At 29.1% G+C, this 72,089-nt stretch overlaps 5 protein-coding genes across 10 annotated transcripts; 2 read left to right on the forward strand and 3 right to left on the reverse strand.

Moving 5' to 3' along the window:
• Nucleotides 1-321: 321 nt before the first annotated feature.
• LOC113862216 (alpha-L-arabinofuranosidase 1-like) lies at nt 322-9,035 on the reverse strand. The gene is made up of 19 exons (XM_027495321.1): nt 8,883-9,035; nt 8,756-8,810; nt 8,443-8,648; nt 8,234-8,355; nt 8,001-8,154; nt 7,842-7,911; nt 7,494-7,639; nt 7,349-7,394; nt 7,164-7,216; nt 6,914-7,058; nt 6,705-6,823; nt 6,545-6,616; nt 6,352-6,455; nt 6,197-6,253; nt 5,910-6,105; nt 5,675-5,818; nt 5,512-5,603; nt 925-949; nt 322-420 (listed from the first exon to the last, which is right to left on the reverse strand). The coding sequence occupies exons 1-19, from the start codon at nt 9,033-9,035 to the stop codon at nt 322-324; spliced, it is 2,058 nt and encodes a 685-aa protein (XP_027351122.1).
• Nucleotides 9,036-9,202: 167 nt separating this feature from the next.
• LOC113862217 (alpha-L-arabinofuranosidase 1-like) lies at nt 9,203-23,029 on the forward strand. Its single transcript, XM_027495322.1, has 18 exons — nt 9,203-9,245; nt 13,212-13,417; nt 13,505-13,626; nt 13,706-13,859; nt 13,949-14,018; nt 14,221-14,366; nt 14,466-14,511; nt 14,644-14,696; nt 14,802-14,946; nt 15,037-15,155; nt 15,244-15,315; nt 15,405-15,508; nt 15,607-15,663; nt 15,755-15,950; nt 16,042-16,185; nt 16,257-16,348; nt 21,943-22,133; nt 22,377-23,029. The coding sequence occupies exons 1-18, from the start codon at nt 9,203-9,205 to the stop codon at nt 23,027-23,029; spliced, it is 2,613 nt and encodes an 870-aa protein (XP_027351123.1).
• LOC113861716 (proteasome subunit beta type-7-B-like) lies at nt 18,557-35,462 on the reverse strand. Of its 3 annotated transcripts, XM_027494712.1 has the most exons (11): nt 35,407-35,462; nt 35,125-35,285; nt 34,902-35,043; nt 34,696-34,792; nt 34,544-34,613; nt 34,340-34,444; nt 33,951-34,049; nt 33,767-33,854; nt 31,812-31,906; nt 23,268-23,274; nt 18,557-18,567 (listed from the first exon to the last, which is right to left on the reverse strand). In XM_027494712.1, the coding sequence occupies exons 2-9, from the start codon at nt 35,263-35,265 to the stop codon at nt 31,833-31,835; spliced, it is 816 nt and encodes a 271-aa protein (XP_027350513.1). In that variant the 5' UTR covers nt 35,266-35,285; nt 35,407-35,462; the 3' UTR covers nt 18,557-18,567; nt 23,268-23,274; nt 31,812-31,832. The 3 variants fall into 3 exon arrangements, with proteins under 3 accessions (XP_027350513.1, XP_027350514.1, XP_027350512.1); XM_027494713.1 differs by lacking the exon at nt 35,407-35,462 and having other exon boundaries at nt 35,125-35,398; XM_027494711.1 differs by lacking the exons at nt 18,557-18,567; nt 23,268-23,274 and having other exon boundaries at nt 31,582-31,906.
• A 9,114-nt stretch (nt 35,463-44,576) lies between these two features.
• Nucleotides 44,577-46,804, forward strand: LOC113861172 (calmodulin). Of its 3 annotated transcripts, none has more exons than XM_027493810.1 (2): nt 44,577-44,916; nt 45,939-46,804. In XM_027493810.1, the coding sequence occupies exons 1-2, from the start codon at nt 44,841-44,843 to the stop codon at nt 46,310-46,312; spliced, it is 450 nt and encodes a 149-aa protein (XP_027349611.1). In that variant the 5' UTR covers nt 44,577-44,840; the 3' UTR covers nt 46,313-46,804. The 3 variants fall into 3 exon arrangements, with proteins under 3 accessions (XP_027349611.1, XP_027349609.1, XP_027349610.1); XM_027493808.1 differs by having other exon boundaries at nt 44,841-44,954; nt 45,932-46,402; XM_027493809.1 differs by having other exon boundaries at nt 44,841-44,933; nt 45,932-46,402.
• A 1,800-nt stretch (nt 46,805-48,604) lies between these two features.
• Nucleotides 48,605-52,382, reverse strand: LOC113862774 (ubiquitin-conjugating enzyme E2 22-like). 2 transcript variants are annotated; one of them, XM_027495967.1, is made up of 7 exons: nt 52,237-52,371; nt 51,162-51,270; nt 50,865-51,009; nt 50,699-50,776; nt 50,314-50,426; nt 50,122-50,225; nt 48,605-49,191 (listed from the first exon to the last, which is right to left on the reverse strand). In XM_027495967.1, exons 2-7 carry the CDS (start codon nt 51,162-51,164, stop codon nt 48,828-48,830), a joined length of 807 nt encoding a protein of 268 aa, XP_027351768.1. In that variant the 5' UTR covers nt 51,165-51,270; nt 52,237-52,371; the 3' UTR covers nt 48,605-48,827. The 2 variants fall into 2 exon arrangements, with proteins under 2 accessions (XP_027351768.1, XP_027351769.1); XM_027495968.1 differs by having other exon boundaries at nt 48,764-49,191; nt 51,162-51,284; nt 52,237-52,382.
• Between the last annotated feature and the right edge of the window lie 19,707 nt (nt 52,383-72,089).

Raw genomic sequence — 72,089 nt, forward strand, 5'->3', positions numbered from 1 at the left:
CATATTCTCTTCCCACTATTACTAAAAGTTTCTCCCTAGAAACCAAAATTAAAGAAGCCCAAACTCTCCTTTAGCTGTGATCCATAATGATAAGAAACTAATAAATTGTGGTACTTTGGTGGATGGATGTTGGACCACAAATTGTACCCTAGTGACTATGCCTCATGAGTTGAGGCAGTCAAAAGATGTTAAAAAGAAAAAGGAGGGAGGGGAGAAAGAAAAGAAGAGAGCTACCTTTGGAGCTTTACCTGCCACTGGGCATGCAGAAACCCACTTTTTCAGGGATTTGTTAATTTTGAACCCCACCCCACCACCCTCCTCTCAACAACGGTACTGCACTGCCTCAGGTGCATTCATGCGCGTGGTGGCTTCACCAATACATTGTCTTCGCTCACTGCTTTTCCAACGATACCGTTGTGCCTGTTCCTTACAAAATGCCCATTAAATATCTACACTTATCTACACTAATAACATACTACTCCTATTTCAAAATACTATGTAATTTAAGGTAACGCACGTATTTCTTTAAAAAGTTTAATTACACCAATTATTATGACAAAATTATTACTTTTAACTTAAATGCTCTTATTAAAAGAATTAATGTGCTTTGTATAATATTTAAATACCAATAAATAAGAATATTTTAGAAACACTTTTTTAATTTTCTAGAGTAATAAATTTCAAACGAAATTATTTTTTTAAAGTGATAAATAATTTGAAAAGGATGCATGGCGTATATTCCAAATAAATTTAAAAATATATATAGCTATATCAAAGATATAACATGCACAATCATATTGCTAAATTGAAAACAGTTGGTATAGTTTTTTAGTTAATTTATGTGAAAATATTTTATCCGTGTTATTGGGTCTAATTAAGTATGTGTTTTGACAGGCTCTATTTATTTTGAAAGACATAGCTCTTTATAATTTTTAAAAATGTACTCTTTCTAACTTATAAAAAATGTCATTTTTTTTTCACACTATGTTTAGCTTTTTAGATTATATAACTATGTAGTTATCTTCAATTTTTTTTTTATTAGAGAAGAAACACAAATAAAAACCCTTATATTTTCTATTGGCTGTAACCTTTAGGTTTCATATATCTCAATTAAAGATATAGTGAAAGTAGAACTTGTTAAAGTTAAATAATTTTTATCTTAAAATTTAACCTTTAGAGTTGAGATAGGTTTAACTATTTTTTAATATACTATTAAAACCCATCATAGATCTAAGTATTAGGCTACTCTTATCTGTAAAAAGAAAATTAGCCTTCTAATTTTTTCAATGCAGTTAACTTGATTTTTGTGGTTTTTTCAACAAAATTTACCTGGCCTTGTCACCTCTTTAGTACAATATTAAAAAAATAGTCATATAATTTCTACGTTTTAAATGTTTAATCTTGAAAGTTAAAAGCGTGTGTTCATGAAATCTCATGATAATTTTAAATATATATAACTAAAGTAAAACTAGTAAAAATTAAGAGAATGCTTATCTTATAAGTTAGCTTTTGGAGTTAAGTTTAAAATTAAATTTAAAGGCATACCAACAATTTAATTCAACAGTCTACCTAATTTAAAATATGCATTGGAGTACAGAATATTCAATAACTATCACATCACTTGTGTATGTATAATTGGTGATAGTTAATATCATTAATGTGGATGTGGCATTTTTGTGCACAGCGCGAATGCAACAACAAAAGCAGCAGTTACTGAAGAAACCAGGAGAGGAAGAAATCAGCAACAATTATATCTACGAGAGAATGACGAGCGAGTTGGTAAATAAGAAGTTGAGCGACGAAGATCATTCAGTAATGTGGAGTAGCAAAGCCATGACAAAAAGTGTAGAGGAAGTGTGTAGGGACGTTGCATGGGGAGAAAAGCGAGAGCTTGGAAGAATTGGGTTGGCTTTGCAGGATTATATCTACAGGGATTTGATTGAAGAGATTGTTAGAGAATTAGGATGTTTGTACACACTGCCTTTTCAGGCCTGTAAGAGAAGACTCTGCTTCTAAACTATACATGGTAAAAATTATTCAGTTCTTCTTTTTTTTTTCCTTTCTTTTTATTGGTTAAACTTATATTGGCTTTACATATAATATTTAATTTAGCAGGTTATTCTTGCCACATGATTAGGCTGAGAATGGGTATAATATTTAATGAATAGTGTGTGTGTATATACTTTACTATTTGGTGTGAAAATTTTCAATATAAATTTTGACCACGTCACACATTTTTTCTTTTGCATTTAGTTGAAATAAAGTATACTTTTTTCTTTATACTTGTGTTTTAAAGTGTCGTGAAATCAGGTAGTTACTTTGGAAAATATGGATATACTGGGGCCATAGAGTGATTAAAAGAAAAATGTATTGTAAATTTTTCATATAGTTTTATTTATGATTGTCTTTAGACAATTATTATAGTTTTTTCTTCGGTTTTGGAATTTCAACACTAATTCTTGTGTAGTAACTGTGTTATCTTCTTTTTCTATCTCAAGAATGTTCTGTGGAGAATCTACAGTTTTTTCTAATATTTTTATGAACTCACATGTTAAATCAAAAAATAATAGTCAGTAGTAGTTATACAAGAATTAAAGTGGGCTTTGATTACACCATTTTGGTCAATTTTTGTTTTGTACCATTTATTATTTCGTGTGTGTGTGTATATATATATATATATATATATATATATATATATATATGATATAAGAACACTTGCTGACTGTGAGAATGTGAATACTAAAAATAAAGCATTATATTTTAGTTTAACAATTAAGATTAAAAAAATGCATGATTATTTTAAGTGCTCATATGACTATCACCAAACTTCTAATTTTGACTAGTTTTATAATTCAAATTTAATATTCTCATAATTTTGTAATCAAAATTATTCTTAATATATAAATTCTTAGCAATATTATGGTAGTTTCTATGGTAATTTTTATCCGTCCATGTTGAGTTAATAATAAAATGACACGTACTCAAATATAATTTACGTCAAGTAGCAGTTATTAAATGATTTATATTTTAATAATTTGCTACTAAAGATGAAGTGCTCTCACATCATCACTAAGAATACAATCTTACTAACAGCAACGCCATTATTCATGAAGAGCTCAATTGGAGAAGATTGAGAAGTGATGTGATAAAGGTTTTGGAACAAGGAATTGAAGGGTGGCAACGCGTACAAGAGGATAAAGAGAATTATTAATTTATCAAAGACAATTAACTATTTTTTTCACCAAATCCCTAAATGGGTCATGTCTTACAAATTTGTTTAATTTTTAGATAAAACACCTCTATGCATACTTGTAGTGTTGAAAGACAAATGTCATTGTATCAAAGCTCCAAGGTAAACGGGTTATTTTTACCCTTTGATAGTTTTTGGATACGGTAAAAAACACTTTAATGTTTTTTTTTATTAATTCATAAAATGCATGAAAATTATAATTGAGTTAACTAAAATATATGTAATACAGATGGGTATGGAGAATTAGATACTGAGCAAATGTGCAAGTAAAGATAGAAGTTGTTATTAACTAAATCTGAGAGCGAATATATTTTGTAAGATATCAAACTTACAGTGACTCAAAAAGAATAAAGAGATAAAAGATAGAGAGAACTCAATAGAAAATAATATTATCAATAAGTATAAGAAAAGGAAAGAAAAAACTATTAATAATGAAAATTTTGTATACCTATAAACATGTCTAGGAAGCACTTCTATGTTAAATACTAAGCATGGTTGTATTTGTTGTCGAAGCCCTCTTGGATGCTAAGCGTAGTTCTATTTTTCATAACATTTTCTTTAATTATGACTAAAATACTTCTGTAATTCATTGTTAGTAATTAGATCTTGTGATTATTAAACGTAGCTTTACTTTTCATAATATTTTTTTAATTGTGACTAAAATACTTCTGTAATTCGTTGATAATTGATTCATACTAAATTGTAATAATTAATAAAAAAACAATACAAAATCTTCATCAAGCAAGCATTAAATATGTAAAAATAAGCTATAAAATATAAACTTATCACAATATTATAAGGATTTTTTCTTGATGTTACTGATACAACAAATAAAATAATCATAATAATCTTCTAGTAATTCAGTTAGTATAGCATCATCGGTAAGAGAAACTCTAAACTCTAAGTGAAGTATTCTCTTGTTGAACCTTATTTCTTGACATTCTTTAAGAGACTTTATAATTGTAAAGAAAAGAATTTTTCAAGTTTAAGATGATTTTGAAACTCATATCCATTAATTACTAGAAGAATTTGATGCTTCTCAAAAAAAAAAAATTATCATATAATTTATTAAAATTAAACTCTCATTTTTCTTCCAAAGTAATGAGCATAAGACATTTTATAAATTATATATCATTTATAATAATATAACTTACGTCAGTGACTCATGTCATTTATATAATGTTTGAAGAACTATAATTATATTTATCTTTAATAATTCATTTTTAAATAATCTTTACCTCATAATCTAAATTGCAAATAAATATTAAAGATTTTCAATGAAAAAAATAAAAAAAGAACCAATAGATATTAACATAAAGGAAAATTGTATCAAATTTATTTATTGAGAGTAGAAATACATTTCTAAAATTTCCATGTCATTTATTTTGTAAAAATATTTTAATGTCATCAACTTCAATAAATCAAATGATGTAATGAAATGTGGAAGAATACTTCGTTCAAGTCTTTAATCCAAATATACATTAAAAGTTAAGTGAAATTTACTACTTACAAATGTTAATAATTACAGATTAAATATAATATACATACATACATACATACATATATATATATATATATATATATATATATATATGTATGTATATAATAATCTTTAACTTATAATTCTTTCTATTACTCTTTTCTTCTTACTCCTTTACCGATCCCTCCCGATACCTCTCTTTGGAGAAAGTAAATATACATATAAAAAAGTTAAATATATTTTTATTTAGAAAAATAAACATAAAAAGAAATTATCAGTAAAAATATTATAATCATTATAAATAATTTATTCAAATAAAAAGATGCTTTTGTTTTATTTCTTCTTTTATTTATTTGAATAATATATCTATTTTATTATTTCTCCTCGTAGTTTTTTCTTTTTTATTTTATTTCTTATTCAAAATACAGACCATATATTACACAGTTTGATTTCCCGAAATTTGTTTTGCAAAATATTTCCAGGATTTAAGTATGCATGGGACCTTGAGATGCAACGCCTTGCAATATTTTAAATCTGTAACCATTGTCAAATTTCAAATATACAAAAATAAAATCGAAACACAGCTTTAATTCACTGGTAAATTATATACAATAGAAGTTACTTAGCACACACGAGTCATGTAATGTGATGTATGGATATGAATCGCAAATGAATATTAAATATTTTCAAGATATAAACAGCAAGAGAACTTATTGAGAATAGATATATATTTCTAAATTTCCATCTCATTTATTTACAGAAATATTACTCTATTATCTACGTCAATAGATCAAATGATGTAACAGAATAAGGAAGAAGTTCGACGTTCACGTCCTCGCTTGCATTTTCGAGTGAAGCTCGTTGTGGCACAATCTACATTTAAAATGAACCAAATGAGATATTTTTAATATATAATAATAAGAGGAAAAAAAATCAATATTTACCTTGTTTGGCTGAGAAAAGGAGTTTTCGTCCATTACATTAGAGGATGTTAATACTATTTTTGTGGACCCGGATTGCTGGACTTTTGAACTTAATCCATTTATAGAAATTCTAAACTTCTCGGTGTCACTTCCAAAGTTTACGACCTGCAAATGTTAAAGTAAATAGCCTACTTAGGAAGAATGTTAAATTTAACTTAACATTGATTCTTAAGAAAAATTAGAGATAATGAATTACCTTTATTCTGATGTAATTCTTCTTATCTTGAGAAGATGTGTACTCAATTGCAGAGGCCACAAGAGAGTTAGAAGAAGTTTCAAGTGTTGAATTGAGGAAAGTTGCTCCACTTGATTCTATAAAAAGATGTTGAAGCCAATAACTTGGAGTTCCATAGTGCTGATAAGAGTCGAAAACAATTGCATCTGGTGTCCACCTACAGTGACAGAAATGAACGTCTCAGTCTATAGGCATCATAAATTATAATAAATAAGATAAACAATAAAATTTAAGTACAAGAAAATTACATCCTGTTGTTTGAGTTTACAAAGAGTGGTGCATAGCTGACCATGTGGACGACATCACTGAAAGATAAGAGAAAAGATATAAATTCAAAGATATGTGATTAGGGTTAACTCAAATTAGCAACACCAAGTTGATGTGAAATATATGGAACAAGTACCTGTTTTTTTCGAGTCCAATGAGGAATGCAGCTTCAGCCACAGCTGACAAGAGGCTTCCATCTCCAGCATCTTTCTTCCAAACAGCATATTCACTAACAAACGCCTGTGAATTATTTTTATTCAAAGTTGAGTGTTTATTTATATATAAATAGATGCAATATATGTACTCCACAAACATTTAAGTAACCAAACCTTTGGACCAGATCGTGGTGCGTTATCGAACTTGGTATACTTGGAAAACATGTCCTTCGCATTTGTATAAATCTAATGTGAAAAGCATAAACAACAATACGAAAATTAATATGTTTGAAACCAAAAAATCAAGAGTTACACGCATATTTTGAGACGTTACATGGAAATCATAGAGATCGGCCGGGTGATCTAACGGGTTTTGAGAACCATCACAATTTGAAATAATTTGCATATCTGGATAAGCACTTTTGATAGCAGCGTAGAACTTGAGATAGTTTCCTGATCAAACAAAAAGGGCAATAAAAAGAAATTAATTAAACAAGTTGATGTTCCATTAATAGTTTGGAATCATTTTAACTAGCTACGTACCTTGATAGTTAAACATGCCACAGTTTTCATTTCCAATGGCAACAATTCTCAAGTCAAATGGTTTAGGATGTCCCATGGCAGCTCTGAGAGATCCCCATGTTGATTTCGGGGAACCTCTTGCAAACTCAATACCATCTAGAGCTTCCTGTTAATGAATGGAGAGGCATTAAGGAAATAGTAAAAATTAAAAAAGACAAATACTAATTTAAAGAATAATAAAGATAAAAGGAAAAATAGAAGAGAACTATACTTGCACAAAAGGTGCGATGGCAGATGTATTAACTTCATCGTTAAGGCTGAGACCTAAACAAGATATTTGATGAATTAGAAATGCAGAAAATGTTTAGAACAATTATTGCTAGTAAAATAATAATTTTGAAAAAGTGAAATCTTAATAAAGCTTCAATGAATTATACTTAAGAATGCAAAATATACCAGCGTTAAAAACCCAGACTGGCAATGCACCAAGGTCCTCGGACAACTGTTGAACAAACAAATATAATTAGATTTTGCAATTATGTAAAAAAAAAGAAAAAGAAAAAGAAAATTTGATCATTTTGCAGAAGAGAAAAAATCAGACTTGGAGGCCCTCAAAATAACCAAATCCATCGTCAGTCCAATACTTCCAAACATCATCAAAGTGTCCTGGTCTCTCCTCCCAAGGCCCAACTGTTTCTTTCCACCGAAATGCATTCCTTAGATATTCTCCTTCAACGTAACAGCCCCCTATCAATGTGACAAGGTCAGAACAGTGTTCATTCTAAGATGATCTTTTTAATAATTACATGATCAAAATCTCAGAAAATAAACGGATGCCTAGAAATTTGATTACAGCTATTAAAATGAACTCGACCATTTAGTTAGTTGCAGGGTATTTCTCAGGCCTAGAATATGTTACAAATCGAACCTAACTTTCAAAATAACACACCTGGGAATCTGAAAAATTTTGGTTTGAGGTCTGCCACCATTTGAAATAGGTCCTTCCGGAAACCATGACCCTGTGCAAGGAGAAGATTAACGAAGAAATGGAGTTAAGATAAATTAATTTTAAAAAAAATATACATTGCTAATAATTGTGAATTAGGACCTTGTATGTGTCCATAGGCATAGCTGACACTTGGTCTAACCATACAACCCCTCTGGAGCTTGTTGTTATTTGAAGACTTGCATTATGATTCGTATCCTTGGCTTCCAGTATGGTCTCAATCTTTCTCCACGTTGAAACATAAAGTTCAAATGCCCTGCAAAGAACCATAAATAAACAGTCAATTAATTTTATGACTACAGTTTAATTAGTTTGTTCTAATTAAAGCAACTTACTTGATGTTCTTTGAAGCCAATTTCACACCATTATCCGACCCCACCAATGAAACATCTAGATCAATTGGACCAAGTGCTCTAACAAAGAAGACTACTCTGTACTTGTGCCCCTTCTCGATGTTCTGATTTATGAAGATTAGAAATGATGAGAAATAACATTTATATATGTTGAACTCACATATCTTATAAAGAAATGTGACATTACTCACCATGCCCCAATAACCAGGGTTAGAGATGCCAACGCCACCAGGTGGGCAAGATTTGGGTCCATTGCAAAGAACCTCCATACGTAATGCAACTTTGTTACGCTCAAAACAAGAGGTACGATCAGTTGATACGTGAATGGTTGAATCATTTCCAATAATTGACCAGGGATAAATATTCGAAGGAACACTGGGGCCTCCAGCCTCAAATCCTGAAAGTTGAATTTATTATAAACAAAAACATTAACTTTCCTTAAAAATGTTCTAACATCGTTCATTCCTTAGAACATTAATACAAAATTTAACTTATAAAATGAACCTCTGTTCCTCACAAGTTCCGCCCACAATCCCCCTGCGCCAGCATGATTAATCTCCTGCATGAAGAGTTGGTTCAGTTTAACTCATCCAATGATTTAAAACTTCATTTCTAAGGTGTGTTAAGTTACCTCAAAAAATGCTCCAAAAAATGTATCTGGAATTTGTCTCCCTGAACCTTTGGATCCATCTACAACTAATGTTGAAATTTGTGTTGCATCTCCGAAGCAACCAGAAGCACAGCAAACTAAACAAAGAAGAAATATCTTGAAAGAGAGAGACATCGTCGATCAAGTGTGTTCAGTCTCTGGTTCCCTTTCAACGGTATTTATAGAGCATCTGGATGGATAGTGTTAACAAACTATAGATGGGAACAACTTATAGTTGATTTTCATATTAGTTTCAAAATAAATTTTCAAATTAGAATATAATAAAAATCTTCAACAGACTGATGGGACTATCCGTTAATTTCATTTTCAATAACAGTCAAAAAGGTAACTTAAACAATAATTAAAAATTAAGAGCTATTTAATTTTTCTTTTCAATTTTTAAAATTTATATATTAAAACAATTTTATAACAAACAAATTATCCTATTTCTTTTATTTTTAAAAACAAAAAACTCTATTCAAGAAGAGAAAACAGACAGTCCTTAACTCTCTCTTTTTGGTGGTCTTCTCCACCTTATAGTATTATTATTTTTTTCTATCCTATCATAGAGCAATTGGACTGTGTTAACAAGCTGACTAGAACAAATTAGTAACTGATTTTTAAATTACTTCCAAAATAAATTTTTAAAAGGGAATATAACAAGTTAATTTGATTTTCAATAATAATAGATAAATTAATATCTTCAAAAAATGATAATTAAAAATTAATAGCTATTTCATTTTGATTTTTAATTTTTAAAATTTACATTTGAAACAATTCTATAAAAATTTCTTTAAAAAAATTTTGTTTGATAAGTTAGTTTTTAAAATTGAATTTACTAACAAATAAATTGTCCTATTATTTTATTTTAAAAACAAAAAATTCTATTTAAAAAGAGAAAAAATAATCTTTAACCCTCTTTCTTATCGTCCTCTCAACTCCTTCAGTATTATTATATTTTAATATTAACAAACTGATTAAAATAAATTATTAACTCATTTTTAAATCATTTCTAAAATAAATTTATAAAAAAGAGTATAACAAAAATCTTCAATAAAACAGACAAAATATATGTTAATTCGATTTTCAATAATAATAGATAAATTAATAACTTCAAAAAATAATAATTAAAAATTAATAGCTATTTCATTTTGATTTTTAATTTTTAAAATTTACATTTTGAAACAATTCTATAAAACTTTTTTTTTAAAAAAAAAATTGTTTGATAAGTTAGTTTTTAAAATTGAATTTACTAACAAATAAATTGTCTTATTATTTCATTTTTAAAAACAAAAAACTCTATTTAAATAGAGAAAAAAAATCTCTAACCCTCTTCTTTATCGTCCTCTCAATTCCTTCAGTATTATTATTATTTAATATTAATAATATAATTAGAACAAATTATTAATTTATTTTTAAATTAGTTCCAAACCAAATTTTTAAAAGAGAATATAACAAAAATCTTCAAAATTATTATTTTTTAATATTAATAACATAATTAGAACAAATTATTAATTCATTTTTAAATTAGTTCCAAACTAAATTTTTAAAAGAGAATATAACAAAAATCTTCAATAGAATAGATGTACTATATGTTAATTTGATTTTCAACAATAATAAATAAATCAATATCTTCAAAAAAATAATAATTAAAAATTAAGGGCTATTTAATTTTGATTTTTAATTTTTAAAATTTATATTTAGAAATAATCCTATAAAAGAACTTTTAGAAAAAAAATAAAAAAAATTGTTTGATAAGTTAGTTTTTAAAACTAATTTTACTAACAATCAAATTGTCCTATTATTTTATTTTTAAAAACAAAAAACTCTATTCAAGAAGAGAAAAGAAATAATCCTTAACTCTCCTTTTTGTCATCTCTAAATTCTTTCAGTATTATTATTTTTTAATGTTAACAAATTAATTAGAACAAATTATTAACTCATTTTCAAATTAGTTCTAAAATAAATTTCTAAAAGAGAATATAACAAAAATCTTCATTAGAACAAATAAACTATCTGTTAATTTAATTTTAATAATAATAGGTAAATTAATATCTTTAAAAAATGATAATTAAAAAAAAGTACTATTTAATTTTGATTTTTAATTTTTAAAATTTACATTTTAAAACAATTCTATAAAATATTTCTCTTATTTGTCGTTCTCTCCACTATAACATCTTCATTTTCTTTATTCAAAATAAATAAACTTTTATAACGAATAAAAGTGATTTTTTTTTGTTATTCGTGAGTTTAAGAATGGAATAAAGACAAAACTTACATTTTCTTCTTATGAAAATTTTATAAAACTTCAAAACGTTTAGGACTTACAAGGGAATAATATCAATCAATATTATTGTCTTATTATTTTATTTTTAAAAACAATAAATTCTATTTAAATAGAGAAAAAAAATCTCTAACCCTCTTCTTTATCATCCTCTCAATTCCTTCAGTATTATTATTATTTAATATTAATAATATAATTAGAACAAATTATTAATTTATTTTTAAATTAGTTCCAAACCAAATTTTTAAAAGAGAATATAACAAAAAATCTTCAGTATTATTATTTTTTAATATTAATAATATAATTAGAACAAATTATTAATTCATTTTTAAATTAGTTCCAAACTAAATTTTTAAAAAAGAATATAACAAAAATCTTCAATAGAATAGATGTACTATATGTTAATTTGATTTTCAACAATAATAAATAAATTAATATCTTCAAAAAAATAATAATTAAAAATTAAGGGCTATTTAATTTTGATTCTTAATTTTTAAAATTTATATTTAAAAACAATTCTATAAAACAAATTTTAAAAAAAATAAAAATAAAATTGTTTGATAAATTAGTTTTTAAAACTAATCTTATTAACAAACAAATTGTCATATTATTTTATTTTTAAAAAGAAAAAACTCTATTTAAGAAGAGAAAAGAAATAATCCTTAACTCTCTTCTTTGTCATCCTCTTAACTCCTTCAGTATTATTATTTTTTAATGTTAACAAATTAATTAGAACAAATTATTAACTCATTTTCAAATTAGTTCCAAAATAAATTTTTAAAAGAGAATATAACAAAAATTTTCACTCAAACAAACAAACTATCTGTTAATTTGATTTTTAATAATAATAGGTAAATTAATATCTTCAAAAAATGATAATTAAAAGTTAAGTGCTATTTAATTTTGATTTTTAATTTTTAAAATTTACATTTTAAAACAATTCTATAAAATACTGTTTAGGAAAAAATAAAAAATATATTATTTGATAAGTTAGTTTTTAAAACTAATTTTCTTAACAAACAAATTGTCTTAGTTTTTATTTTAAAAATAAAAAGCTCTATTAAAAAAGAGAAAACAAACAATACTTAATTCTCTTATTTGTCGTCCTCCCCACTATAACATCCTCATTTTCTTTATTCAAAATAAATAAATTTTTAAAGCGAATAAAAATTATTTTTTTGTTATTCGTGGGTTTAAGAATGGAATAAAGACAAAACTTACATTTTCTTCTTATAAAAATTTCATAAAACTTCAAAACGTTTAGGACTTACAAGGGAATAATTTTGGAACATTTAAGGTAATAAATAAAACTTGACTTTACCTCTAACAAATCACTGGGTTCATATTGAATACATGAAATTTAAACCTTCCACTAAGAACACTTCTTTAAAATATTCATTATAACGAAATTCTCCAAGTATTATGAATTCTAAAATCTGACATTGAAATCATTTACAAGATTTGGTCAACACGAAATACAATCAAATAAAACAATACGATTTCTCAAATCATCTCAGTCCTTACAGAGCAGTCTTCCTTCCAATACCATTGAATTATGAGCCTAGGACGGATCAAACATTTTTATCTCTTCACTTTTATTACCTGAAAATATTAGTATGGGTGAATATTTCCTGCCCCACTAAATCTCTTGTTTAACATAAGCAAAATATTCATATATTTATGTATATATATATATATATAATACTGAAAATATTTTCTAACATGGGTTAAATTGCAATGACACTCAAATCATACAATTCGCTATCATAAAGGAGTACACACAAGACAAACAATCGATCAAATTTTCAAATTTTCATAACATGTATCTTTCTACTAATCTATACGTTATACTACATGTATTATAGCATGTTGATAAGTTCATATTTTTATATATTTTATTACTTATATTTATACACTTAAAACTCTATTTTATATATATTTACACTAATTATGTTATTAATTGTTACAGTTTAGCTGGAATTTTAAGGAAAGTTAATGTTTTTGTTTATAATAAATTCAACTTTCAGGATTTGAGGCTGGAGGCCCCAGTGTTCCTTCGAATATTTATCCCTGGTCAATTATTGGAAATGATTCAACCATTCACGTATCAACTGATCGTACCTCTTGTTTTGAGCGTAACAAAGTTGCATTACGTATGGAGGTTCTTTGCAATGGACCCAAATCTTGCCCACCTGGTGGCGTTGGCATCTCTAACCCTGGTTATTGGGGCATGGTGAGTAATGTCACATTTCTTTATAAGATATGTGAGTTCAACATATATAAATGTTATTTCTCATCATTTCTAATCTTCATAAATCAGAACATCGAGAAGGGGCACAAGTACAGAGTAGTCTTCTTTGTTAGAGCACTTGGTCCAATTGATCTAGATGTTTCATTGGTGGGGTCGGATAATGGTGTGAAATTGGCTTCAAAGAACATCAAGTAAGTTGCTTTAATTAGAACAAACTAATTAAACTGTAGTCATAAAATTAATTGACTGTTTATTTATGGTTCTTTGCAGGGCATTTGAACTTTATGTTTCAACGTGGAGAAAGATTGAGACCATACTGGAAGCCAAGGATACGAATCATAATGCAAGTCTTCAAATAACAACAAGCTCCAGAGGGGTTGTATGGTTAGACCAAGTGTCAGCTATGCCTATGGACACATACAAGGTCCTAATTCACAATTATTAGCAATGTATATTTTTTTTAAAATTAATTTATCTTAACTCCATTTCTTCGTTAATCTTCTCCTTGCACAGGGTCATGGTTTCCGGAAGGACCTATTTCAAATGGTGGCAGACCTCAAACCAAAATTTTTCAGATTCCCAGGTGTGTTATTTTGAAAGTTAGGTTCGATTTGTAACATATTCTAGGCCTGAGAAATACCCTGCAACTAACTAAATGGTCGAGTTCATTTTAATAGCTGTAATCAAATTTCTAGGCATCCGTTTATTTTCTGAGATTTTGATCATGTAATTATTAAAAAGATCATCTTAGAATGAACACTGTTCTGACCTTGTCACATTGATAGGGGGCTGTTACGTTGAAGGAGAATATCTAAGGAATGCATTTCGGTGGAAAGAAACAGTTGGGCCTTGGGAGGAGAGACCAGGACACTTTGATGATGTTTGGAAGTATTGGACTGACGATGGATTTGGTTATTTTGAGGGCCTCCAAGTCTGATTTTTTCTCTTCTGCAAAATGATCAAATTTTCTTTTTCTTTTTCTTTTTTTTTACATAATTGCAAAATCTAATTATATTTGTTTGTTCAACAGTTGTCCGAGGACCTTGGTGCATTGCCAGTCTGGGTTTTTAACGCTGGTATATTTTGCATTCTTAAGTATAATTCATTGAAGCTTTATTAAGATTTCACTTTTTCAAAATTATTATTTTACTAGCAATAATTGTTCTAAACATTTTCTGCATTTCTAATTCATCAAATATCTTGTTTAGGTCTCAGCCTTAACGATGAAGTTAATACATCTGCCATCGCACCTTTTGTGCAAGTATAGTTCTCTTCTATTTTTCCTTTTATCTTTATTATTCTTTAAATTAGTATTTGTCTTTTTTAATTTTTACTATTTCCTTAATGCCTCTCCATTCATTAACAGGAAGCTCTAGATGGTATTGAGTTTGCAAGAGGTTCCCCGAAATCAACATGGGGATCTCTCAGAGCTGCCATGGGACATCCTAAACCATTTGACTTGAGAATTGTTGCCATTGGAAATGAAAACTGTGGCATGTTTAACTATCAAGGTACGTAGCTAGTTAAAATGATTCCAAACTATTAATGGAACATCAACTTGTTTAATTAATTTCTTTTTATTGCCCTTTTTGTTTGATCAGGAAACTATCTCAAGTTCTACGCTGCTATCAAAAGTGCTTATCCAGATATGCAAATTATTTCAAATTGTGATGGTTCTCAAAACCCGTTAGATCACCCGGCCGATCTCTATGATTTCCATGTAACGTCTCAAAATATGCGTGTAACTCTTGATTTTTTGGTTTCAAACATATTAATTTTCGTATTGTTGTTTATGCTTTTCACATTAGATTTATACAAATGCGAAGGACATGTTTTCCAAGTATACCAAGTTCGATAACGCACCACGATCTGGTCCAAAGGTTTGGTTACTTAAATGTTTGTGGAGTACATATATTGCATCTATTTATATATAAATAAACACTCAACTTTGAATAAAAATAATTCACAGGCGTTTGTTAGTGAATATGCTGTTTGGAAGAAAGATGCTGGAGATGGAAGCCTCTTGTCAGCTGTGGCTGAAGCTGCATTCCTCATTGGACTCGAAAAAAACAGGTACTTGTTCCATATATTTCACATCAACTTGGTGTTGCTAATTTGAGTTAACCCTAATCACATATCTTTGAATTTATATCTTTTCTCTTATCTTTCAGTGATGTCGTCCACATGGTCAGCTATGCACCACTCTTTGTAAACTCAAACAACAGGATGTAATTTTCTTGTACTTAAATTTTATTGTTTATCTTATTTATTATAATTTATGATGCCTATAGACTGAGACGTTCATTTCTGTCACTGTAGGTGGACACCAGATGCAATTGTTTTCGACTCTTATCAGCACTATGGAACTCCAAGTTATTGGCTTCAACATCTTTTTATAGAATCAAGTGGAGCAACTTTCCTCAATTCAACACTTGAAACTTCTTCTAACTCTCTTGTGGCCTCTGCAATTGAGTACACATCTTCTCAAGATAAGAAGAATTACATCAGAATAAAGGTAATTCATTATCTCTAATTTTTCTTAAGAATCAATGTTAAGTTAAATTTAACATTCTTCCTAAGTAGGCTATTTACTTTAACATTTGCAGGTCGTAAACTTTGGAAGTGACACCGAGAAGTTTAGAATTTCTATAAATGGATTAAGTTCAAAAGTCCAGCAATCCGGGTCCACAAAAATAGTATTAACATCCTCTAATGTAATGGACGAAAACTCCTTTTCTCAGCCAAACAAGGTAAATATTGATTTTTTTTCCTCTTATTATTATATATTAAAAATATCTCATTTGGTTCATTTTAAATGTAGATTGTGCCACAACGAGCTTCACTCGAAAATGCAAGCGAGGACGTGAACGTCGAACTTCTTCCTTATTCTGTTACATCATTTGATCTATTGACGTAGATAATAGAGTAATATTTCTGTAAATAAATGAGATGGAAATTTAGAAATATATATCTATTCTCAATAAGTTCTCTTGCTGTTTATATCTTGAAAATATTTAATATTCATTTGCGATTCATATCCATACATCACATTACATGACTCGTGTGTGCTAAGTAACTTCTATTGTATATAATTTACCAGTGAATTAAAGCTGTGTTTCGATTTTATTTTTGTATATTTGAAATTTGACAATGGTTACAGATTTAAAATATTGCAAGGCGTTGCATCTCAAGGTCCCATGCATACTTAAATCCTGGAAATATTTTGCAAAACAAATTTCGGGAAATCAAACTGTGTAATATATGGTCTGTATTTTGAATAAGAAATAAAATAAAAAAGAAAAAACTACGAGGAGAAATAATAAAATAGATATATTATTCAAATAAATAAAAGAAGAAATAAAACAAAAGCATCTTTTTATTTGAATAAATTATTTATAATGATTATAATATTTTTACTGATAATTTCTTTTTATGTTTATTTTTCTAAATAAAAATATATTTAATTTTTTTACATGTATATTTACTTTTTCCAAATTTAATATATAATGGGAAAGAGAAAGAGAGGTTAATTCGGTTGCAGCAAACCTGTGACTGTCTTATACAAATAATTTTGCAGCAATTAGTGATAATAATATTTTCTATCTTACTAATACTAATAACTTTACTACTTTTGAAGCCTGTAACCATGACACGGTAACTAATCTTGTTGATCTCACTTCAAATCAGTTCCTCCAAGTTATGATCAACTTAATACTCATAGCGGCAATATTTATCTTATAATAACTAGAGCAAAGACTAAAATATTCAAAATCCACATTATTAGAAGAAAGTTATACTAGATATAAACAAAACTTCGACCTTAGTTCATATGCTTATACATAAAAAAAAATTAACATAATATATACTTTTAAAATTATAACAAATATAAATAACTTTTAATTGCATATTTGAAACAGTTTAATTTGAAAATTTTTAATACAAATAATCAAAGTAATTATTTTGTAATTTTCTTAACAGCACAATGCTATTATTTATCAATTTTTGAATTTGTAGAGGGTTGAAAATAGACAATACAAAAAAGTGTTTCAACCTTATAACAATCTGAGAACTTACGGTTAGATTAAGGTAAAATTATTTTAAATAGAATTTATAATAGTCTCTAATTCTATTCTTTTTATTTATTTAACTCATTCTAAAAATAATTAAATTAAATCAAATTATTATTTTACAAACAAATAAATATAGCATACATGGGATTTAGGAAAAATAATGACTAAAGTACACGGAAACTATACATACTTTCATATTTGCTTCTAATCTTAGTTTTTATATATTTAAGTTCAAAAGTCCAACAATCAGGGATATAAATAGTATTAATGTCCTCTAATATAATGGATAAAAATTCTTTTTTAAACTAAAGAAAGTAAACCTTATCTTTTTTTCCTTATTTTAATTATCATTTTATTAAAAATATATTAAATGTGTATTTTGGTTCGTTTTAAATGTAAATTTAGCCACAATGAATTTCACTCGAGAATGTAAGTGAAGAAATGAACATCGTACTTCTTCTGCATTTCATTTTATCATCGTCAAAGTTATCTTGAAGATTAAAATATTATGTATTAACAATATTAAAATGTATAATTCTTAGAAGTATTAAATTTAACCAAAATGAAATTTTTACTAAGGTCTATAATCTTGACATTTCCATTTTTACGACACAAAGACTTCAGTTTACTACCCACATATCTTGAAAGTAAATTAAACACAGATTGTTTTAATCAGATTAAATTCATACTGGTGTGAGTCTCACAAAAATTTATAGAAGATCAAGCTTTATTATTTTTGACACAATTTTTGTGAGTCTAAATTAGTTCTAAATTGTACTAAACTAAATGGTCAAATTACTTATTTTGCTAGCTCTAACAACATTCATGTTTTTTATGCGCGTGTATATATATATATATATATATTGTACCCAGGAGTAATGCCTGTTATAAGTCGAGTTTGAGTTTTCAAATGAGTATCTGCTAGTGTAATAAATAAATTGTTTAGTACTCATTAATTAAAAAGGGCAGGTTTAGGTAGTGAGATACCTATGCCCGCAAGTACTCATTTATAGATGAAATTACAAAATTACTCATTGTATATAAATTAAAAATAACTTAATCCTAACATTAGTAACTCTAATGTTATATTTTAATTTTCCTTTTAGAATTATATGTATAATTTAAATTTTTTTTAGTGTTATATGAATAGTGGATGATATTTTATTTTTTAAATTTCTTTTGTAATTTTATATTTTTAATAAAAAATTTTTGACTGATAATTGGCTGCCTAATTTTAGCAACTTGTCTAATTATAACAGTACTCTTCCCTCTAATTGCTACCAATGGAGCCTGGAATTGAGGTATTTTCTGTCCAACTCAGTCTGTAATTACATTGCCTAAATTAGTCCACCTGATAAGAATAGTGGACCTGAATCTATGTTCTAGAGCCTTTTTAACAATGGGAATATTTTACCAGTAGCTTATTTCCCCTACCACTTATACAGGCCTAACCTATGATCTATTTAAAGCAATTTGGTCTTGGGATAGTCCTCTAAAATATGCTTTTCTTCTCTACAAAATTGCACATGGAAAGCTCTTTACTAATGAGGAAAGAGTTAGGAGAGGTATGGTGACAACGCCTTCAGCAAGTGCACTGAATCGTACAAGTAATATAGTGAAAGTAAAGCATTGTTCCCATGGAGATTGATGCAAACACATATTGATTCACTAAATTGAACTAATTGAATGCGATTAGGATTGAAGGAGACTCTAAAATATAAATTGATTTAATTAAATTTGCAAGTAAATAAACAACCAAATCTGAAACAAGATGAAAAAATTCAATGACAAGATAGTTTGGATTAGACTTCACCCATTGTTCATGTGATAAACTAAACTCCCCTACTAGTTCAAGCTTTGAAGATATTAAAAAAGGTTCCACTAAATGAATTCATATCCAATTCTTTGGCATACAAATTCTCTTGAACCCATACACAAAGATTAATTCCTTAATTCCAAATGTATGAGTCTAAGGTTTTAGAGCACAAGAAAATCAAAAGATCCATTACGCCAGAAATTGACTTTTGGAACGCCTACTTAGATAGCAGTTAGTAATAACCGCTTTGTATAAAATACTAAGAGAGAGTTTCGCCTCAACCGCTCTCTAATATATACTTCTTAGAGCAGTTTAATGGGAACCGCTCTCTAATATGGACTTCTGAGAGCGGTTGTTAAATAACCGCTCTAAGAAATATATATTAGAGAGCGGTTCCAAATGAACAGCTCTCAGAAGTCCATATTAGAGAGCGGTTATGAAATAACCGCTCTCAGATGTTGTATTTTTAAAATCTTAATCTGGTTATCCCTGTCATCCCGCCAAGTCTGTACTTCAAAATTCTCTCTGTTCAGTATTCTTTGAGAAATTTTTGCAAAGGAACAAGCACACCTGACATCACAATCGGAAATTGAAGGTATGTTCATAATCGTTTCTTTGTTTGTGTGGCCATGTTTAGACATTCGCACTCTCTCATTCTCTCTGTTCACTGATACGTACCTCTATTTTTTACGTTGAACAGTGACGTCTCCTCCATTTCTGGTCCTAGCTAAACTGCGACAAATTTGTAGTCCTTTCTTAATTACAGGTTCGTGCATGTTGTTGTGTTTATAATTTGTATGAATTGAATATTGTTAACATGTTGACCATTGTTGTCGCGTGAACAAAGAGCATGAAATTAATTTTTATTTTGTAAAAGTTGATATGGGCAGGTTGAATCTTAGTTTGTTAACCTCTAAAATGTTGTTAGAATGATTTTTTAGGATTTGTTGAACATGATATTAGGACACTGGTTAGTTATAATGCAAGAGCATGCTGTTGTGTTTGTTAACCTATGATATTAGAATTTTTAAAATTTTTATATTCTTGTTTGTTTTGCCCCCGAAATGTATATTTCCTCTGTGTATGAATGAATTTGATGTTGTATTGTAGAACGTGATGAAGGCATGATTATTGTTAGTGATTAAACTTTGTAGGTTATGACTTTAAATGTAAAATTGAGTGAAATCATAGTCTCCCGTTTGAGATTGAAAATAATGTTTAATAAATCATTATTTTCAATCTCAAATTGTGCAAGTTGGACAGTTTGTGAACAAACATATTCATTAATTTATTAGCATTTGCTTCTCATAATATTGTATTTAATACTTAACAAAATTTGAGTTTGAAGCATTTCTCATTGTCTCTTGGTGCATGCTTGATTGAGGTAAATCATTTCATATATTTCAAGTTGTGTACTAAGAAACTAATGCGAAATGCTGCCCAAATTTTGTCAAGTAAAAAATACAACATTTAAGTAGCATTTGTTAATTAAGGTTGGAAAAAGTTTGTTCTCAAATAGGATAGGGCCCTACCATGTGAGAGTTAATAAGACATTCACATTTATAATGATCGTAATCGTAGTTGGAGCAAATAAAGATCGAAGTTGGATGGTAGCTGATCGTTTAAGTGAAGAATACGAAGACGGAGTCAAAGAATTTATTAGATTTGCGATTAAGAATGCAACTGATGTCAACCTTATTCTCTGTCCTTGTTGGTGTTGTTTGAATATGTTACAAGTAAATGCGGAAGAATTGGAAGAACATCTAATGTGCAATAGGATAGATGAAAAATATGTTTGTTGGACAAAATACGGTGAGATATAAGGTGGAAGTACATCAACTAACATGGAATCAAGTGTCAATTACTCATAGACATTTAGAACAAATGAGAGTGATCATGCTGAACAAATTCGAAATGTTGTTGAAGAAGATCTTAGAGATTGTCCAAAGATGTTTGAGAGGCTGAAAAATGATGTAGAAACACCATTGTATAATGGATGCACAAAGTTCACAAGATTGAGTTCTGTTTTAAAGCTTTATATCTTAAAAGCCTCGAATGGATGGACTGATAAGTTTATTACATGAGATGCTGCCGAAGGATAATGTGCTACCGAAGAGAACATATAAGGCTAAACAAGTACTTGCTTCCATTGGATTGACCCATGAAAAGATCCATAATTGTCCTAATGACTGAATTTTGTTCTGAAATGAGTATGCATCACTAAGGAAATGTCCAAAGTGTAATGTATCACGATACCTAAAGAAAAACACAACACTTGCGAAGGTCGTGCAGTATTTTTCACTAATACCAAGGTTAACACGTCTTTTTCACAGTGCAAAAAATGCAAAGCAGATGACTTGGCATGCTGAAGACTAAATTAGAGATGGAAAGCTTAGGCATCCAACAGATTCTTCGCAGTGGAAAAAATTTGACGATGACCATGAAGAGTTTGCAACTGAAACAAGGAATATACGTTTTGCATTAGCAACCGATGGAATGAATCCACATGGCATGAAAAGTAGCACCTATAGTACATGGCCCGTGATCTTAATAATGTATAACCTACCTCCATGGCTTTGCATGAAGCAAAAATATATGATGTTTTCTTTGTTAATCTCTAGTCCTAAACAACCTGGAAATGACGTTGATGTGTACTTGTCTCCTTTAATTGAAGATTTGAAGTTGTTGTGGGATAATGGCATAGAAGTATATGACGGATTTAGAGATGAAAATTTCACGGTGAAGGCAATGTTGTATGGAACTATTAATGACTTTCCTGCATATAGAAATCTTTCTGGTTACAGCATCAAAGGTCAATGTGCATGTCCAATATGTCAAGAAAAAATAGATTATATAAGACTAGACCATTGTCACAAAATGTTTTCATGGGGCTTGTCAAAAAATCATCCTTTTAGAAAAATGAAAAAAGTTTTTAATGGAAGTTGTGAAGAACGACAATGTCCTTATTTGAAGAGTGGAGAAGAAATATTTGATGAGGTTAAACATATAAGAACAACATTTGGAAAACTTTTTGCCAAATAAATTCCAACCGCAGGTTGGAAGAAGATGTCAATTTTCTTTCAGTTACCGTACTGGAAATCTTTATACGTAAGACACTTTGTTGATGTTATGCATGTTAAAAATAATGTTTGTGAAAGTGTGATTGGTACATTATTAAACATTGTGGGAAAAAAGAAAGATGGCATCAATGCAAGACTTGACTTGGTGAAGTTAGGAATACGATCCGATTTGTCTCCAGTGAAGAAGGGAAAGCGGACCTTTTTACTGCCAACAACATGTAGCCTGTCTAGATATGAGAAACGTACTTTATGTGAGACTCTTTATTCAGTTAAGGTTCCAGAGGGGTATTCATCAAACATTAAAAGTCTTGTATCACTTAAGGACCTAAAGTTAAAAGGATTGAAGTCTCATGATTGTCATATATTAATAGAGAATTTAATTCTTGTTGCTATACGGTCTATTCTACCCAAGAAGGTTCGCATGACAATCACGAAGTTGTGTTTCTTTTTCAAGGCAATATGTAGCAAAGTGATTGATCCTGGGAGATTACCATGTTTGCAAAACCAAATAGCTGAAACTTTATGTGAGCTGAAAATGTATTTTTTACCATCATTCTTTGATATCATGGTTCATTTGACTATTCACTTGGTGGAAGAGACAAAATTGTGTGGCCCTGCATATATGTGATGGATGTATCCCGTTGAAAGATATATGAAGATTTTAAAAGGATATGTTAAGAATAGGAGCAGACCAGAGGGTTGTATTGCTGAACGATATTTAGTGGAAGAAGCAGTAAAATTTTGCAATGAATACATGTCAAATGTTAAATCATGTGGCATTCCAAAATCATGTCACATAGGAAGGACTTTAGGGGAAGGTAGTAGTGGTTGTCAACAAATAAAGGTCCCTAGACTGCAATGGGAACAAGCACACTTGTATGTATTACAAAACACCCCTGAAATTGAACCATATATAAGCTTGCATAAAGAGATACTGAAGCGTAGAAATCATTCCAGAGGTTTGCATAACAAAAGAACATAACCAGCGATTCATTGGACGGCTACAAGAATATGTTGGTGAACAATTAAAACAGAATAACAATTCGGTATCAGAAATGATTCGATGGTTGTCAAAAGGTCCTTGTATTGATGCCTTTTCATACACTTCATACTTAGTCAATGGTTTCACATTTTACACAAAACAGCATGACGACCAAAGCACAATGCAGAATAGTGGGGTCACTCTGGTTGCTAAATCATTGCATATCTCCAGTGCAAAGGATAAAAATCCAATATATGCAAATATGTCATACTTTGGAGTCATTGAACATATATGGGAGTTGGATTACACTAACTTTCGTGTAGCAATCTTTGGATGCAAGTGGGTAGACAACAACAATGGTGTTCGAATTGACGATATGGACTTTATAAGGGTCGATTTTAAAAAGGTCAGTTACCAAGATGATTCGTTTATCCTTGCATCACAGGCTCGACAGGTGTTCTACGTCGTAGATCCTGTTGACAAGTCATGGTCAATTGTCCTAATGTCTAATAAAATAAATGCTTTCACCGATGGAGAATTAACAGAAGAAGAAGTTAATATGGAGGACGATCCTTTGTGAAGTGTTGAACAAATGTCAATTGTTGATACATTAACAGATGACGAGAATATTTATGCAAGACATGATCATGAAGAGGGCATTTGGTTGAATCCGTCATTTCATTCAATAAAAGGTCATAGGAAACTTAGTAAGTCTCCTAAAAAAAGAAAAAGGCGCATTTCATATTAAATTTGAATTGATTATAATTTGTTTTTATGATTTTACTTTATCCCTGAATGTAATTATTTAATGTTAACCTTTACCTTTTGTCTTACAAAGATGACTTCTTCAGATAACATAGACGGAGTCCCTGTCATCACTCCGCTAAGGCAAATAAGAAAAAGGGTAGAGGGATTACCAAACTTAAGTCCATTAGCAAATCAAGAAAGTTAGGACAAAAGTTACAAGTAAATTGTCACCATCAATGAATTTTGCAATGATATTCAATGATCTTTTATGCTAATATTAGTAACACTAAAATGTCTTTATGATTTATATTTGCACATTGGCTGGCTGGAATGGAAAAGGTCAACCGATAAACCATAACAGATCAAAATTTGCACATTTCATTGGCTTTGTTACTAGGAGTACAGTGCGAATCAGTTATTCTGATTGGACAAATGTCCCTACTAATGTTAAAGAACACATTTGGGAGCAAGTTGAGGTACACAATCATAATCATTTCAGTTATTTTATATTGGTTTACCCAAGAGGGTTTATCTGATATGTTTTGTATTTCCAATGTAGCAAACTTTTGAAGTGGATACTATTCATAAAGATTTTATTCCTTCTTTAGCTGGACAAGACCTTCGTGCATTCTGGACACGTTTGAGGAAACATATTTATGACAAAGATGAAAATTGTGTCCCCCATCCTCTGGAGAAGTATCAAAGATTCATCACAGTCACTGATCACTGGATGGACTTTGTCAACCAAAGCTGCATAGAAACTTTCAAGGTACCATGTCACACATTATTATATCAAATTACTGTCACCATCACAAATGGGTATTGATTTGGTACATTTCTGAATGCCTTACTTCAGAAAGAAAGTGAGGCTAATGCACAAAGGGCAAAAGGAATGTCGTATAGATACAGGAGGTCAGCTAAGGGATATACTCAGTTGGAGCAAGAGTTGGTATGTTTTTTGTGTCTTATGTAACAATGTGATGCTAATGTGTTCTTTTATCTTAAACCTATTAACAAGGGCATTTAATTATTAATTTTGTGTAGATTGTTACATCTGCGTCTAATTTGACCTCAGTACCTCGACATGTCCTTTGGAAAGCTGCTAGGGTAAATAAACAAGGTAGCATTGATGACGAAGGAGTTAAAAAAATGGTCAATGAATTTGTAAGTACTTAATACTAATGTGTTAGTATTTTCAAATACATTAAGTTTTATTTTGAATTCTCCTTCCTAATGGTTTTTTGTTATGTTTATTGTAGGAAACCTTTTCACAGGTCTCTCTAGACGCTGAGACTGAATCAACAGCCCGAAATGACATACTCTCTCAAGCACTTGGTGTAAGAGAGCATCCAGGTCACGTGAGGGCTGTAGGTTTTGGGGTGACTCAAAAATCTGCATTTGGGCCAGCTACATATCCACATCCTTCATCTACCGAGTGCCAAAACATGAAGCATTGGGTAGCGCATTTGACCAATGTAGTGACACAGTTGACAGGGGGGTCAGGGACTACCCCCATTCATGTCAGGTCAGATGTCATTCAACCCCACTCATTCCCCACCACCATGTATGCCACCTCCTTTCAATATTGGTTCTCAAATGCAACCAATGGCAGATATTGGTCCCCAAACGCCTATAGATGCACCTTTTACCAGTCATAGAGGTGGTTGCACACCAATTGCATTTGTTGAGATTCCAGAGGTATTTAAACTACAGTAAATCATCATTTACCTTTTAATGTTTAATGTTTTTGATTTAATTTTTGCGTAATATAACAAACTTTCATTTGTAGGATGATCATGACTGTATGCTATACTTGAACAAACCTTTTCGCCTGGTTGCAAAAGGTAGAGTATATCATACAGTGGCTAGGGACTCCTTACATAATATGGCTCTTCCTCTAGAGCATGGTAAGGTTTCTATAGAGGTAGTGCAACGACATGAAGAGGACTCTACACTGCTTGTCCCAAATGAACAAGCAAACCTGTATTCCCTGAGAGATGTCATTGATACTTATGTTGCTTGGCCATTGTCCCTAATCACTTTAAGACCCAAGGTATGTAAACATGTTTCTTTATAGTTCCTGTTACTAGATGTTACAATTAAAAGGTTTGTTCTTTTCAGGTTGCCCCTTCATCAGGTAAAGGGTTAGGAAAAGAGACAGGGTACTCAAAAGAGTTCATTGCTGGTCCATCCAATAAAGGTAGCACTGGTTGTATGTCATCAGAGATTCTGAAGTTAGCAGAAGCCCAAGGTGCTGCATGCTTGGATATGATGAAACTATTTGTGATAAGTGATCAAACCATTGATACAACTACAATTCAACTGACAAGTGAGCACTGGGGTAAAGAGTTTTATGACATTGTGGGGAAGGAAAACATCATAGAGGTCATACATCGACATTGGTTAAGTACCTCTAGCATTAACCATTACATATTGTACATTAATTTTTAAATTGTATAATTCATAGTCAATTTATAACTTTTATAACCTTTATTTAATAATGTTCAATTCTACTTTTGCAAAATAAGATATTTGTATGAAGCTTATTTGCATGGGACAATGACAAATAGATTCTCATTTATATCTCCATATGAAATGGACGAAGCGCTCAATCCGAACCCACATCAACATATAGCTGAAATGTTGAAGCGTCATATGGGTGAAGATCACTTGATTTTTGCACCTTATAATGTTGGGTAAGTCAATCTCAGCGAGACTCTGCTTTATGTTTTATAATTTAGCATATAACTTTTAAACGTAGTAATCTTAAAATGATATTTATACTCGTAGTAAGCAACATTGGGTCTTGGTTACCATCAATACTGCTGACGAGACTATCTATTATATGGACCCTCTACGCAAGCAGCTGAAGATGAGAACACACATGCAAAACCTATTTAATAAGTAAGCATTCATTTATGTCAATCAACTATGATTAATGTTAAGTGGTTCAAATGTATCTAATTTCTTTGGTTCACGACTCTTAGTGCTCTTGTCACGTATCGAGCAGAGAGGGGAGTGCAACTCTCTAGTACAAAGATGAGTCAAACAAAATGAATCACTGTACAGGTAAGACTATATCATATCTCATGTTTTTAATTTTCATCTAAATTGTAATTGCACTGTATATCATTCTTAGTTAATACTATTTTATTTGATTTTTATTTTCCACACAGTGTCCCAAGCAAACAAATAATAATGACTGTGGATATTATGTGTCTATTCATTGGGGATGCTTTGCACCATGGACAAACTGTAACCCCAGTAAATGTAATAATATTACACATTCCAATTCGTTTGCCAGATATGCTTATTATTTCACTTAATTAATTAAGTTTTGTTTTCCCTGTCCTTCTATTTCAGTACTTTCCAGAGGTGCATATGCCAACTTTTCCTGACAACAAAATTTGTCAATTGCAAAAGGAGTGGTGTTCATATCTGTACCATAGATATTTAAAGGACACATTAAGCACAATAGATTATTAGTGTTCTTTTACAATATTTAGACAATTTTCTTTAAAGGCTAGGAAAAATGTGTAAATATGAGACTCTGATTGATTGTAATCTATACATGTGAGTTGTAATTGAATAATACAATGTGCAATTGCTCTGAAATTCTGGTATATCAGGCTCTGTTTGAATTTTATATTCTGTTTAAATTGGTTCTAAATACTATATAATTTACCAGGTATGCTAAAAAAATATTTTATGCCAGTTTTATTAAAATATTTAAAAATATTTCTTAACTTTGGAAAGTGGTTCAGGTTGAACCGCTCTAAGAAGTTCACTTTGGAGAGCATTTAAAGGAGAACCGCTCTCCAAAATATACTTCTGAGAGCGGTTCAATTATAACTGCTCTCATAAGTTTGAGATAAGAGAGCGGTTAACCTGTCAACCGCTCTCTTTAGTCTAACTTGTGAGAACGGTTCAATCTTAACCGCTCTCCAAAGTACTATATTTTGTAGAGTGGTTACGTGCTTAACTGCTCTCTTTAGTGAACTTCTGAGAGCGGTTAACCGCGTAATCGCTCTCCAAAATACACATTTGAGAGCAGTTAAATAACCGATTTTCAAAAATGAAGACATTGGACAGCATGTGATTTTAAAGCGCCACTAACCGCTCTCTTAATTCAAGCGAAACCGCTCTTACATCTCATTTTTGGCGTAGTGATCACACAACCAATAATTTCTATTCCTAGAAAATTAAATGATGAGGCAAGTAAATCAAAAGTACAACCACTCATTTTATTTTTCAATAAGAAGGTTCATCAAAACAAAGCATGAGTAGCTAGTTCATACCATGCATTAAGAACAGATTCATAAGCTAACATCAAAAGTAGCTTAAACTAGAGTCAAGAATCTAATTACATCACAATCCTAAAGAGATCCATCAACCCTAACTAAAAAATATTTAGCAATCTATCACAAAAATGAAAAACACAAGAAAAGAAGGAGAGGTTCCATTTGCCATGTTCTTGAGAAGAAAATGAATTTGAGAATCTTCTTCAATCTTTCTCTCCAAAGACCCAAGTGTGGGTTTTTTCTTCCTACCCAAAAAGAGTTTCCCCCTAGTCCTCTCTCGAAAAACCCTACTTCTCTCACCTTCCTTTTCCAATGTGTCTCACAATCCCTTTATCTTACACGTGTATTTTTGTCCACATCAGTAAGGTTGCGTATTTATGAACAAACGTCTGCGCTTTGACGCTGAAAGTTCTGCAACTTCATTAGCTAATTGTGATAAGTGCCTTAGTGCACACAAGCTTGCGCCTTGGCACAGGATGACCCAAGAGCATATTGTCATACTTGGGTGGCGCCTTGGCACAATGTGGCTTGGCACTGAATAACTTGCAATCAATATCCAAACTTCAACAATTTTCACCCAAAATAGTTGTAAGGTAAGAAAAATTATAAAAACTAGAATTCTAATAAATTTGGAAGAAAAAATGAAAAATAAGAAGTTAAAAAAGAAGAAAAGAAGATTAAAACTAAATAAAAACTACACATTACGAGACTCTTAATATATGGATGATTTTCAGAGTTGTACTATGTGTGGTGATGATTCTAAGTCCATTATGTATGTTTTGAGAGATTATTACTATGCTCATTCTGTTTGGGAGCACTTTATTCTTCCAGCTTACTGGGTTCAAATTTTTAGCACTGATTTAAATGCTTGGTTGTTTCTAACTTAACTAATACTTATATGAGAAAATGTCATAATTGGCCTATGATTTTTTATCCCTCCCCATGCTGGTCAATTGAAACTGAATGTGGATGCGGCAGTGGCAAAGTCCAATAAAGTTGTTGCTTATGGAGGACTAATCCAGAACAGCTTGGGTAAATTTAGAGTTGGCTTCTACTCTCACCTTAACCCTTGCTCCCCCCTTGTTTGAATAACTTTGGAGTCTGTGCATGGTCTTCATTTGGTTGTTCAAGAAAACATCTAGTGTATTTGAATTGAAAGTGACTCCAAGGAGGCTATCAATCTCATTCTAACCATCTAGCCTACTTTCCATCCTCTTACTGCTTTGATCTGTAATATTAGAAATTTTCCTCGTAAAATTAGGTTTGTTAGATTCAATCATATCTGTATAGAGGCAAATCAATGTACGGATACAGTTGCGAAAATAGGTCTTGATCTCCTCTCCTCCTTCCATTAATTTGAGTTCTCTTTCCCCCCCCCCCCTCCCCCCTCCTTCTCTTTGGTTTCTCTTTTTTGTTTGGGCTGTTAAGCTTCATTTACTAGAAAAAAAAATGAAATAAACTTTTTTAATCTTTCAATTTGTGTTAAAGTGATTAAAAAAAATTATTTTCAAGAAAATTTAGAAATAAAACTCTTGTCTATACTAAAAATTATCAATTTTTATCTTAATTTTTGAAAATAAAATAAAATAGTAAAAATATTATTATTATATAAATGTTGAATAATATTTCACATAACACTCTATTTTGTGCAAAGGACTTTTAATTTAAAATTTTCACGGCATCGTGATTCTGTTATTCAATAAGGTTTTAGTTAACGTATAAAATGTAAGACTTGAGGAACGTATCACTCTTTCTTTTAAAGTGAAAGATATTACTAAAAAGAAATACTTGAAAAACAACTATCTTGATTAGGAGATTGAACATGTACACCTTAACTAATAACATTATACTTGCACTAGTGTAAAGCAGTAAATTATATTTACACTAACAACTCTGACAACTAAAAGTCTTTTATTTAATTTACATATAACGATCAGTAAAGTAATAAATTATAACTCATTATATATAAATTAAATGAAAGATTCAGATCGAGTGTAAGAATTTTCAAACTTACATTATAGATCGAGTGTAAAAAATTTTAAATTTATACTAGTGTGAATATCATGTACATATATAAGACATTACAATGTTACAGCATCACCAAATGACATGAAAATCCACACATAATAGAACTCCATTTATTACAACCAACTTCATCCAAATCAAATTATAATAAACTATAAGCACCGGATGAAACCTACAAAATAGGCAACCAAAACACTGTAACCTTTCTTATATTGCCAATATTTAATTATGAAAATCCTCTCCAACCAAAAATTAAAGTTGAAGACCCACACCAATGGAACCACTCCAAGACCAAATTAGAAGACACCCAAATATAATTACCACCACTCAGAACACAAAAGTTAACTGAGTCACCACCTAAATATATGAGCTGCTAACGATCCATTCCGATCCTAAAAGACGAAAAAAAAAAAAAAACACAAACAAACAGAAGCAAGCAAACACTAATTTAAATATAAAAGACAGTAAGCTTTTCATCTTTCATTAAATTAAATTAACTTTTTATAAAAAAAATAAAAAAGTCAAGAAATATATGAATTTTTAATATTTTAAAAAGTGTAAATATTATAATTATTAATACTCAATATTCTATTATACTAAATAAAATTTAAAATAATAAAAGTTAAATTTTGAATTAATATTAAAAAATAATTACGCAATTTTAAAAAATTTCATAATGATAAAAGAATTAATCCCTAAAAATATTATTGCATGAGAATTCTTCTATAAAAGATTTTGCTTAAAAATTAACTCGTACAAATTATATATAGAAATTATTGAACCACCAAAATATTCAAACGAAAAACAATGTGTATATATATATATATATATATATATATATATATATATATTAAGTGTCAATCTAAATAATATGAAAACGTCAATAACTTATTTTCAAAAGCAAATGTTACCAAATTCATCACTTCTTGTGGTACCCGGACTAATAGATATCTAATTTGGTCCTTAAAAGATGTTACTTGCATTAAATTTATTTTCAAAAGTTTCCATCAATGTGACTTTATTCCTTTAGTTGTTCACTTGTTAACAAGTACATACTATCAAGGTTGTCGATTTACTAAGTTAATCTCTTGAGAGACCAATTTAAATATAAAAAACCTTGAAGAACTAAAAGAAAACAAGTAACATCTTTCATCAATCAAATTGTATACTTATTTTCTTCTATTTGGTGTTACGGTAAGCATTTTCTAGCCAAAACTAGAAATGAGACGAAGTCACCTACCAAATGAAGAAATTTGAGGAAATAAGTTGCAACAATCTAATTAAATATAAACATTTTTTGGTAACAAAAGCCAAAGTTCAGATATCGCGCCAATCAAGTTTCTAACTCAAAACACAATTACATTTTGGATTATTTGCTACTCTTCCATAGCATCTCCTTCAATCACTTCCACCTTCTCCTTCAATGGGGCAATTTTTGTTAAGAGAATCTCTGTAATGGAGAATAGAAATTAGTAGAGACTAATATCAATTTTCAAAGGAATATACTCCACACTGTTTAATCAGCAAAAAAAAAAAGGGGAGCGGAATAAGAAAACACAATCAGACATGCATATCATTCGATGTTCAATTATTTTATCAAGCCCTGTTGTAGGAAGTTTTCTTTATTTAAACAATTTTATGGACATAATAATAATATATTATCCAAGGACTCTTCAACATAAGGCTATGTGCAATTTTCCTAATTGCCACTTCCAATTGAAACAATCAGCCCCAAAATTGCAAGATTTGCATAAATATACACTTAATTACTATTATATTTAAATAGTTAACGGAATTGTGTACATGGATAGTTATCAATAGCACACGGCAATGCGGCCAAAGGCCACCACAGATCTAGCATAGCAGAGTGTTTTTGCTGTCGTGGCCCTCGCAGCTGTATTTGCTGCCCAAATGCAGCCTTTCATGGCGCAATAGCACCACCATAGGGAAAGATACAAACTTTCCTTTCCTATCCTCAAAACAGGAATTTTTGGGTTTTTTAAGGGTATAAAAAACTTCTAATCTTGTAGAAATAAGCTGATTTTTCCTCTTTGCCCTCAAGATGGCACAGGCTTGAGGTTATTAAGGGTAAAATAGTCTTCTCATGTTTCAGACCTAACCTCACTTTTCCCCACGTTTTTCTTTTTCCTTTCTCTGTTCAACAACCCCATCCTCTCATCTCTATTGCTGTTCTGCTTTGCAACTAGAGACACATGACAAAACCCCACTATTTGTCCACTTTTTTCTTCTCCCCTTCTCTATTTGACACTCCCTACTCTCATCTCTGTCTATGTTCTGCTTTGCAACAATCTCCAATCCAGCAGAGTTACTCGTCTTCGATGAGTTCTCCAGCAAAATCCACTTCCTTTCTTCTCTTCATGTCTTTTGTTGATAATTATTCATATGCTATTCATGCATTTTTTTTTTAGCATTATATATATATAATTATCTACAGATGTATATATTTTATATCCATATAAAAAACTTTAAAATAGCAATTATCCCGCTTTAGCGTTTTGAGAGTTGTCTGCTACGCACTGGGATTGACAAGTTACAACTATGCATGCAACCTTTACTTTATACAGCCTTGTTTTTGTGTGCAAGGAACCAGATTAAACAAATGGATATTTTATTGGAAACTTTCACATACAGCCTTTCCAATACTGAATACATAGATTGAAACTACCAAACATAGACCACTCCCTCCCTTCCCACTTCCCCCTACTCAAACCATAGATGGCTTTCCTCTCCTACCATTCTCCCTATTCTCAGTGACTCCCTTCCCTGATCCTTTCCCATCCTGTACATGTGCAGGCTGCTACATTGCACCAATAGTGATTACCTGTCACATTTTTTTATCAGCCCACCAAACATGCCCCTTAAACCTTGTTCCCTTTCCACTCCTCCTAATATATGCCCCGTAATTGGGATCTAAGTAATCTAACATATTCTTCAATTTGAAATATGTATGTCAAATGCACAATTCCGTTATTTAAACATGTAGCAACAATAGATGCAATATACACAATGTTATATCCGGTTAGGCAGATGATTGTTTAAATTTTAAGCACTACAAGGTGGTAAAATGTACATTATCATAAGTTGAAAATGTCTTATATAACTTGAGCTATTATCTAAGTTAGACACTTCACAACAGTATATTCCCAATATCATATTTTTCAGAAGGTAAGAAACTATGTCATGCAAATATAACTGCAACCTATTGACGGTTGTCACACAATACAAAGAAAAACAATACAGTGTTATTGCAGCTGCAAGTGTATTAAATTAGTAAAAGTTCACAACCAACCTGTCTTTTTGGGGAAGGTAAAGCCTTTTGGATTGACAAAGGTACGAGGATTTGGTAGAAGGTGGTTCCTGAGATATTCCTTATGTCCCTGTGATGTGTCATTAATGAAGAAATTGAACAGAGACTAAAGTTAGAATACTCCCCTCAAAGAATAACCTGTAGAATTGAGTATCAAGGCACCAACCTTAGTTATCACACAAACATCAACATTACTCCCACTTCCCAAGTCATTAAATATACCAGCACATATCGCCTCAACAACTAGCTTTATTCCTTCATCCCTCTGCAGCACATCAAAATGTTTATAGCACATTAAAATCTCTATCAAATTGCAACATTTGACATGATAGAAGTTAAAAACACTACCAGTATCAATTATAACAAATATGCAAATTTTACATTTACACTTCATACCATTCCACTGAAAAGAGATTATAAATAACACTATTTTTGACAGAATATCACTGAATTCCCTCGTCTAAAAAGTTTTAAGGGTGTCTTTCCTTAAAAATACTCTAATGAAGAGCTCAATTGAAGAAAGCGTGACTTCTGAGCCTTAATATGCTTACTTACACTCAAGCATTCCTTGTATTTAGACTCAAATACAGACATTGCAGCAAGTGAACCTGATCCCATTGTAGCAAATGGGAGGGTGTCGGTTGACCCATGGGGATAAATCTGCAAAACAAGTCATCAAAAGGCATGAGAAATCGAACCAAATGCATTCAAAAAATGGAAACTGGAGCATAAAAGAAAAGTTTTAAGCAACGAACTAACAGTATGCAAATGAGGTCCAGTGATATCAACCCCACCAAGAACTAAAGCAGCTGAGACATAACCTTGATAACTGCACAACAGTTTAAAAGAGTCAGATTTAGCAGTTGACCCACACAGAAAATCCACTTAATATGCAAGTTCTGGAACTCAACTTGAAAAGATGTCTCTTAAGAAGAGTCAGTGCTGTAACAACTCTTGATTCTCTACCAGTATGGTAACGATGTAACTGCAGCTGTGAGCTAACCATATCTAGATTAAACAACAAACTTCTCATTTTCAATGATTTATTTACCATATTAACAAAAGAGCAAAACCTAAACACAATCCATGGGGTAATAAGAATCATTTTGAAAAATACCAGTTACTGCCTCTGTATCAGCAGCAGTGCCTGCTCCACAGCAATATATATTGGGTGCCATATAATGAATTTTCTCACAGTTTTTATCAGCCACAATGGGTCCTTCAGTTGCCCTAGTATCAGCTCCAAGAATGACACCATCCTGAGACACAATTATTATGCAGGAACATTCAACACTATATCATACTACACAAAATAATAAAATATGTAGTAAAATACAAACCTGGAAAACTAAACCGACAATAGTAGTGCCAGTTTTCAAAAAGGTTGGGGGCTTAAGGCCTTTCTTTTCAAGCATTTCATTTCTTCGGCATAGATCAAAACTGAATCCACCCTTGGGAGGAAGATCCAACGTAGTAGACATGTCGCAAATCAAAATTGACCCTAGAAATCAAGACACCAAAACGTAACCATATAACTGCTCGGAATTAATCCAAAACAAAATAGAATAAAAGCGATGCTCTGAAAATTTAGGGCGAGTAGAGGAATGTGTTGTCGAGAATACCAGCGAGCGCCACAAGAGTTTTTCAATAGCGAGTCTTCTGTGCGTTGTGTTGCGTTTTGGTCTTGCCTTGGGCTTTAAGCAGCGTACAAGGGAAAAGCTTATTTTTATTTTGGACCGTTAGATTATATGTGTATTCTAATGAATGGTCTTGATTCATTTTTAACCTTACTTGCAAGGCAATACAAGCTCATGTCTTTTATGTGAACTGCAAAATAGTCCCCCAAATAGAATTGTTATATTTGCAAAATTATCCCTAAACTGCTTAACAGTGTGAACCCTGTTAACGTTTTATTTTTTCCCGGACACTGGTATTTATTTGGTTTAATATTATAACAATAATAATTTCAATACAATTAAATTTATATTATTAACTATCAAATATGTGGATCAACTAGTAAAATATCTTTTCAACTTATATTCAGAGTTAAATTGTCTGTAATAGTTCTTTTATTTATTTATTTATTTATATAATAATTGCATTAGCTTATTTTTAATGGAATGATCAAAATGTCAAAATGGAATATTATGTGAAAATATAAAAAATTGTAGAATTTTATATACAGAGCGACTAAAATATAGCATAAATATAAAGATTAAAAAAAACAAACACAAAGACTAATTTAATATAATTTTCATTTTAATAAATGATAGAGATTAATTCTAAATATTTTTTTATATAATGATAAAAATTAAAAATAAAAATAAAATCAAAGATATAAATTAAATTATAAATTAATTTAAATTATATGTTTAATTAGAAGTATATATACTTCTTTAATTCATTTACTATCAAAATATTGTCAAATATCTAATGCATTCTTAAGAGAGGACGAATTGCTCCCGTCAATCTATCATCAAAATTGGTTGGATTCTAGCATTATTTCAATAAGCAATAGAAAAGTTTCTTTCCAAAAAGCTTGCATGCCTTATCAATATCTTTTTAAAATGCTAGCATGTATTCTCCATAGTTGATTAAAATAGTTTTGTAATTTGCTAAATAATGAAGTTGAACATGTTTACTGGTAAAATTTGTGTCACTTTTTTCTTTCAAGTGAACAATGAATAGAAACTTCAATCTGCTTCCACATTTTTTATACAATTTATAACATGGTACAAGCAAGGCAACATAAGACTCAGAAAAAGAGTGACCACTATAACAAGTGATAGGTTGCAAACTATTCTCACTGCAAGAAATCACATATACAGTGATTATAGTATTTGTCATTAAAAGTTTAAAAGTTGTCATTAAGATAAGTTTGTGACGATATTTAAATTCGTCATTTATCGTCACTGATAGTTCAGTTAATATTATATTTGTGACAATATTATGCAGTCATTAAAATAAAATATTTATTATGACAAAAATTAATGTCACTAATATATAGAAGTATTAATGATAAGATAATTTATCATTGATATGTATAACATTTGAAATAATTATTAGTCACTATCATTTTAAAAATAATAACTAATTTATTCATCACTATTATAAATTATTTTCAATAATATTTTTATAACAAAAAAGTTTTTAAAAATTAATAATTACTTTAAATTAATAATTCTTATATTATTACTCAAATTTATATCATTAATGATTTTAATTATTATTTTTTAAAATTAATATTGTTGTTATATCAAAGTGAATATTTTAACAATTGTATTTTTAAATAAAATAAATATAAATTAAAATCATAAATGATAAATTATGAAGGCATATGTTGAATCATAAATTTAAATATAATAAATATCCAATAAAAGTTTATACATGAAAATTATAAATGAAATTAAAATACATCATTGACATATTAAAATTCTAAAATAAAAAAAAATAATATTAAATTAAACAACTAAAATAGAATGAAAAATACTCTCATGGATTCTGATCTTGCAGATAAGAAAAATAAAATAAAATAATATTAGTAAATACAAATCAATCAATTAATAAATTTTTAAGAATGTAACTAAATAATAATTAAGTGATGATAACTAAAATAATCAATAAACTTACATGGAGTACGTGAATTATTAAATAACTTGTTGAATGATAATTCTCCCAATAAGATAGTCCATTGACATCTCCATTTCAAGGTCTTCCTTCATTTGTTTCTATTAAGATTCAAAAGTTAATTTTTGAGCATCAATCAATTCACGTTGAGATTACAATTCAATTTGCAATTGAAAATTAGCTTCTTCTTATTTTTTTGAAATGTCAGTCAATTTTTCACTTCGAATTCTAAATCATATGCTCTCTTCTTTGCATTCTCAACTTGATTTTCAATTATTTATTTGTTTATAAATTTTTGTGTTATTGTTGCACTCCTAAACCAAGTGAATGATTTGGTTTTCTTCCTAATACGAGTGCAAAATGCTCAATCAATGGCACTTGAGCTTGAGAAATATTTTCTTGATATATATCTCCTATATTCTTTAAATCTTCCTGTAAAAAGATTAAGATAAATAAAATAAAAATATAAAAAATAGATAATTTAGGAAAGAAAAATATTAATGAAATTTTTATTTCAACTACCACAACTTTTAAAAATATTTTCTTTTACCATAATTTGGACACTATTTTGAGTACACCATGTTCCATTAGATCTCATTCGTGTGGCCTTCCATATTTTTATGGCATCTGGCCATTCATTAGTTTTTGAATCTTCTTTCTATTAAAGATAACAAAAGAAATGAATGATATTAAAATTACAATAAAAGATATCAATTATAATTCATCATCAACTTGAAAGATATCAAATATAATTTAACGATATCAAAACAAACAATAATTCAACGTCATTATAGACAAGCTACCAATTATAAATTCCAATAAAAGATATCAAAGTTATCTATTAGAGTTAAAAATTACTCATATTTTAGTCATAAACATAGATAAATACCATTTCAAATTACTGATATTATATATAATGCATAAAAAATTAACATAAAAAAATACCATTTCAAATGTCTTTTGCACAATTGATTTTATATCGGTGATAGATTTAATTTGTTGCTTACTTTGATTAGCTTTATTTTTCAAGCTCCTCTCCTACATGAAATGAAAATGGTTTATTATTACAAGTATAAAGAAAATAAATAAACTAAAGTTATGGATAAAGAAGTATATGTACCTGAAATTTAGAATCATTCCATTTGTTTTCTATTAGCCAATTCCAATCCTTGGGAGACACATCATTTGGCCTTTTTTTTTTTAAGATATGTTCGATACAAATTATTATGTTTGTTTTTATATTGAGATTGCATTTGTTTCATGGCATATTCTTTAACTTCATCAGGCAAACATAAGATTTCTTGAAGTCATGTAAATTCATTAGTAGAGACAAATCAAAATATTATAAATCAAAATATATTGTTAGATTAGAAAACATTGTATAAAACAAGTAAATAAGTGAAGTAATGTTAACCTTTATATGTTTCCACATTGCATCTACATCATCCTCAGGTATTTCTTTCCAACTGTTAACTTGAAGCGGTGCTCATTGCATATACAAATAAGTGCTTTAGATTTAAAAAAACTTGCATGCTTTCCATAAATCCCTAAATTGAATATCAGGAGTCTTTTCCTTCGCCATTCTCTTTGCCCTTTTTTGTTGGAGTTTTGCATTAATAGTATATCCACGACCCTTTCTAATATTGCCTAAAATTATGGGAGATTTCACATATGAACATCATCATCTAGCACTGAAATTCATTAAACTCAAATTATCTAACTTCCTACCCATATGTATTACATATAATGACTGTATTTTGAAGATTTAAAATTTAGGAAAACAGCATTAATATGAATAATTATGTTATCATTATCAATTCAATTATTAAATTAAAATTTGTCATATATTGTTTTACTAATTATGGTAAAAAAAAATTCATATTTGTATTTATTCCAGCTTGTTCAACATTGATCACTTGTGAGTCATTAGGTATAATATTAAATTGAGTCTTGTTCACTTATTTTTCAATATGTGTAATCACCATCTGCTAATACAATAATTAATCATAAAAATATTTAAGAATATTGTTAGTCTTATTCAAAATCATGAAAATGAAATATTTTTCACAAATATACTAATTTAACGATAAAAGTTGCAATGTGTATCTTTCTTTTTTGTGACCTATGAGCATTTTCAATGATAACTTTGTCATATTTATAGTACTCGTCTTCTTTATTTGAAAATTTTAATCTAAATTTTTTATCATCCTCAGGTCTGTATTTTTTATCTTCTTTATCTTCAATCTGTTGATCTTCATTTTTTTTGTTCTTAACTTTCTTCATTAGACCCTTGAAGAATAAAGTTATTTAAGACAATCCTAAATCTTCTAATTTTGCTTTATTCTATGCAATTTTTTGCAGTATCTCTTTCTCGTATTCTAACATAGCTTTGTGCAAAGTGATACCACTTAAAAAATAAAAGAAAAATATCAAATGAATAAGTGGGTATAGAAATCCTAAAAAAAACAAACAAACGAGGATATATAAAAGTACATCAAAAGGGAACAACAAATTGTATAAAGAAAAAAAAAAAAAGTTAAATCACTGCAACAACTAAGATTATAATGTACACAAACAAAGAATGTTAAATAGCAAAAGCTACGGAAGAAAATGAACCTACAACGTATTACAATACCTGGATATATTAAAGATGGTAGCATGAAAGATCTAACAAATGATTGTTCTTATACTTGGAAAAGTACTTGACGTGTGCGAGAGAGAAAGGGTATAATTGCACATTGGAAAAAAAGTCTTATAGTTTGTTCATACTTGGAAATCTATAGCAATTTCAGCATAACTGCTAGGGAGTGCAATATTTCCTAAAGCAATGAAAATATTCCACAATTTATCTGCAAAGCTTTTCACCTTACTTTCCCAAATGGGCCAAATCAAAAAGGCACTCCTCCCTTTTCCTGTTTCACTCCCAAATCATGGTAGCAACTCCTTTGAACAGCGGTTTCACTCTCTCGAGCACTATGCATATGTTTAATGAAGACAAAAGTCTAGAGCCATGAAGAAAGTAAAAAACGAGCGGGAAGATACATGAGTGTTAAAGTCCAGAGCGGTGAAGAAAGTCAAAAAAGAGCTGGAAGAGATATGAGTGCTAATTTTTTTTTGTTTCCCAGGTATACACTTTTTTACAGTAGCTTTTTTTAATTTTTCCTCCATGATTTGATCCACTCACAAATTTATCTGATTAATGGAGCAGTTTTTTCTGCAAAATAGTTGGAATCATGATTTCATTGGTAGTTTTTTTTTATCCCTTTTATTAATTAAAAAATTTAATTATATATGAAATGTTTTATTGATTTATCATATTAAATAAGTTAAGAAAGAAATAGGTTAAATATAGAGATCACAATACCCATTTATTTCCTACTCAAGTTGTTATTCAAAGATAGAAAAATAAACTTAACGATCTAAATACTCAAAAGGATGGTTAATGTGGATATCTTAAAGAAGGAAGCCTTATAGTTTTAACAAAAGAAAGTGGTACTAAAAGGAGGTTCATTTTGAGGTTATACCTAATTCTAATATTGCCCAACTTTCTCAAATAACAATAGATAATTTGTTGTAACATATTTCTAAGAAGAAAGGTGATAATGTTTTAAATTTTATGAAGCCTTGTCAAATATAAAGTCATTAGTCCAAATGGTTTCTATGTGAGTTTCTTTTAAGACTTTTTAGGATACTTGTTGGGGATGATATTTGTGCCCTGGTTAATCATGCTTTTTTCATGGACATTTTAATGCTTCATTTGTAGAGATTTTTAATGGTTATCATACCTAAATTAGATAACCGAATTGACTTAAAGGATTATAAACCTATCACATATGAAATTATTGCCAAGATTATTTATTGCGTAAAGATTACATTTTTTTTATCATTAACGTTATGGGGTAGGCTTTAAAAGTATGTTTGAATGAGGTATTCTAAGTGAGTAATTCTTTTTTTTTAAAAGTTTACAATTCTAAGTTAAATTTTTTTGTTTAAATATTTAATGTTAAAGAATTTAATATTCTCAGAATTTTTAATAAACTACAATCAAAGAATTCTAAATCCTAAGAAAAGAGTGAGAATCTATAATTTTTTTCATTTATTATGTGTTTTATTCATATTTTTATTTATTTTTGGTTAATTTAATAATTTAAATTCCATATTTTTAATTTTATCAAATATGGTCATAGTTTTGTTTCTTTAAGAATATAAATAATTTAATTTACTTTATCCAAAAAAAAATTGAAAGGAAAGAAATTCAATTATTATATCCAAATAAAATACTTTAAAATAATAAAAATTTATATTATGTAATTTAAATTTCTTAAAATTTTTAATTACGTCATCCAAACACAATTTTAGAGCAGCTTCATTCTTGCTGAAGGAACCTCAACTATTATTATCATTATTTATTCTAATATTAGTGTTAAGTTGTACCTAAAAAAAAGCTTATGCTATAGTGAACTAAAAGCTACTAAAGCAAGCAAACACTTCAATGATTTGGTTTTCCTCCTATAAAAATCTTGATCATATATTTTTTCCCTATAACTTTACTAGTTTGTTGTAGAATAGTGAAAAACTTTCTTCTTTTAATTTTACGAGAGGATCTTGTCAAAAAAATAGTTGTTGAGTTTTTGGGATCTCATCTTATGTAAAGAAAAAGTCTAAATATATTAACTCATTATGTCTCAATAAAACTAGTAAAGATAGATAGATAGGAAATGAAAAAAAGAAGAAGAGAAATTCATTACAACAAAAACATTTAGAGAGAAGAGAGAAAGAGAATTTGTTGTTATTTTTGTATACTACTGGACTATTATTTTTTATATTATAACTGAAAAATCATTCGTCGTTGTATTAAGCTGATTTTTGGACAGTAAATTTGTGACACGTGAATCTTCATTTTGTTTTGTTGGATTATTATGACAAAATTTGAAGAGGGAGAGATGGAGGTTTCAATTTCTTACTTTGCAACTAAGGTCTTTTCATCTTTTTATCTCTTGTTTGTAACTATTGGTATTTTGTTTGTCTTGCCTATTTATAAGCATAGTTTGTACACTTATTAGAAATCTTATATCCCTTATTGATTGTAATGAATTATTTTTTTAGTTTGCACAACTTGTAATTTTTTACCCTTATTTTGAAGAATTTTTTACATTAAAAATTATCTTTTTCTTATACTATTTTGTATTTATATCATTGTGTTGATTATATTATGACTTTACTTAAACTTGTGGATAAATTCTTATAAAAAATGAATAATTTTTTTTTATAAATTAAAAATAACTTTTTTATAAAAGTAAAATGAAAATAAATTTTAAATATAAAAAATATAAGTAAATTTTAATTTATATAAGAAATTATTTATTTATTATATTATATTATTATTTTTCTCTTACAATAACTTATCTTTGAATGTATATAACGTTTTTCTTTAATATATTAACGAGGAAGTCATTAGAAATTCTTGGTTGCCAACACGGTTGTCTAGTTACTAAAGTGATATTATATGTTTATTATATACATTTAGATGCACATTAAAAAATTAATTTAATATTATATGTTTATTATGCCAAAACATAAAAATGTCCCTATTCAATCAAAATTCCACGAAAGTGAACCTGGCCCCAACGACCTAACTATTCCGTGGCCTAACCGCGTATTTCGCCACCATTTTCATTTGGTGGACAGCAAGATCTAATTAAATAAAACTTAAGTATAAAATTTTAACATTTAATATTAATTAAAATTTATTTTAATATTAAATGTATATTTTTGGACAACTTTTTTTTTATTTAAAATATTTCAAAAACTACACTTAAAATAAAAAATTTACAATAAATTTTAATAAAATAAAATAAAACAAGGACCTTAGTCAATACGTAAAAAATTATAATTACTTTTAATCAAAAAAATAAAGTAAACAAAGACCTTAGCTATGCTTAAAGGTAGCCGACAATGACTCTACATTAGCGACCACCTCATAGCTAACATCACTAAAATAAGTAATTAGTAACCATTGTAACTATGTTCTCATTTTCAGATAAAAGCAGTATAAAAAATTTTCAATGATAAAATAGTGAGATTATTTTTTAATTAATTGTGGATTATGATTATGACACGGTGCGTCATTTTCATTTGCACATGCAGAAGACAACTGAAACCAAATTCACAAAGGACAAATTTATATATTTTTAGTATTATATTTTAATTTAAATTATAGTTTTATCTTAATAATTTATAATAATTTTAAATGTATTTTTTATTGAAGTAATATTTTAACTTTGATTAATAACTGAACGGTATTAAAAATCCTAAAAACGCCTACAAGAAATGTATATAACAAATTATTCAATTTCTTGTTATATTTACATTTTTACCCTAAAAAATTAACTCTGTTTTTTTATAAAAAATAAAATGAAGTAATTTTTTCTTAATTATAAAAAATATAGGATAAATTTAAAATATACTAATTACTAAAATTTTTTTATACCATTCTTTTATTAGTATTATTATTATATATAAGTTATCAATTACATCATTTAATATTATCGATATTTTTAAAATAAATTTTATATTTATAAAAACTATAACTTATTTAATTTTTTTTATCCTAATAACTTAATATTTGTTTTTTATAAAAAAAAATGAAAAGAATATTTTATATTTAAAAAACATTTCTTAAAATTCGATTTGATAAGAATTTTTAACTTGCTTGTATGATAAACAAACCTTGTATAGCTTTTCAAACAAAAACACACATTTGAAGATAAATTTTCTCAGAAAAGTCTTATTTCTAGTTACACCCAATTTTGTTAACAATACAAACATGCATTAAAATGCATAAATTGATATTTACTAATTAGTATTTTTCTTTTTGCATGCATAAATGATTTTAATAAACACCAATATCTCTTGCAGACCAAAGCGTGCTTGCTGAATCAAATGATGATTGGTTTGCATACTCAACATGAAGCTCTAATTTTTAAAAGACTTCCGTCTAAGTATTCTTATTCATTGATTGATGCCAAACTTGAAAATAAGTATAAATAATTAAACCCTGTTAGAAGTTACATATATGTGATTATATTCTCAATAGATTATGCAAAAGAAAACATTTGAATGCAAATCCTCATATAGTAAATCTAACTAATGAGGGGCTTAATGGAGATTTAGTTACTTAATTATATGTGAGAAGCTTTAAAGGGTCAAAGGAGAAAGGGGAAACAAGTGAATTTAATTAATGGTAAAGAAAAAAGAGTGGAGTATGTGTTGATGGCATCAATATAAGAAGGGGAGGTTTTGTCGGAACAAGAGTGAACCGCTACGCGTTTGTTCAGTTTCTTTGTTTTTATCTCTCTCTTTCTTCAGAAAAGCAGAAAGAAATAACCCATTCAAATTAAGAAAGAAAGAAAGAGCAATTCCAATCGCAATGGCAGATCAACTCACCGATGAACAGATCTCTGAGTTTAAAGAAGCTTTCAGCTTGTTTGACAAGGATGGAGATGGTATCTTCAATTCTATCATTTTTCTGTCTTTTCTAAATATTCCTTTTCATATTTATTTCATTCCCATCATCATGTTAATTAGCTCATTCCCTAGATCTTTTTAAAACTATTATTGTTGTTTTTAGATTATGTGTTTTTGCCATTTTCTGTTTTGTTGAGCTTTTTATGCTTTTCTTGTCCAAGTTATCAGAACAAAACAAAGAGTTTACATTACCAGTGGTATAGTTTTTTTTGTGCATTTTTGGAATATTGTATGCGAAAAAGGTAAAACGTTATTGAAAAAAAAAAAGTATATACAATGTCACATATAATCTTAATTTTTAGTGATTCAAATAATGAAACTTATACATTACTCGTATAAAAAAAAAATAAAAGAAACAATTTGCTTTTGTTTATCTTTTCTTTCATTTTGGTTTCAAGTAATAACAACAATACATCAAATATAATATGATTGTAGTAAAAAAGGGAATTTCAGGTCTTGCTCACGCTTATGATTTATATAAAACACAGAGACCATTTTAAAGAATTTTTTTTTCCAAATTCACGAAAATTTCCTTAAAAAATATATTTTAAAAAAAATTATAGATCTTTCTCAAAATTTAACAAGATTTTAATTATGAGTCACTCATAGATTATGATGAAATTTTTTATATATTTCGCAGTTTAGTGAAATTTTAATTATAAACTAGTTTTAAAAACAAAATATGATTTATCTTTTCTTTATTCCGGGAAGGGATCTAAAAATCTGTGTTAAAACCAATTTGGAAGATTTTACTGCAGATTGCAGAACACTTGTCAATTTGTCTAATTCTATTTGTGACATTCCTATCAACACGATTAAGTGCATATTTGAAAAAGTTTTCTTTTTAAATAATAGCTTATTAGCTCTTTGGAAAATGTCGAATATAAATGATTTTTTTAAAAAATAAACTGAACTAAACACGCAGTAATAATTTTAAGTGTATGTTATGAGGATGTGCTTAATTGGGATCTTCTTGTTGGTGTGTAATGAAACATTATAGGATGCATCACAACAAAGGAGCTTGGCACTGTTATGCGGTCATTGGGGCAGAACCCAACAGAGGCAGAGCTGCAAGACATGATCAATGAAGTAGATGCTGATGGTAATGGCACAATTGATTTCCCTGAGTTTCTAAACCTTATGGCTAGGAAGATGAAGGACACTGATTCTGAGGAAGAGCTGAAAGAGGCATTCAGAGTTTTTGACAAAGATCAAAATGGGTTCATTTCTGCTGCTGAGCTTCGCCATGTTATGACAAATCTTGGGGAGAAGCTCACTGATGAAGAAGTTGATGAGATGATTCGAGAGGCTGATGTTGATGGTGATGGCCAAATAAATTATGAGGAGTTTGTTAAGGTCATGATGGCCAAGTGATCATGCACCATCTCTACTCAATTCTTAATTAATGTCAGAAAAACATCTTAGGACGTGGTTGACTTGTGTTATAGTACACCTAGTCCTTGCCCAATGTCCTTCCCTACTCTCTTTTTTCTAAATTTTTATTTTATGGTTTTTAATTCAATCTTGATCACAATTAGTGGTAAACTCTGCTGCTAATGGTAATTGTGGTGGAATGGTGTCTTTCTAGTTTCTCTTGTTACTTGTGCCTCGAGTTTTAATGTTCATTTAACTATGCTTTCTTCCGCTCTTAGTCCTTGGTTTCTTTTGGAACCCTGTTTCTTCAGAAACAACGTTTAAAGATGTCCCATTTCTGTTTGCATTTGAAATTGTGCGAATCTAAGCTTTTTTCGTTGAGCTGATGTTTTGTAAATGTGATTCAGGACTGATTCAAACTATTTTAAATTATTAACTAAATTTAAAAATAATTAAAAAACAATTAAACAGTTAATTGAAGAAATCCAAGAGCCAAAAAAAAAAAGTATTTGGTTTGGTTTAGTTGCTTATTTTTATATTCAACATTGAACCGAATTAAATCTCAAAAATACTAAACTTCTATCACTTTTCTTATTCTATCTGCAGATAAATTATAACCCAAAAGCCTCTGTGTTGTTCAATTTTTTTATGAATATGTGTTTATGTTTTTAGAAAATTCGAGATTATTATGCCATATAATTTATAATGTAAATAAGTTGTGATTTATAATATGATTAAATATTTAAATACGTTTTTCTTATTTGTATTATATATCTGTATATTTGTCTTTTTACTTAAAAAGTGTTGTTCAAACAAAAGAATTGGTTATCAAAAGAATTAATGTATTGAATGGAGATTCTACTCTTCCTTTAGTTAATAACATTTCATTTGCTTATTAACCCAAAGAATGTATTATATATGTTTATGTTTTGTTTTGTTTAGTTTAAAAAAATAAAAATACATTATCATTTTTTCAGAAATCTTTTAAAATATTATCGATTATTGCTTTAAACTAATTTATTCTCAAATAAGCAATCATTCGCATATTATACTTCTTAAATATTGAGCAGGGTCTCATTTTGGCTTAAATCAAAGCTTAGGGATTGAGTGATCATATCTGCATATGAATGTATTAGTAAATTACAAGTAGTCAAATGCATGTGCTTCGACAATTTAATTGCTAAATAAAGACTTTAAGAAGCAACGGGTGAAAGTCCTTTTGAGGATTACTTGGTCCATGATAATCTCCTTCATACCGAAAAGAAAAAGGTCTTGATGAAAATTTTAGATAAAAACTTGGATAAACTTTTGGACAAGCAGCGATAGAAGAATGAAAAGATTTTTAAAAAATAAAAAATATAAATTAATATTAACTTATAAAAAAATTATTTTCTTATTTTTATCTTTTATAAATATTTTTGAGAATTTTATTTAAATTTTGCCAAATTCTTATTGTAAAGGAAGTATCTTAAGTTATGAATTAAACTATGTGTAAAAAAAGAACCATATGTAAATTGTATTTAGTTTTTGAGGAAAATAAACACCAAAATTTGTAAGTTATACTCCTTTTTTGTTTTACTCATAAAAATAAATTCCAGCGATCAAGATCAATGATTTAGGGAAAAAAATGTTTTAGTAGCAAGTAATTTTTAATATATTGATAACATTATATATTATATTTTTTTCATAAACCTTAAATTCTTAAACAAAGAAACCAGTCTAAAAATATATATAAAAACCATTTTTTTTACATAGTGTGAAATTCTACTAATATAAAAGTGAGAAAAAGTATTAATCAGTTTATAAACAGCTTATAACTTTCGCTCCTTTTAATTTATTTTAATAATTTTTTTAATATAATTTATCAAATTAAGTTATTCTACATAAATAATAATTAAAAAAAAACTTATAAAATAAATATTAGCTAAATTGTGTATCTAAACACACTATAAGTCCATTTTATAAACCATTTAGAGTAGCTAAGTTAAAGTAAAAAGTTTAAAATTAAAAAATTGCAAAATTATAAAGGTTTAATTAAAAAAAAAACATTTTAACAATTATCATGAATTGCTTAGATTACTGTGACTGACTAATAATATATTTCCTCGCATTCAGCTACACTTTTTCCTTCTTTTATCTTTTTGGCTTCATAACTCAAGTTAAACCTAAAAATCAACCCACATGTGCAGTTTGGATTCAAAAGAAAATTTGCAATCCCAATCCATCATACTGCACACTTTTTGATAAATGATTTGAATCCAAAAATAACCCAACTGGTAGACCATTCTTCTTCCCCAAAATATGAATATTACCACCAAAAGATGCAAGACATGATAACTAACACAAGTCCAAACAAGTTCAATTTCATCCATTTACGGCCAATGGAAATTACTCATTATAAAGCAAATGTTGAACCCATCCCCCCCCCCCCCCCCCTCTCCCTCTCCCTCCTTTTTTTCCTATGAAATTGCAAAACTAAGCCACAAATGAAAAGTTCAATTATTGAACAACATTTTCACAATCTTTTCAAACTTTTCTTTCTAGCATCTATCTTCTTCTTGTCCACCTGAGCTTTTGCTTGTCCACCTTCCTTCTTTTGTGGTGCAGAAGCAGAAGAAATTACTGTACCAGTAGTAGAACCATTAACTATTGTCTCAGTCAAAACTGCCGATGCTGCCTGTTCTTGACTATTTCCTCTTGTGACAGTGGTTGCAGGCGATGGCGATGGCAATGGCAATGCAGCACTCGCGGGTGAGGTTTTTACGTCAGCACTAAGCACTGAGGTGTTTGTCTGATCAACATTCAGCGCAGTTGTTGATTCAGATATAGCTCCACTTTTAAATTTGGGCTTTGGTTTTGCATGGATTCCAGTGTAGAGCCTGCATCCCACAACTGAAGCTCATCAAGTGCAAAAATTTTATGAATCAAATAGCAAAGAAACTTGCTCCCAAACATTTTTCATAGTCAAAAATTTGTCAAACCCAAGAAAGAAACACCTGAATTTAAAATCAAGACAAGATTTGCGTATCCCTCCACAAACATGAGATATGATATGTCCTACAACGCATGGAATAACTGAAATTTCAAGTAGAATAGCTACAGTAACATAGCTTCAACAAGGTAGGTAAGCTCAGAAAGGTAACTTAAATCAGGTAACTGAAAAGATCTTAAGTAGATATATATGGGTGTCAGGCTGATGAACTTTGGCAGATGAAGAAAGACAATAAGTTAAATAAAAATAAAAATGCTCAACATAATTCTTGCTTCAAGTTTAAATTGCCAAAAAGATTCCAGAAGAGGGGTTCAAAACTTAGGAAAAATGTTATATTGCCCTGCTTAAGGAAACAAAAGTAGAAAATATTTAATGAGAAGGAAGGAATTTACGATATTAAATACACAAACCATTTAATACTTATACTTGCAAGTAACAGAAAGTATTTAATTAACTTATATAAAGGCCTTGTTTGGATGAACTTATAAAAAGTCCTCATAAGAAAAAATTAGTAAAAATAATAAATAAAACTTCTTTCATAAGTTAAACGAGAGAGCTTCTCAAAACTTCTCAAAAAATAAAGTATAAGTTGTTTTTAACTTATGAGAGAAGTTTCATTCATTTTTTATATTGATTTTTCCTCTTATAAAGGAATTTTATAGAAGTTTACCCAAACAGAGCCAAAATGCTCTATCACCAATCCCTTAGGTCACTCATTAATGAGATCCTAAACTTAGTAAAGACTCTAAGTTTCATGTTAATTTTCAAAATTCACATACAAAAGATTAACAGGAATAGCATCATTGGCTTAACTCACCTTGCATGTCTAGCATACTCCTCATAATTTTCAAGCAGCAGTTTGCCAGCCTGTTCATTAAGAGCTGATTCTGGAAATGGTTCAATCAACAGACACCTAACAACCTGTTCATTATGAGAATCAATGTTAATAAATACAAAGACCAACAAGTACAACTTAATTTGAAAAGTCAAGAATATCTAAAACACTTACAATAAGAACATGTCGTAGCCCAAGGCTAGGATTCCAATCCTTTTTAAGTGTGTTGACACAAATTTCTCCATTGGTTGCAATATTTGGATGGAAAATCTTGGTCAGGAAAAAACCTACAACATTAAATTCAATAGCTTCACAAGTTTAACAGCTTTGCAAAAGAGAAAAGAAAGTATGTTATTTTGTCAAATAGAAAAAATAAAGCTATACAAGATTGGAGGCATATAAATCTCTTTTGGTCAAATAATAAAAGACAAATTGCATCCAACAAGAAAAATCAAAAGGAAAATCAATATTCCAAAGGAAAAAACTAACAGTATAGTACTGTCTTAATAATGTAACCAGACAATTATAAAATGGTCCATATGGGCAGTGTAAAACACACCTTTAGGGGGAGAATGCGGAAAATCATGGGACAGTAACAGCTTCATGCGGAAAACTCCATTCTCATAAGGAGTTCCAGCTGTACAAATATATTACTCTGGTTCAGCTTGAGCTCTTTACAGTATGGCAAGCACTAAATCACACAATAAACACATAAGGTTACTTACCCGGGCCATCAATGTCAGCATATATCGTTGAAAAATCATCATCATTTACCACAACTTTAATGCCCTCAGGAGGGGATTCATCTAGATTTTTCAACTCCTTGGCAAGTTGCTTTATTACATTTGGCGGTAAATTCTCATTGGTGGCCTAAAACAAGAGCACCATACTACAATGTAAGAATATTAAACGCCCCAAATGAAATTAAACAACTGTGAGCACGAATACATGCATATAAAATGGCAGATAACACATGATCTGTATTATGATAGCTACAGTAAAGTAAGCTAAAAAATGCTTACCATCAGCACAAAGGCACCTGCTCTCTCTGTTTTGTTTTGCCACTGTCTGCGAATGACCCTTCCCAAACAAATAATTGAAAGAGATGCAACCACACCAAAGGAAAAGTCCCTGCAGAGATATATCTATCACAAATAAGTGAAAGTATAAATATTGTAAGGTCAGATCATTTTATCAAATTATTAAGCACAAACATGGGATTAAAAAAATAGTAAACTTAAGTACTAGCCGTAAACCAACAAACAATCTCAATAGCATTGTATGAAAACCAATATTCCATTTCTAGCTATCCCCTCATGAGAAAAAATTAACCAGTAAATTCAAATAATAAACTGTAAGCTGTTGTGAATCAAACTCATATTGCACAACCCAAAACAAAAATCTTTGACTCATAACCTAACCTAACCTACCCCCCTCCCAAAAAAAAAAAAAAACAAAAATAGTTCACAATTTAATACATGCAAATTAACACACACACCCACAGAGAAGGGCATATCATGGCATCCAAGGTTATACACACCGCAGAACGTAGAGAAAATTTATACTCCCAATCTGCTTTAGAAGTAGAACACAAACCCAGGAAATGAATTACCAATTTCAATAGTAAAAAAAAAAAAAAAAAACCTTTCAACTTCATAGAGTTCCTGAACATGAATTGTCTCATTTACCACAAAACCCTTGATATGCACAAAATATGCACAGGATAAAAACAAACCGTCGCTTTTCAACGCACCAAAAATTGAGAAAACTATTTTTTGAAACAAAAGAGAGTCGATCACACCAGCAAAAACCTACTGGGAAAAATGAAAGTCCCAGAATCTCAATATTCCTAACCTAACTCAAAAATAAATTATTACCTATCAGATTGGAAAAACATCATTCTCAAGGCGATACAGAAAAATAAAAGTAATAACAATCTGGGTATCACCGAAACCCGAAACCTCCTCCAATTCAACATAGATTTTGAACCAAAAGAGAAAAAAAGAAGTCATCTTATCCAAATTCAACACAATTCCACACAAATACAAAACCCACAAATGACAAATCAAAATGTATGATACCCAGATAAAGATTCACCTTCACAGAACAGAAGAAACTAAGAGCTTTGAGGGTGCAAGAGGAGTGAGAGAGAGAGACAGAGAGCCAGAGAGAGAGAAAGAGATCCCTCCTTGGAATGAATGAATGATTGATTGGTTGAACTTTGAGGACACAAAAATTTAATATTTATTCGTAAGGTAGGAATGAAAATGGAGACGCCATTCATTAATTAATTAAATTTAAAAAATGTAAAGTTATTTGACGAATTTGGATACTTTAATCAAATCATTAATTGCTTAATCAGAAATTAGGTCTAAAAATTATGATTTTGAAATGACGTGTTGCTAGGCCAGATCCTCTGGATTTATAGACGTTGGATTCTTCATGTCTACCTAAAATGGAAAGCTATTCCACGCGCTCTGGCTGAGTGTGAACTACACTTTCTGTTTGGTTTGCACCATTCATAACGGTATAATAATGATTTGAAAATAAAGTATTTTTTTCTTGAACTAGTACAAACTAGTATTCATATACTATTGCACATTGTTTTTTGACAGACACAGGGTGCCACAATGATTAAAGGCTGTGCAAACCAATTTAAGCTAAAAATGCAATAAAAGTTAAAATAAAAGTGTATTAATAACTTTATTTATGTATGATAATTAGATTAGACCAATGACAAAATAGATGGTTAAAAATATTGAGACACATATACATTATGTGGATAAGCCAATGATTTTAAACTAGGTGTAGAGTTGTTGTAAATTGGGTGTGAACCAAGAGCATTTTACTTATTTGAACTGGTGTCATAATATTAAAAAAAATTAAATTAATAATATAAAAATTTTAAACTCAAACTTAACCAAAGCAAATCGTAATTCGAACGTTACGGGTAGGAAAGTAATATAAGGATTAACTTTTATTTTTTATTTTTAATTATTCAATAGAGACAAGTATATCATTATAATGATATGTTGTCTCAGCTTGTTTAATACATTTATCATACTTTATAATATAATAATAATAGTTATATGTTTAGGGACAATTATCTTTTACATGAAAATAACATTTTAAGATTGTAAATTTAATATGAATCTAATAATTTGTATAAAAGTAATAAATATGAACAAGGTAAAAGCTTTCTTTTTGTTTTGGCTATCAGAAAATGTATAAATCTTCTCTATCTAATAATAATACATTGGCACATTATTAATGGATTATTAAACAGAGATTGAAATAATGATTTTTTATAAATTGATAAATGATAATTTGATTTTTTATTTTATTCAAACTTAAACATAAAAGTACAAAATTAATAAAATTTAATCTGTACAAATTTGCACATAAATAAATTAATAGTAATTTAATAAATCGTTTAAAACAAAATATATAACAAAGATAAATATGTACGCTTCATGTACCAAAAGAAATACCGTAAGTTGTAAGCATATTTCAAAATGATCTACTGGTAACTAATTGACTTAAACAATAAGAATAGGAATAGATGTTTGTCATATTCGTTTCAGTGCTGCGGAGGTTTGGGTTATTTATAGGTTGAGTTGGGTAGAGTTTATTTAAAATAATTATTTTATTTGATTGGAATATAATATGTTAATTTTTATTTGTTAACAAATTTATGTGGATTATAACGAATCGGCAGAGATTGATTAATTAAATTTAGACTTATTTTTTTAAAAAAATTATGATGTATAAAATAAACAATTATTAAATTAACTTAGAATTTTATTAAAATTTATATAAAAAATATTAATTTATAATTAAACAATAAATTATTTATTAATAATCACATTTAAGATCACATATTAAAATGTTAAAATATAATATTGAGAGAAATAAATTGGGTTGAATTTAAGACTGAAAAAGTAGATATCCAATCTGAAAATATTAAATTTATAAGTTTTAGAATTTAATTATATCTGATTATTTGATAACTACTGCAAATTTTATCTTTCACAACAAATATTTATTAGCAATAAATTAATTGCTGGTACATTTTTATGAAGTCTAAAATTATTAAAACTAATGAATATTAGTCACTAAAAACATTATTTATATCAATATTATTTTAATTGTCAATATAATTTTATTTTATCTGTCAAAATTTACACTTTAAATTCATCTCATTCAATTATCAATTTCTTTTTTTTTTATACAAATTTATTGTTTTCGACTTCTGCTCCAAATAAAGTAGGGAGTTTTCTCTGTTCATTGTTAAGTTCATCACGCTTTTACTCTATTATGAGAATCAATTATTTATTATTCGTCGTTATGCTCAAAATTTTCTTGGTTGATCGGGTTTTTTTCCATTTTGTTAGAATTAATATGCCTTTGTTAACACACTTTATGGATCATTATTTGCATTGCCGTTGACACAGGTAAATCAAGTTTTCCTTTGTGAATTTTGTTTTGAATGTTTTTGCATGAAATCAATTGTGTTCATTTTAATAAAATAATTTGTGATGCTCAATGATGCACTAATTTTGGTTGTTGTTCTGAGAAGTTCAAACCAAATACTTTGATTCTCAACTCAATAATCTCCAACCTAATTCCTTGATTCAAAACTTAAGTTTGATTTGCTCATATCAATCGATGAATTCTTATTGTGATTATGCGATTAATCAAATTGATTGTTTATGTAATTGTTTAGATTGATGTATTTTGTGAATCTTAAATAGACAACTGGTTAATGATATAGGTAAAAATCTAGTTAAGTGTAATATGTATGACTCTATAACTATCTAGATTGTCAGTTATTGGTCAAGTTATTGATGTAAATTTAATTTTTCTAGATTGCTAACAATATATTTGCATATGTTCTTGTTAGAGCTGGATATTCATGCCCTATTACCACAGAAAATAAAAATAAAAATAAAACCTATCTAACTCAATGTCTGAAAGATAAACATACAAATTCTTAATAGTGATAAATGTATTGATACATGCTTTCAAATTTTTTATTAGTGTATGTTCCATTAAATATTTCCATCTATATGAAATTGTGATACTCTTACTTTGAAATTAGTTAGTGAGGCATGTTATTATTGTTTCCTGTTTAATACTTTTTGTTAGTCATATTCTTATAATAATCAAACTACTAAATATACAGTGTCCCTTTTAGCTACTACTAAAATTTGTTGCGGATTCAAAATTTTCTAAGATGAATACTATTTAAAGAATTGTTAGAGTCAAGTATATGTATATCATAAAAGATATTATAACGAATCACTTACAGTATATCTGCATATACTCATTGTGTAATTTACTATCTTTATCCTTTTAATTACAGGAGAGTTCTTTGACATGCTTATTGTAGTGGCTCTTCAAGCAATAAGCTATCAAAGTAAGAACTATTTTCAGAGTTTGCCCTCTCATTCATTCTTTCTATTTTACCTATATTTTTTCATTTATTAACCCTGTACATTTTCACTTTTGCAATAGACCAATATAAGATAATTCAATTTCATGTCATGTCATAGATCAATTTATCTATCACTTAGTTTTAAATATGAATTAATGTACTTGTTAAATATAGTTGTACTTACCAATACATATAGGACTTAAATAACTTACTTATTGCTCTAAATTTAGTGTAATTAGATATTCCTCTTCCTCTTATTTAGTTGATATTGTTAAATAGTTGATATTGTTATTTGTCGAATAAAATTTATTCATACATTACTTGTTTTTCAAGATTTCTTCTTTTTTTCTTTTACTCATTTTTCACTAGTTTAATATTAACACCTTTCACTATTATTTCAGTTTTAATTCTTTTACTGATACTATTATTGACAATTTAGTTTAAGATAGATATCCAATTCTAAAATATTAAGGTGGGTTGTTGTTTTTCTTTCATGTAATCCAATTTTTTGTATTTAATATTAAGTACCTTACATCATATTTTTATCCATTAATAAACACTATAAGATAAAGGTGTGATATAAAATTAATTTTTTAAATTTAAAAATTGTGTAAAATAAGTGTGTGTGTGTGTACATATTAATGTAATAAAATATATATTTAGTTATTTATATTAATTTATACAAATTAATGAAATATCTCAATTTTTATTAACTGTTAAATACAATTTTAAGATGAAATACAAGTGCAATAAATTTTTAAATAAATTGATTCAGTTGTTTTTTGCTTTTTTGGGTATATTTCAATTAATCTTCATATTTTAACAAAATTGGAGTTGAACTATTTTAATTAGTATCAAAGTCATAAATAATTCATCATATATAATCTTCGAATTCAGATCTAGATCTACAAGGTATTCTCCATAGTTGGTCGTTACGTAGTCTTTTCAGGTTTTAGACATTGAAAATGATACAATCACCAGAAATAGGAGAATTTTTTGCTTCAATTATTTTATTTTTCTTTTCTTGTGAATTTAGTTTAAATAGAAAAATTCCTCTATCTCATATTACAAGTTTCATAAAAAAAAAAAAAAGGGAACTATATATTAATAATAATTATAAAATCAAGGAAACTTATGGTAAAAATTTGGCTCTTAAAATTAATATTATTGTACCCTTTCAAATAAAATGTTTGCTTTGAATATGATATACAATACAAAACAACTGATATATCTAATCTTGTCTCTTATCACACTACAAGAGTTCATAAAAGCATTGTTATACTTGAGACACAACGTCAATCATGATTAAGCTTAACAAGTTTAAAAATAAAATTTGAAGTTAAGTGAACTTAATCTAACAAATTAATTGAGGTATCTTTGTCTGAAAATTAGATTTTGATTAGACTAGTCAAATTACTCGAAACAACATCCATTTTAGATTAAAGATTGTTTCATGTACGGCTTATAGATTGTCTTATGGGTGGCTCCAATTTGTTATTACCTGTAAAACAATGGTTAAAGTATTCTCAATGCAAATTTTGGTACAACTTTTAGAAGACTGAGTACTATTATCTTAGCAAGTAAGAAAGAAGAAATCTTATTTAAAAAAATTAAGAAAAGAGAAACCAATAGAACATATAAAATAAAATAAGAATAGAATAAAAACTATTGCTATTTAAATAAATAAAAATGTAACAAAAATATTTTTACTGATTCAAAGAAATAAAAAAGAAAATAAATAATAAGAAATTATATAAAATGATTTATAATTATAAATAAATTAGTTTGATAAAAAAATTATAACTATCAATATAATATTTTTCTTATAACATATTTTTAAATATTTTTAAAAAATTAAGAAAAGAGAAAAAATAATTTCTTTTTTATTGTTATTTTAAAACCGCTAGAGAGAGTTAGAGAGAAGAAAAAAAGATTGTAAGATACATTTAATATTTTTAATCCTTTTTAAAAGATATATTATAAAAAAAATTAATAGTTTTGTTATAAGTCACTTTTCTATTAAACATCTATTATTTACTTTAGCTTTTTATAAAGCATTTTTAATTAAATTATAAAAAATAAGAGTGGTTAAATTTAGTATATTTTTTTAAAATATTATTATATAAAAATTTTACTATCATTTAATATTACTTAACATAATTTCAATGTGAACATTTAATCTTATTAGTTTTTAAAATTTTATTATTTTTATAAGCTATTTTAACATTTTAAAAAATAATTTAATTACAAAACTGTATTATAAGATTTATATAAAAGAATATATATTAATAGTAGTTTATTACTATCATCTTGCTAATGATTTTTTTTTCAAATTTAAAATCTAAAGAAAAAAATGTCAAAAAAAATAAAATAATCGAGAGCAAACAGACGAAAAATTTACATAATGCAAGATAATAAAAATAACTAGATTAAAGTAAACAGTATTAAACAGAGAATTAAGTTGTTGGATACTAAAATAATTACAAAATATACAAAACACTTGACATGTGTTACGTTTTGGTTGATTTCGTCTTTATTTTAGATGAAATAGACAAATTAAAAAAAATATGATTTTGTCTTCCTTAAATAATACGAAATATAATTTAACGTGGCAAAAATTTACCTTAAACAAGAAATATGTTTGTTTTTAATTTTATTTTAATAAATAATTATTAAAAATTATTAAAAAAATTATTAAGCCGTATATTTCATACTTGCATTGCTAGTTTTTCAAGCAATTAATCTGTGAAGTGGTTCTTACTCATACCAAACTTTGGGGCATCTTAAATTGCCAAATAGAGTTGGATGCTGTTCCCAAAGCCTGTCCTTGTAGAATGGTATGTCATATCACACTAGATATTAGTTTACAGTATTCTTATCTTCTTCTTTTTTGCTTAGAATTAGTTAATTTGAACTTGGAGTGATTTTGCAGTGTAAATTAAGCGTCTATTCAATTTTTTTTTAAATTATGATTTATACTACAAATTAAACAAAATGTTTTTTATTTAATTATATTTAAAAACTATTAATAAATTTAAAACAATTGATGTGAATCATAAATTATTTTTTATAAATTAATTATAATTTTTTTTAAAACAGATAAAAACTCAAGCTTGACTTCAAAGATACTCAGTATATCATGTTTGGTGATATTTGTTTAATATGAATAAATTTTTAATAAATATTTATAAAAAAATAAAATGATAAAATAAATCAAATTTTTTGCACATGTTAAAATCAGTTAGTGCACAATTTTTTGAAAATGGTAGATGGTTGTTTAAAAAATCATAAATTGATTTAAATTCATAAAATAAGTTTGCTTTAATTCTTTTTTGTTTTACAAATTTAACTATTTTTATTTTATTTCTCTTTAACATTGTTGTTGTTAGAAGAGGCAAAATGTATTATTTATATATTTTTTATGACTTGAATTTTAAGGTTTAAATAATACTTATAAAGTTACTTATTGATTGCACACTAATAAAATTTTTATATTGACAGTGAAGTTTGAATTCATATTTTTATGGAATATAAATTTAATCCTCGATTATAAATTGAACCAACCTTCGTTGGTGTGTTATTTTGATATTTAAAAGGTAGAATAAATCATCAATTTCTTAAAAATGAGTGGGAGATTATAGATTTTAGAAAACGATTCTTAGACGGAGAAATTATGAAAACCTCAGGCATTTTCAAATTTCTTTTTAATAACTAAACAAAGCGTTGTAATTTTTTTACTTCTTTCAATAAATACTTAAAAAAATTTAGACATTTTTCTCTTATAAACCTTTATGCAAACTCTAATAACTGTTGATTTAGTGAAAGACATATTAATAATTTTGGGAAGTGTTAATGAAAATATAAAATGGAAGTTTTGTCCAACCATGGGGGTTGATGGTGATAAATATTTTTAGAGACGGTAAATTGGTAAATTTCAATTAAACACAATTTATTGAGTGCTGAATATTTTTAGAGAGTTGAATTTAGTTTCATATTTTAGTAATTGATTTATTTATTGTAATGAGATTTTATACACAAATATAAATATTTTTTTGTATATTGTTTGATGAATGGTTTGCTTTCGATATAAATTTAGTTTTACTACTTTGTAAGTACTTTGTTATAATTTATAAATTTTAATAAATTAAAAAGTATTTTTTGTTAAATTTATTATATGATGTAGTTAATTTAAGTTTAATTCTTTTATAATGTATTTATTTAGATGTTATATTATATTTAAAAAAATATTAATAGTTTTTCAGAGTAAACATTGTATGATATATAATACTTTTTTATCAGGTAAAATTCTTAAATTTTAAAAAGTAAGCGCTATAATATAACAATTGTTTCAAAGTTGAAGATGGAACAATTTCTTAGGCCATATTGCATAGATGATCCCATATTCAATTATGATAGGGTGCGATTTTTGGCATGTTGCATAGATAGTCCTAGTATTCAATTATGATAGGGTACTCAATGGTGCACTTATGGAATGTTGGAGGCCTAAGTTACATACATTCTATCTTTTGTATAGAGAATGTACAATTACATTAAAGGACGTTGTGTTTTTAGCTAGGCTTGTGTGTGGATGAGCTTCTTATGAGTAGTAACATTAAAGCGTGGAAGAAATTTTATGATCGAGATATATAGGCATTATGTGCAAATTTACTTAGAACAGTTCTAGATGAGAAGGACATAAAATGGATTCTCCATTGATACTTGTAGAGATTTGATGGTGATCATAGGATTTGCTTGCATTATAGGATATATGTGGATATTAATAATATGATAATCTATTGGAGCATGTTGATTCATAGTCTCTAGAAAGACATTGTACGATCCCGTTATCTTTCACACTTTTCACCATTGCAATTTATGATGAAGAGTGACACATATACTCCATTTGAAGTCAATGCCAAACTTCACACACTTGTAATGAAATATTATGTGGTCACACTAATAATATGATAATCCATTGGAGCATGTTGATTCGTAGTTTCTAGAAAGACATATGTGTGCGATCTTGTCATCTTTCACACTTCTCACCGCTGCAATTTTTGACGTCGAGTGACACATATACTCCATTTGCAATCAATGTCAAACTTCACACACTTGTAATGAAATGTTATGTGGTCACACTGATAATATGATAATCCATTGAAGCATGTTGATTCGTAGTTTCTAGAAAGACATATGTGTGCGATCCTGTCGTCTTTCACACTTCTCACAGCTGCAATTTTTTTACGTAGAGTGACATATATACTCCATTTGCAATCAATGTCAAACTTCACACACTTGTAATGAAATGTTATGTGGTCACACTTATAATATGATAATCCATTGGAGCATGTTGATTCTAAGTCTCTATGTGATCCTGTCATCTTTCACACTTCTCATCGCTGTAATTTCTGACGTAGAGTGACATATATACTCCATTTGCAATCAATGTCAAACTTCACACACTTGTAATGAAATGTTATGTGGTCACACTGATAAGATGATAATTCATTGGAGCATGTTGATTCGTAGTCTCTAGAAAGACTTATGTGTGCGATCTTGTCATCTTTCACACTTCTCATCGCTGCAATTTCTGAAGAAGAGTGACATATATACTCCATTTGCAATCAATTTCAAACTTCACACACTTGTAATGAAATGTTATATGGTCACACTGATAATATGATAATTCATTGGAACATGTTGATTCTAAGTCTCTAGAAAGACTTATGTGTGCGATCCTGTCATCTTTCACACTTCTCATCACTGCAATTTCTGACGAAGAGTGACATATATACTCTATTTGCAGTCAATGCTAAACTTCACACACTTGTAATGAAATGTTATGTGGTCAGACTCATAAACTTTATCCTAAACACTTCTTTAAATGTTGTAATGTTTAACAACAAACATCACTTCATTTTTGTTGTGAAATACTTGGCCGAGTGCCAAATCATTATATCCCCTTATGCTTGAACCTGAACTAAACTCACTCATATTAAAATGCATTGCATCTAAATCAACTATTAAGTAGTGACATCAAATGTTCACCCAAATTCTGCACATCAAACAAATGTTGATCTTCTTCATCATAGTTTGCCGCATAATCAAGGTCCTCCTCTTCATGATTTTTATCATCCGGGATAGCACAATAAAATTAAAATCTTCAATCAAGCTACCTTGTGCTATTATTTGTGAATTTAGCAGTAATGACTTTTGAATGTCCAACAAAGTGTTTGAAACTTAGAGAACTTACCTCATCATGTGAATTGTGCACATCATGGCAGGACACCTCAAAAGATGGGACTGCATTAGATAGAGAAAGTGATGGATCTAGTGTTAAACTTTCAAAGCTAAAAGGATTACCTTGGAGTTCAACAAATAGCTCTACTATACAAGCTTTAACAAATGAGTTAAAATAATTAAACATGTAATAAATGTATTTATCTTTTTTAAATTTGCCACTTTTTATATCAGATATTATTTGGCCTAATATTAGATGATAACTTATAAAATATTTTTGAAATTTGTATGTTGTTTCTTTTATACTCCTCCAATATTTGGCTCTTCAATTGAACTAAAGTAATTGGTAAACAGAAAACCAACTAAGCTTGATTCTCACTAAACAAATATATAAGGACATATGCGTAACTCTTTCATCTCATTAAAATTTTAAGATTCAATCCTCAAATTTTTTTAACATAACAGTGAGTTTTTTGTGATTTTAATTTTATATTTTATCAGATATATTTTTTAATAATATCTTTTATTTTATAATTTTTTATTAATTTATAAAAGAAAGTGATAGAAATAATATTTTTACTTAATAAACTACAAGAAATAGATTAAAAAATAAAACTTATTTCTCAATCAAATATCGACTGTTTAGATTGTTATTTTTGTATTTATCCCACTAAGTTTGCATATGTTATTTCATCAAATTCTGGGTAAAAATCAACTATTTAACAATGCTTTTTCTTAAAAGAATTTATATTGGTTTTTAAGTAGTAACAAAAATTTAGATTATTATCAAACGGTAGATAATTATATTTTTTATGTTGTTAGTGAATCAATTATTGATTATATTTATTTTATATATCTATATTGTTGAGTTTGAATGTTTGATCATCTCTAGATATATTTAAAATAGTTTTTGACTAATAACTTAAAGATATTTAAAAATATACACATATTTAAATTATTTTAAGTGAAAGGTTAGAGAGATTAACGAATATTATTAACTTAAAGAAAAAAAACACAATATAAATAAGATTAACTATCTTATGATTATAAATGAACTGTGTAAAATTTTTAAACAACAAACATATTTTTTTTTATAAAAGGAAAAATAATATATATAATTGGAAAAAAAAAAGTAAACAAACATAAAATAATTTTTTTTTTACTTTTATCTTATTTGTGTCATTCTCATTAAAGAAAAATAAATATCCAATCAGACTAAAACATCGGCTAATTTATTTAAATTATTTATTTTTTAAAAACAAATTCTTATAATAGGATTTTTTTTAAAATTAATTTCATGTCTAGTTTGATTTTTGGCCAAGTTAGCAGCAATATCGCACTTGCATGTCCGACAACATAATTTTTATTAACATTTAATATACTATCATTCTCCATTAATCGATACTGGTCCATAGATAAACACATGACGAAAATTAAACATATATTGCCACAATAGGAGCGATAGACATTGAACGATTAAGATATTGACAGACGTCCTCAACAGGGTTGTATCGGAGCTTTAGTAACGATAGTTATCTTGCTATCGGTTAACAGAGTGTGATACTTTTGGCTTTGTTGCACTCTGTACAATGGCATCAGGCTACAAACACTTCCATGCTAAGACAAAATTTAAAGATATATAAAATGAAGCAATAAATGGAATTGAAACTTAAGAACACATATTTACATGAAGTTTTACAACAATTCAATGCTCATAATTGTCCACCTATCCTTATTTCAAGCTAAAAATTGACAATATTAATGGGCTAATAGATTCCAATTGATTGGATTTTTCTTAACTTGTCACGTGTAACTCGAATTCTTTCTTCCATTGTCTCATTTGTATGAGTAGGAGGGTTCCCATTGTCATTTGCTGAAAAGCATGAAGAGGGTGCTACTTCAATCTGTTCTGGCTCTGCCTCTATTGGTGTAGATTAGTTGGTTTTTTCATATGCAAGGTTAGACTTTTGCGTAGTAGATGGTGAATGGTTCACAAAACAACTCCTTTTTCTCTTTCACACCCAGTGAATAACTACACAACACAACATATTTTTAATCAATTAAATTAATTAATTATAATTTTAGTTATTAATTTGTCTTCTTCATTCTCTTTTTAATTTATGTTTGGGACAAAGACAAGAACAATGGTGGTTCTTTTGCTACCTTCCTCTAGAGCTGACTCAAAGTTGTCCTATAGGTAGGAGATGAAGGTTCCTTAACTGGTGATTTTGTTGCAGCAGTTTGGCGATTTACAGTTGTTGGTTGAAGCATACTTGGTTGTTGTTGTGATTTCAAGAAACAATATTTTTTTAATGTAGGAAAGAACAAAATAAAAATGCAAGTATCACACTTTGACCACAGATATGACTATCGTTCCTGGAGCTTCAATACAACCCTATTGAGGACGCATGTCAATATGTTAACCATCCAATGTCTATCGCTCCTATTGTGGTGATATATGTTCAATTTCTACCACGTGTTTACCTATGGACTAGTATTGGTTGATGGGGAACAATAGTATATTAAATATTAATAAAAAATTATGCTATCGGACATGCAAATGTGATATTGCTGTTGACCTAGCAAAAAATCGCACCAAATAGAGAATTAGTTTTAAAAAACTCCTATTATAAGAATTTATTTTTTAAAAATACATTATTTAAATAAATTAGCCTAAAACAGCGAAATAAGAGAAGAAGGAAACATTAAGGCTTGAAACTTGTCCACATCACATAAAGAGTTATAAATATTCATTTTATTATTCAATTAACTTATTCATATATTTAATAAGATACTTAAGGCTTTTTTTTTTTTTTATAGAAATACAGCTTTTCACTACTAGAAAAGCACTGATTATAGATGGATATTACAAATAGATTTTTATTTGTCTGTAATACAGACAGATTTGTATCTTTATTTTTTTTTAATTTTTTGAAAAATCCGTCTGTAAATTCGTCTATATTATAGATAGATAAAAATCTATCTGTAATATCCGTCTGTAGTTTGCCCGCCATTTGGAGCGAAACAATATAGACAGGAAAAATCCGTCTGTAACTGGATCTTTAAAACGCACCATTTCATTAAACCATTTACAGACGGATTTTCCCGTCCGTAAGGTCTAAAACCCATAAATTCGCGCCTGCCCCTTCCCCTTCCTCATTTTTCATAAATCTCTCTCTCTCTCGCCTCTCTTTGTCTCTCTCTCAAGGAGCTTCAGTTTTTTAGCCTTTGCGAGTGATTGGAGCATCCATTCGAAAGATAATTTGCATCATTGTGTTCCTAGTACAATACTTTAACTTTTAATCGGTTTAGTTTTTTTATTTTTGATGTATTTTAGAGACTTAAAATTTTTAAGATAGAGTTGTAGGATTAGAGATTGTATGACTGGGGGAAGGGCGTAGAGGTCCTTTTCCGAACCTAATTATTGTGTGTTGTTGGATTGTTTATGTTTGCGGAGTTTGTAGAATATGCATATTGTGAAGTTATAAGGGGATGTGCTCTAGAACGGTTTTAGGATTGTAATGTGTATGTTTTTTATGCATTAGAAGAAGTGGGCGATTACATAATTTATAGATTATGTGTAAAGAAAATTTAGATTTTTGTATTAAGTACGTGTAAACAAATGTAAGGAAATATTAATATATTAGGGAAGATTCTGTCAAAATTTACATTAGAAATTTGTTGTATTAAGTGAAAATATTCATATAGAAAAATATTCATATATTAGGGGAGATTCTGCCAAAATTTACATTAGATACATGTTTTATTAAGTGTAAACAAATATAATAAAATATTCATGTATTAGGGGAGATTTTGCCAAAATATACATTAGAAATTTGTGTAATGTAAAATAAAAGGTTGATACAATATTGTGTATTTGTGTATTTGGTCTCTAAACATGTATTATATTTGTTTCAGATATGGCAGGTAAAGGTAAGAAAGGTGTTACTCAGGGTCCTAATCGTGACAACACTGTTTCACCCACGGCTCCCACTTCCACTTCCACACCAACTACTATGCAGACCTCGCAGGATAGGGGACAGAAACATTTTATTATGGTGCCCAACCCTGGGTATGTTGCTCCTCCCCCTTCACTGCCGATTACACATGCCACACAACCTCCTTCTACACAGGGCACAGGTGAGGGATCCACTGCTGTCCTAGCTGTAAGTGGCCAGCAATCATCACAGACCCAGACATCATCTAGATCGCTTCCAACATTAAGATGAGATGGGTTTACTTGGTAAGTTAAATTTAAAATGTGAATAATAACTCTAAATTATTTTAAACAAGTTATAATAATTGTATTATTTTATTGTGTGTTAAGTTGGATTCCACCACAGAAGGGTCTCCACCAGGTGACAGATACCATTAAGAAGATGTTTGATGCGCCTTACACAAGTTTTGCAAAGGTGCCTAAGAATACAAAGATGGAATGGTTCAAAGATTGGAAGGTAATAACAGTTAATTAATTCCAGCTATATGTAATTAGATATTGTTTCTTGTAATTCTTCTAATGAAATTGTATTTATGTAGAGCAACTTCTCCATTCTCCCCCAGGATGAAAAGATGATTTTCAAGGCATGGAAGAGTCGCACTGCAAAGCGACTAAGACAGATGTACACTGAGGCCCGTCAGGATCCATCATCTGCTGATTGGATAGCACCCAACTTCCTTCATGTCTTGCAGGAGTATTGGGGTACGGATGAGTTTAAAAATCTCTCCGTAAAGAACAAGACAAACAGGACATCCTTAAAAGGAGGATCGTTACATACTGGTGGTTCTACGACTTTAGCTGGCACTAAAACGAACTTGGTATGTGATTTTTAATTTTATTTTAAAATTTATTTTATTCAATCTATAATTGATGAGTGAGACAATGATTTAATTGGAATTAGAGGAAAAGTCACTAAAGAGACCACCTACGCATGGAGAGGTGTTCAAGGAGACACATACTTGTAAGGGAGATAAAACCTTGTGGGTTGATACACGATCTCAGGCCACATATGTAAGTTATCCTTATTGACACTTTATGTTATTATTAATGATTTATTATATAGTTTTCGAGACTAATATATAATTATCTTCATTGAATTATAGGATGACTATATTCAAAGGCTTGAGGAGGCATCTTCTCAAGATCCAGAGTCAGTTGATGATAATACTATATGGTCAGAGACGGTGGGTGGCCTTTATAAAGGCCGCATTTACGGCATGGGGAGTCGCTTTGCAGACTCTATGTCCCCTGCATCTGTCACTGGAGATGCCTCTTGTCTTGTACCTGAGGAAGTGAAAGACATGGTCCGCACTCAGGTCCATGCCCTCAATGAAGAACTGCAGAAGCAAAATGAAGAGATATGGAAGAGTAAGGAAAGTGCATGGAAGAAGAAGTGGGCAAAGAAAATGGAGAAGAAGATAGAGAAGAAGGTGACATCGAGGATGCAGAGGGAGGTGCAACAACAGATGCAGCAGCAGCATATGCAGATGCATGCATACTTTGAGCTTATGAGAGCAAACACCTCTACACCTCTTCCTCCTCCTCCACCAGCTCCAACACCACCAATCTCCAGCTCCACGCGTCATTCCTCTTCTAACTCCTCCTCTACTGGTGGCGATACTTTTTTGGAAGATGATCACGCCGATTATTAGTGATATACAATGTTATTTTATTTTTTATATTTTTTTTCTAGATGTTTACTTCTTCCTTTGTAATGAAATTTTAATTTTATATTTTATAGATAACTTTTAATTTTAAATATATAATTTTGTAGTTTTTATTATGTTTATAAATTGTGATAATTAGGAACAGCGAGTAATAATTATGTTTATAAAAAAAATGAAACATTTTTTTTAAAATTTCATAAATGAATTACAGACAAAGTTTTTCATTTGTAATATAAATGAATTTTTTTATCTGTAAATACAAACAGATTTTTTTGTCTGTAATTATTTACTGACGCGCATATTACAGACAGACTTTAGCCATCTGTAGATCTGTCTGTAATGCTAAAATTTGTCTGTAATAGTGAAAAAAATTTGTCTGTAAATTTGTCTATATTTTTGAGTTTTCTAGTAGTGTTTTTAATATAAAATTATGCATATGTCCTAAATTTTTTTTACATAAATGTCCTAAAAATCATACGCAGAAGTTGATTACAAATGACTTCCCTATTACATTCAAATTTGGTTTTGCCTCTAAATAAGTCGACTTTAATCAACGTTTGTTCTTCAAAGAAGTCGACTTTAATCGACTTTCGTCTTCAATTGAAGTCAATTTAAGCCGATTTTCGTGACTAGTTTGTGGATCTAAAAAAATTGATTATAATCAACTTTCATAGTACAACGAAAACAATTAAAATCAACTTCTGTTGATGTTTAGAGACAATTATAATCGACTATTATATAGCCCAAAAGAGGCGAGAACAGAGAGAAGAGAGTAGAGAGAGAACTGAGACTAGAGAGAGAAAAGAGGCCAGAGAGTGATCAGAGAACAACAGAGACAGCGAAGACGACAGAAGTTAGATAACGATTTATATTAACTTAGCTTTGTTGATCATATTGCAAGCAAGCTGTTAACACAAGTAAATTAATTTTTAAATATATTTAGTTAATTTATAATTAGTTATTTTTGTATTTAATTAAATATATTATTAATTCTGTAATTATATGTTTAGAAAGATGTGCAAATGTTAATAATTATTATCTTGTAAATTAATTATAATTATTTGTTATAATTATAATTATTATATTGAAGAATGCAAATAAAATTTATTATATATTTATAATTATTATGATAATTTAGTTTTGTATTGTAGTAATTTATAATTATAATAATTTTGTTATAATGTCTTGATTTAAATCTTGTATATATTATTTTGTTATTGTATAAGAAGCTCAAATTTTAAAAAGTAGGCATTATAATATGATGGTTCTTATAGATTTAAGAATTGAATCATTTTTTAGGCAGACTGGCTTTTGGCATATTGCACAGATAGTTCTAGTATTTGATTATGATAGGACATTCATAAGTACACTTGTAGAATATTGGAGGCCTGAGTCACATATATTTCATTTTCCATACAGAGATTGTATGATCACTTTGGAGCATGTTGTGTTTCAGCTAAGCTTACGTGTGGATGGAGTCCCTGTGAGTGGTTTAATTAGAGCGTGGGAGAAATTTTATGATCGGAATATATGGGCATTATGTGAATTACTTGGAACAATTCCTGATGAGAGAAAAATATAAGGATTTTCTGTAAATCTACAGTAGTTCACAAATATATTTGGAGCATTACCTCACAATACTGATGGACAAACTATTATCTGTTACACTAGAGCATACATAATAGTTTCATTTGGTGGGGTATTATTTCCAGATAAATCAAGATTTAGGGTTCATATGAAGTGACTACCTCTTTTAATTGATTTTACTGAAATTTCAAACTATAGTTGGGATTTTGCTGTTTTAGTATCTCTTTATCGTGAGCTTTGTTGTGCGATGAAATGCAATGTCACCGAAATTGCAGGTTGTTTGCCTCTTATACAGTCTTAGGCATGGTACAGAATACCTCATTTAACCTTTAGGCTCCATCTTCCTCTCACTTTTCCACTAGCATTGAGGTACATTTATTTATGAATATATTAATTTTGTTATTTATGTGTTAAATTTGCAAGTAAAAACTAATTATGCTCATTTCAGGTGGAAAAGTTTTAGGTCATCGACAAGATCAGATACGAATAAGTTATTGCGATATAGGAAGATCATTAATTCAATTGGCATTAATGGGGTAAGTTGAAACAGAGTGTATGCTACTAACTTTTGTTTTAAATAATTATATTTTTTGATCTAATATTTATTTTTGATTATTTCAGTTTAGGTGGGTGCCCTACAGTAACAATAAGGTCAGGAACATTACACCTCCTTTTGTGTATGATGAGACTAATGTTTGGATATCTGTGACTTCTCTTATACAGTATATTGTGATTGAGTGGCACCATGTTGATTGCGTGGTTTGACAATATGGTGAAGCACAACACATATCAATCAACCTAATAAATATTGATCGATTGCATGATAAGGATGGAAGGGGTGATCTAGAGATATGGTAGTCTGATTATTATGTGACATGGCACGCTACATAGGAGGCACGTAGAGAGCGACGAGTTCAATATCTTTTAACTGATGATGATCGTCCCTTTGTCGAGTATTTCCAGTGGTATTTGTCAGTTGCTAATAGATTTTTGTCATTCGATAGAGCCCTACAAAATCCAGAGCTTAGGAACTTGCCTGATAGTGTACCACTACATGCTCCCCCAGCACCTGACATCACACACCCTGATGATGTTCTAGATAGACGCTCTTTCAGCCATCGTTTGCGTGCAGGTGCATGTGCTAGTAGACGCCAATACCCCAATGAGGCACGTATACCAGCCGACCTCCCAGCACATGATGTACAACCTGATGCAGATTCCATCGTACACGTACATCACACCACGTATACCACCGGACACCCATATATCCTAGCCAACACTTCATGTCAGGACCCAGCTAATAGCAATACATGTCTGGCCCTTCGCAGTACCAGTTCATGTCGGGCCTTAGCCAACCATGTATGACTCCCAGCCAACAATTTATGGCAGGTCCTAGTCATCAATTCATGTCTAATTCTTTTCTTATTCTGAGTCCTACGTAACATCTTGTCATAGGTCTAGCCTAGAATGATATTGCACGACATATATCTTTTAGTCTACCTTTCATTTCAGATGCTGAAGTTGTAGCATGGCTACATTCATCTGATATATGTGCACCAGTTCAAGAGGTTTAACCACCAGATCATTTCTATCGACCATCGTCAATGCATCATGAGGAAGCGGATGAGCACGATAAGCCATAGGAGGAAGAGCACATACATCACAGACTAGTGCGACAGATTATACATCATCGCTATGCAATAGGGAATCACATTCTAGCCCCAAATGCAATAGGCATAACAACATGGATAATGTAACTTTTGAAATTCTCCATAGTCACACCATCGCTCTGTTAAATGCACCCTGAATTCCTGTTGACCACGACTTCTCATGTTATCTCTTTTAAACACCAAGTATTCTAACACATTGCGTGTCACTCGAGTGGTACTCATATTCCCAAAGTGTTTCCTATGCTCCTCAATTGCATTTAACAAGGTCTGTGAAATGTTTTTTCCACTAGCAAGTTGCGTCTTTGCCTTTGTGCCTTTTTGTATAAACAACTCAATAAGACAATAATATGTTAACTTAACTATGACTGTAATGGAAAGATTGCGATAGTCTTTCATGACCGCATTCATACATTTAGATAGATTAATAGTCATGTGCCCAAAACGATGACCGTAATTAGCATATTGAGCCCACTTTGCACACGGTATGCTGTTAGCCCATGTTTAAATTATTTTATTCATGTAAAAAATCTGATACTTAAATAAATTTTGTATGGGATAAAATATTGCACAAAATAAAAAATTATATATAATAAATTTTTGTTAAAAATTAGAAAATAATTGAAATATATTAAATATTATAAATTTTTATAAAAATTTATCATATATAATCTATTATTTCATGTAATATTAGATAAGTTAAAAAAATTATTTAAGTTTTCTTTATTTAAATTTATAATTTCAAATAAATTTAAATTATATATACAAAATTAAAGAATATATATATATATATATATATATATATATATATATACAAAATTTACAATCAATGTCAAACTTCACATACTTGCAATAAAATTTTATGTTGTCATATTCATAAACTTTATACTGAACATCTCTTCATATGTTGTAATATTTAATTGTAAACGTCACTTCATTTTTTGTGCGAAATACTTGACCAAGTGACAAATCATTCTCTCGCCCTATGCTCAAACTTGAACCAAACTCACTCACATTACAATGCATTGCATCTAAATCAATTGTTGAGTAGTGACTAGGATGTTGTCGAGCTTGAGATTGAGATTGGAATTGAGATCGCGATATTAAATGTTCATCCAAATTATGCACATCAAACAACTGTTCATCTTCATCATCATCAATGTCCTCTTCTTCATCATTTTCATCATCTTGTTGTACCACAACAAAATTAAAATCTCTGACCAAGCTACCCCTTCTCATTTCCTGTGGATTAAGAGATAATAAATTTTTAATGCTTCTAACAAAGTGCTCGAAACTTGGAGAACCTACCTCATCATGTGAATTGTGCATGTCATGGTAGGACATCTCAACTAATG

Source organism: Abrus precatorius, unplaced genomic scaffold (genome assembly GCF_003935025.1).
Source record: "Abrus precatorius isolate BTA unplaced genomic scaffold, Abrus_2018 Scaffold3, whole genome shotgun sequence".
Lineage (NCBI taxonomy): Eukaryota > Viridiplantae > Streptophyta > Magnoliopsida > Fabales > Fabaceae > Abrus > Abrus precatorius.

Bases quoted from the DNA above. Each gene is read 5' to 3' on its own strand.
- LOC113862216 (XM_027495321.1), bottom strand. From the start codon at position 9,035: ATGTCTCTCTCTTTCAAGATATTTCTTCTTTGTTTAGTTTGCTGTGCT. The intron at 5,604-5,674 runs GTAAATATTGAT...TTTTAAATGTAG, and splicing joins CCTTTTCTCAGCCAAACAAG to ATTGTGCCACAACGAGCTTC. The intron at 421-924 runs AAGAGCTATGTC...TGTAAGGAACAG, and splicing joins GTACATTTTTAAAAATTATA to GCACAACGGTATCGTTGGAA.
- LOC113862217 (XM_027495322.1), top strand. From the start codon at position 9,203: ATGGGACTATCCGTTAATTTCATTTTCAATAACAGTCAAAAAG. The intron at 13,627-13,705 runs GTAAGTTGCTTT...GGTTCTTTGCAG, and splicing joins TTGGCTTCAAAGAACATCAA to GGCATTTGAACTTTATGTTT. The intron at 15,509-15,606 runs GTACTTGTTCCA...CTTATCTTTCAG, and splicing joins ATTGGACTCGAAAAAAACAG to TGATGTCGTCCACATGGTCA.
- LOC113861716 (XM_027494712.1), bottom strand. From the start codon at position 35,265: ATGTCTACTACGTTGGATCTTCCTCCCAAGGGTGGATTCAGTTTTGAT. The intron at 34,614-34,695 runs GTTGAGTTCCAG...ACTGTTGTGCAG, and splicing joins CTTAAGAGACATCTTTTCAA to TTATCAAGGTTATGTCTCAG. The intron at 31,907-33,766 runs GTTGGTTGTGAA...TCTCCATTACAG, and splicing joins TACCTTCCCCAAAAAGACAG to AGATTCTCTTAACAAAAATT.
- LOC113861172 (XM_027493808.1), top strand. From the start codon at position 44,841: ATGGCAGATCAACTCACCGATGAACAGATCTCTGAGTTTAAAGAAGCT. The intron at 44,955-45,931 runs ATTCCTTTTCAT...GTGTAATGAAAC, and splicing joins TTTTTCTGTCTTTTCTAAAT to ATTATAGGATGCATCACAAC.
- LOC113862774 (XM_027495967.1), bottom strand. The intron at 50,777-50,864 runs GTAAGTAACCTT...ATATTTGTACAG, and splicing joins TGCTGACATTGATGGCCCGG to CTGGAACTCCTTATGAGAAT. The intron at 50,226-50,313 runs GTAAGTGTTTTA...CATAATGAACAG, and splicing joins GGCTACGACATGTTCTTATT to GTTGTTAGGTGTCTGTTGAT.